Raw genomic sequence first — 72,089 nt, 5'->3', positions numbered from 1 at the left:
TTAATTAATTTTGGTAAAGATGAACTTTTATTTGTGTTGTAAGATTTGTTGATTGAAAAATTCAAAGATGGTTCCTTTGTTCCACAATAACATCATGACATATTCTTAGAAGCGATTGGAATAGAGGAGCATGGTGGGGGTTGTCTGTGTTCTTGGAAGAGGTTTCGGGTTGAGATTATTTTTTGGATCATCGCAAAAAATTAACGAAGTTATGCGCAAGAAAGAAATTAAAGAGATAGTTGACCAAAGGGTGGGTGAGATGATACAAGAAGAATTATAAAAGGAGCTAGAGAAGTTGACTAAGGAGGTGCGGGAGAGAGTGACTCGGGAGAAACGTGAGTGGGTACATCATGGGGAACAGTAGAGGTTGAACCAGGAGGATCGGGAGAAGTTCACTGAGGACATGTAGGAAAAGGTGCATTAGGAAAGGAGCTGGAGAAGTTGACTAAGGAGGTGTGGAGAGAGTGACTCGAGAGAAACGTGAGGAGGTACATCATGGGGAACGGGAGAGGTTGAACCAGGAGGATCGGAAGAAGTTCACCGAGGACATGTAGGAAAAGGTGCATTAGGAAGAGCAGGAGAGGTTGACTGAGGAGGAGTGAGAGAAGTTAATCGAGGTATGTGGGAGAAGTGTACCCGAGATATGATTGAGGAAAGCATAAGTTTGGTTTAAAAATTTGTGTTGTGAGATGTTGTTTGTGAATTTAAGTTTATGTATTGTGTTGATGTTGTTTTTATGATGCAACAATTGAAATCAACAGGTGTACTCATCCACCCAAACTTAAATCGGTTAGACATATTTGGGAAATTTGTTTTGGGTGGTGTAAGCACGAACGTTGCTCTACCCCACATCGTAATATTGACAACACAATATTTCAACCAATAAGATGCAAACACTTCAAAGGGTGGTAGAGGAGAAGTCAGACACCTTCGTGATGACAATAAAACTTAAACCAAGTAAAATTTATATACTAGGAAATATTTATGTTTCGGATATTTTGAAGGGAGATAATTAGTTGCACTTAACCATACTACCATCACTACTAGAAAATTTACTTTTAATGACCAAAAAAGCTTAAAAATCGGTCACTAAAATATTTTACGACCGATTTAGCGATCATAATTTTTCGATTGAAAAAGTGATAGTCGCTAAGCTTTTGCGACGAATTTAGTGATCGAATTTGTGACTGAATTTTGTGACCGATTTTAGTGTTTTTTTTTTTGTAAAATAAAATTAAAATTAATGATACTCAAGAATCAAACTCGTGACCGCGTATTTTAATAATGCCTTACCACTACACCCTCTTAACATATATTATTATATTTAAACATATATACATATAACAAAGAAATATTTTTTTTTAAAATTAAATAAAATTTAAAAAATCATCATATAAATTTGATTTTATTATGCAATTTCATCGCACACATAAAAATTATATAATAAAAATAAAATTCACTTTTATGCATATATAAATATAAAATGGCATTATTTTGTATATAATTATATATTTTAACAGAAAAAAAGATATATTACAAATCACTTTTAATCCAGATACAATTTAATTTATATATAAAAATTAATATGAAATGGTATCTGTTGAATTAATTTTTTTATATAAATTAAATTGTATATAAAAGAATTTTTCGTGAACAAATAAGCGGTGATAAAATTTTTGTCTCTAAATTGGTGGCTAATTTATTTTAGTGACCTCATAAAATTACTCTTGAATATGAAATTTTGATGGTTAATTTGGTCACTACAGTAACTGAAATTTTTCAGTTACTAAATCGGTCACTAAAAGCGGATTTTCTAATAGTGCATTATGGTGCATATAAGTACATATTTTATGGTGATTTCAATTTATATTCAATGTTCTCATATACTTTTATTGTCAAAACTCACATCAAGATTTGAGTTTTGCGTTAACTTTTATGTACATGCATGAGAAGTGTGTTGAAAGGGACTTAAAAATATTTATTTCTTAGACCCATTCAATATTCAATTTAATCAACAGGGACCAAATGCTATCCAGGTGTACATACAAAATAACGTGATTGATGAGAAAAAAATAATGTTACCTAGGACCGTTTTACCATGCGTAAGTATATATCAATTCGTACTTTTTTTTAATAAATAAATGTTATTCACATTAATAATTTTTCTGGATGTTTATGTAGTTTACATTGACAACTAATAATTATATATCCCAAGCAAAATAATATAACTATATTAAGCTTGTTACACTATGATCTTGATTCAATGATGCAAGATATTTTCAGCGCGTAAGTGGTATTATTTGTAATACTCAAATTTTACCTTTAGTTTTGAATTGTTTTAATTGATGTTTAATTATACCAACAAGTAGAGTTGTAGAGGGATACAATTTAGTGTCTCGTAAAGTCAGAGGAAAGAAAAGCCAAAGTTCTATTTTCCCAAAAATAAGTATTACTCATGCTTTGTGTGTATTAATAACTATATGAAAATTATTTGTAGACGCGAAAACAGCCCAACGAATATTCCTTGGATACTATATTATGAAACATATGTTTGATTTTGTCTCTGGTGACATTAGTATTTCGTGGATTAAGATATTAACTTTATCCATATACATGTAATTTATTTATATTTGTTAAGTTAATATTGTTGTTGTTAACTAGTAAAAGATTTATGTTAAAAGATTTTTAGGTGTTTAACGACCCAACACCATTCTCACAAGAATATATAAATTACATTCGATCATGTTGAGCCTGTTGCTTCCAATCTTTTTATGAATCTCAATAACACTAGCTTTTCTCGATTGTTGTAAATATTATATATAGGTTTTTTGTTACAGATTTATAATGTCACTTTTATTAAAATAGAGGTTAATGCTTATTTTATATATATATATATATATATATATATATATATATATATATATATATATATATATATATATATATATATATATATATATATATATATATATATATATATATATATATATATATATATATATTATATGTGTAAAAATATTCTTTTGGAAAACATATATTGTTTTAAAACTCTAAACATTATTATATTCTATTTAATTTTTTTGTTATCCTTAACTTATGCACTAAAGAGTAAATTAATTAATTAAACCATTCGATTTTTGTTATCATCTACTTATGATTGTTTGATAGGCATCGAGTAGGGGTGTGCATGGATCAATAACCAAATCAAATTGAACCATATATATAGTTTGGTTTGGATCTTAAAACTATTTCTTTAAAACCAATTTATTTTTTTAAAATCGGTTTACATGTGAATTGGTTCAGTTTTAAACCGGTTTTTCATAAGAAGCAGTTTTTAAAAAAAACCGATTTAGAATTGGTTTCACTCAAAACCAGTTTTTTATTTTCTTTAAAAAAACCAATTTTTTATTTGCATGACGAGAAGCTCATGATCAACTGGGCAATGCTTGATAGCTGAAATGAAAAAATCTGGCCAAAATCATAATATTTCCAAAATCCTCCTTTTAAACTCTGTTTCTATATAATAATTATGTATTTTCTAATTTCTTCTTAACTTCAATAAATGAGTAATGGTAATCACGTTAAGTTTAACAAAATTACGGTAACACCGCGATTTTGTTCATGTTACAAAAGTTTAGTTTTTGAGAAATTAAGGTTGTTCATTTTGATTTTGTAAACCTCATGACAACTGTGTAAGTCCCTGAATATAGTTCTCCTTAAAATTTAAAAAATCAATCATTAAACATTAATTAATCATTAAATAGTTATAACAGATTCACAATGTAAGAAGACTATAGGGCAGAACTTAATCTCCAAACCAACTCTATAAACTTAAGTATTGAAATTTTTGACAGTAAAATTGTTTAAAATTATATTTTAAACTCATAACTTATTAATATATTATTAGAGAAATTTGACTTTTCATATAGGTATATGATGAACCATAAAAAAAAACATATAAATTTAATACATAATGAAATTTGGGTATCCAATAACTAAACCACATTAATATTATAGGTACCGGTTTATATTTGGATAACAAAATAGATACCCGCTTTTATATTTTAGCATTTGGATGATTAGATTTTACAAAGTGAAATAATTTGGATACCAAATTTGTTAAGGATAATCGGTTTTTATGCACACACCTAACTGATTTTTTTTGATTTTTTTTCAATGCATGTAGCGGGGTGATTAATCCAAAAAACTGGCCAAAATTAGAGTTTTGGCGTGAGAAATATCTTACACCATCTAGAATAGCGAAACACTCAAAGCTCAAGCACAATTTCCAAAACGTAAAGTTGAATTTTATTTGATACTTTTATCTATCAAAATGATACACTATCATTCGTGTCTTATTTTCATTTTCTTCAAGGAACAAAACTCATGACTTTACACAACAACATAGAGTATCACCAAAAGTTTCGCAACGTCCACCTAATGGATATCCTTTGCTCTTACAGTCTTGATCGCAGTTTGGAGTACAAGCCGCAGAACAACAATATGCAGGTGGCCACAAAGGAGAACATGTTTCATCTAAAACTGTTGTTGTTGTTGTTGGAGTCTCCAAACTAGTAACTACTCCTGAATCAAAATATGTTAGTAAATTGTTTATAAAATATACATACAAGTGATGAAAGATATTAAAAGAAAAACATTTCTCATCTCACCTGAAACCAACATCAAAGCAATGCATGAAACACCTAGAAGATAAGATTGATACTTGTGAAAAGCCATTTTTTTTCTGTTGAATTAAGTTCTATCTTATGTTTTATATTTGTAAGACTAAACTCATTTCCATTATATATATAGACTTGAGAAATGTATTATTTAAAATTATTATATTTGTAATATATATTATGCATTGTATTTGATAAAGAAAATATATTAATTTAAGCAAATGTTGATCCAAAAGTTGTCATCAAATGTTAGAAAATATATTAGTTATTTTCTATATTTAAAATTTCCTATATTTTTGAAAATATAATAAAATTTCCATTATTTGTTATAAATATAATCAAATTTCCTTTATTTAAAATATAATAAAATTTCCTTATATTTAAAATGTTATTAAAATATAATAAAATTTCCATTATTTGTTATAAAGAATTGACCTTATATTTGACAAAATAAAATATATAAATTTAAGCAAACGTTGATTCAAAATGTTGTCATCAAATGTTAGTAATATTATTTTACCTATTACTATTTTCTATATTTAATTTTTTTTTATATTATTGCAAAAACCCAAATTCAACTAATTTTACCTTATATTTAATTTATATTTATAATACTAAAATAGTTTATATACATATTATTTGACCAAAGAAAATATTTTAATTTAAGCTTATAGTGACCCAACAAGATGTAATCAAATTTTAATAATATTTGTTTAACGCACACCAATTATCACTGGATCAACTAATCATTACTATTAATAATATTATATAAACTAATATCATTATAACTCATTTATGTATTTAACGCTACGTATATTATTATAAAAATAAAGGCATTGATTTATCAATAATTAATTTTTAGTTACAATGATCTCGAATACAAGAAAAGAGATATTTATAATTTGAAATAAAAGGTAAAGTCTAACTAATTACTAATGCTTTAATTAGAGGTTAAATTTGGATCAGTGTTTATTCATAACGTTCTGACTGGTCGGATCAGATAGACTATGAATTAAAGGTTAAATAGTTCGATAAGATCATCAAATCTTAGTTATAATTGATTAGTAAAAATTGTTGTGACTTGTCCAGTTCATTAATTAGACCAATGAACCGATAAATTTTTTAATCTGGCGTGTTGATTTCTTATTTCTTATTTCTCATGTTTATTTTTTAATCTTAATTATAATTTTAATCTCTATTTTCATTATTCTTTAGTGCCTTCATTTTGAAATTCAATTTTATTAATAGTTATAATTATGTTAATTATTTTTAATAATTAAATAATATTAATATTACAAAAATCAAATTTTGTCAAATTTTAATAGGATTGTTGTTTTACTAACGGTACCATGAATTTGTTTGATATATTTTATAGTTAAAACATATTTCTTTAAAATATTCTCATAAATTTTATTTATTATTAATCATACGAATTAATAATATAAGAAAGTTAAAAATTAAAAATTTAATTATATAATATAATAATATTATAAATTAACAAAAGTCTTAAAAAATTATTATGTTACTAAAGAAAAATAAATTATGATGAAAGACCCATACTAAATCCGAAATATGCTAATGTTGTTATTGGAATGGCGTCCTGATTTCTCTATGGAAAGGGATATGCTGCGATCAGTTCCGATTTGGGTGAAATTTCCCAAACTTGCGATCCAGATGTGGGGTGAGAGAAGCTTGGTGTAGATGTTTTGATTGGCTGCATTTTGTGGTAAAACATTCATGTGTATTCTGTTGTCTTGACTAAGGTCATGACATGTGGTGTGTAGTGTTAAAGGTTATGCAGGTTCTGGTTGTGTAAGCTAATACATGCTGTGAGTTGGATGTCATGCTCGACGTCATGACATCAGTGTTTGACAGCAGTAGCTGCTACAGTTTCTATTCTGTTTCTATTATGTTTCCTTATTTATCTTAGTCTTTATTTTGGGAAACTAAAGATTATGTTGATTGTACATCAGTAATAGAACAAATCATGGGCTGTCTTTTTGGCACCCTGATATGTGAGAAGCAGAGAATTGAAGTGAAGAATACTGTTTGCTGTGATTTATGCAGAACAGGTACAGCATCAAGATGTTCTATGGAATGTCACGACATGCTCTGTGACATCAGTATTTGACAGCAGTTACTGTTATATTTAGTTGTCACGCGCCTGCTGAGCTGGAATATAAAGATTCAGTAAGTACTCAAAAGATGCAGAATATTCTATGGAATATTATGCAATCCTATGTGGCGCAGGTTTAAAGGTCAAGAGAATCAAGATTAAAATATTCGAGAATTATGCAGTTTCTAATTATGAAGATAAATTAGGAAACTTATGATTGAAGACCTTGTTTTTAGCAGAAAGTTTTCTGTGATTTGTAACAGCAAATAATGCTGCGATTGTAAGCCCAAGTCCAGTTGGGAATAGGTTATAAATAGGAAACGTTGTAACCTAGTTTAGTAAGCTAGCCGGCGTGTAGAAAGATGTAACCATTAGGGTTAGCCGTGTAGGTGAACCTCCCGGTTTGTGGGAAGGTCACTGATTTGTGCCTCGAAGCCTGTAGGTAAGAGGTTTATTTTGTTCACTCAGAAGCTGTGAAGCAATGAGTGAAGATTGTACTCTTGGAACTACTCCATTATGTATATTTAACAGTGTTGGAGATTAAGCTGTCGATGCAGTGGCTGAGTTGCTGATTGCTAGACATCATTGCTATGATTGGGAGTGGAATGGAGATATTCCATATCTAGGGAGAACCTAGGTAGAGGGGTCATTGGGTAGTGATTAAGTGAGGAGTTGTAAACTGAGAGTTTAGCTCTGAATTGATACTGCTAATAGTGGACTTCATCCCTGGCTTGGTATGCCCCCAGAGTAGGTTGATTGAACCGAACTGGGTGAACAATTCTGATGTGTTGTTTATGTTTCTGCACTGTTTATTTGTAAGTTCAGTTTGGATGTCATAACATCGTGCATGACATCAGTGTGTGATTTAATGACTGGGCTAACACAGAATCTCTGCTAAGCAGACTTGTTAATGTTAATTAAACTGATATGTGATCCCAACACTTCCAGACTTCTGGATGTTAGAAGTAATAAATAATGGAGGGATCTGTATGTACTGCCTCAGCTAAGCTGATGACAGACCAGATGTCACGACATCGTATATGACATCTGGGTTCTGTCTTACCAGAATTTCAATTGGTATCAGAGCAGGCATCCTGTCTGTTTCTGGATGAGATCCATGGGAGATACTTTCTGGTTGTTGGAGGTAGTTGATTGTTTGAACATTCATGTTCATATTGAATGGTCCCTAGAAGTGGAGGATGGACCTAAGTGTGGAAGACTGGACCAAACTGACCATAACAGGTGTATTCTCTTGGCAAGGGAAGATGGTGTTACTGATATCTAAATGATTCATGCGGGAGTGAAGAATTTGGGGCGTTTTATTCAGCATATAGCAGGGTACAGAGAAGAAGATTGTCAAAACCTTCATGCGGGAGTGAAGTTAATGATAAGGTATTCTTTGTGCTTATCTGTTTCTTTCTGGTCAGAATATTGGTTAGGTCTTGTTGTGTTGCTTGAAGAAGAAGCAAGCATATCGTTGGATTGTTCAGCTGCAATTCTTGGATGTCATGCTTACAACTGGTTCTGGGAGTAAGCATTGTGTAATCTCTGTTGATATATGGCTATTTTCTGCTGCATAGCATCTGATGCATAATCCTATCTTTGAAAGAAGATCTCTAGGGTTATATGGTTTTCAACAGAATTTGTAGCAGATTGTTCTCAACTTTAGTACAAGTGTCAAAGATACTTGAGATCTTTTCTCAAGTCCACTCATAAAGGCATGGTTATTGAGGTTGAAGAGGTTCAAATGATCAGTGTTCCTCATATTCATCTGCAAAGTTGTTTGATGATCTTCAAGATTGTCAAGAATTGTGTGTTCCAAGAAGAAGGAACTGATGGCATACTGGTTTGCAGCTACCAGTTGAAGAACAGATGTTCTGGTGCTGAACTTATGTAGTGTGAGTACATTTGTTTGGAACCTACTCCTGATCTGGAAGAGGAGACATCTGCTTTTTGTGTTGATTGGTCAGAATACAATCAATTGAACCTTCCATCCCAAATGTTAGTTTATTTCAGGCATAAGCTTATGGGAGTTGGAAGAAGAGCTCAGTGTAAGTGAAAGGATTCATTCAGGTTTTCTTTTCAAGACCTCTATGAAAATCCAAAGATGAGCTTGTATCTGGTATGCCCTTTTGATCAAAGGAACCAGATGTGTGAATTGTTTTCTTAACCATAGAACAGTTAGTGTTGAAAACTGAATACTGTGTATCGTGCATAGTGAAATATGGTTTTGAATATTGTGTGATGATTCAAGGGAGTCAGATTACTGTGTGGAATCTGAGGTATTTTCAGGAGTTATGTCATAAGTGAATCTGTTCCAGAAACCTTGTTGAGATATGGCATATATTATCCCTTAATCATGAATGATGTGTAGCTGACTGATGCAAAGGTTATTGTTTTAGGCCTGAGGTTTATTGAGGATAAATTTTAGTTGTTTTCCGCTGCATGGTATGGTTTATGTAAGTATAGTATCCTCAACTGGTGTATGAAGTATGTATAGGTATAACTCATGGAGTTAGTTGCCTCTAGTAGGGATGTTGTATAATGAGACTTTTATGTACAATGCATGGATAAGCTGTGTGGAGTTTCCATGATTGCTTGTTTGAGGGGGAGATTTGGTTAACCTCCCCACGTCTGATTCAGCCTTGTGTTTAGTTGGCTATTGAATGGTGTCACATGGGTTCTGGTTGTTGTGTGACACATTTGTAAGGAAAGATTCATCTCTCTCTTTCCTAAGGGTGAATCTAACTGGGAAAGGATTTAAGATCAATTGGTATTTGTGCAAAGTACAAGTATTTAATTGATTATCCTTGGAAGTTCAAGATAACTGATGTTCTTAAAGATGTTGGAACATCTCTTCTTCAAGACCATGTACAGGAAGGATAGTGCAATTGTTTTAAGATCTATCTCTTTGGTGGCAGCAGAAGCATATGATCACTGAAAAAGGTTTTCTGGCAAGAAACATGCTCAGCTTTGGAGTGCACAAGAAGAAGAAGACATCATAATCTTGATGGTGGTTACTTGGATCAGTTTATTTCTGATCTAGGTAAGGAAGTGCATTGGCTAATGCACACTGTGAAGTCAAGAACAAGTGGCAGTAGTCTTGACATCATGGAAATAGCTTTGCTCAAGGAAGTGGCATCCTTGGTACAGCTAGAGGATTAGTCTCTAACTAGTCCTTCTGATGACTCATGCATCAGAGTGTCTGATGTTGTTGGAAAAGAAGCAGGGATTCATAAAAGTGTGAGCTTGGATGACATAACTGCATAACTGCAGGATGGAGGTTGCGTACTCAAACTTGGTTTCACAATCAGGTCTATGAGAGCATTGAACTCTGGTTCTGTAAAGGGAGGAAGTTCTTTCAAGTGGCAGAAGAAGGAGCTGAATTCAACAGATAGATGTTAAAACACAATGTGTTGACATTTGGTTCATCTCAGAAGTGGGTTCGAAGGATCAAGATAATCAACATATGGCAGCTGATTATTCTTGAGGATAGTCTTAGACAAATTACTTTTGGGCAGAAGAGTAATAAGTTGAAGACAAAAAGGAGGTGTTTTCTACTCACCTCTTGGAGCTTGTGGTAGAAGTTATGAGCTATCTATGAAAGAGTGCATCTTGTAATATAGATCTCCTATTGTGGGTGACTTATTGTATCCTAATCAAGCTGGTGGCGAAGTGGTATCTAAAGATTATCAGATGGTGTTTTTTTTGTGTGTGTCGTGGTCATGTCATGCAGAGTAACTTTTAAGGGGGAGCTGTACGTTGCTTTGGCAACATTTATGGCCAAACAGGGGGAGAAGAGATTGTCACCACAGATCATATTGAACAAGTTATTTCTATTCATGGTATGTGATAGTGTAGCTTGTGGAACTTATTCAGCAGGTCTGATGTTTTGATGTGCTTTAGCAATTCTACATAACTGGTAGTTTGCTAGTTGTTTTTGTGCTGCTGTGGTGACAGAATGTTTTAGCCAAAAATTTGCCAAAGGGGGAGATTGTAGATGTTTTGATTGGCTGCATTTTGTGGTAAAACATTCATGTGTATTCTGTTGTCTTGACTAAGGTCATGACATGTGGTGTGTAGTGTTAAAGGTTATGCAGGTTCTGGTTGTGTAAGCTAATACATGCTGTGAGTTGGATGTCATGCTCGACGTCATGACATCAGTGTTTGACAGCAGTAGCTGCTACAGTTTCTATTCTGTTTCTATTATGTTTCCTTATTTATCTTAGTCTTTATTTTGGGAAACTAAAGATTATGTTGATTGTACATCAGTAATAGAACAAATCATGGGCTGTCTTTTTGGCACCCTGATATGTGAGAAGCAGAGAATTGAAGTGAAGAATACTGTTTGCTGTGATTTATGCAGAACAGGTACAGCATCAAGATGTTCTATGGAATGTCACGACATGCTCTGTGACATCAGTATTTGACAGCAGTTACTGTTATATTTAGTTGTCACGCGCCTGCTGAGCTGGAATATAAAGATTCAGTAAGTACTCAAAAGATGCAGAATATTCTATGGAATATTATGCAATCCTATGTGGCGCAGGTTTAAAGGTCAAGAGAATCAAGATTAGAATATTCGAGAATTATGCAGTTTCTAATTATGAAGATAAATTAGGAAACTTATGATTGAAGACCTTGTTTTTAGCAGAAAGTTTTCTGTGATTTGTAACAGCAAATAATGCTGCGATTGTAAGCCCAAGTCCAGTTGGGAATAGGTTATAAATAGGAAACGTTGTAACCTAGTTTAGTAAGCTAGCCGGCGTGTAGAAAGATGTAACCATTAGGGTTAGCCGTGTAGGTGAACCTCCCGGTTTGTGGGAAGGTCACTGATTTGTGCCTCGAAGCCTGTAGGTAAGAGGTTTATTTTGTTCACTCAGAAGCTGTGAAGCAATGAGTGAAGATTGTACTCTTGGAACTACTCCATTATGTATATTTAACAGTGTTGGAGATTAAGCTGTCGATGCAGTGGCTGAGTTGCTGATTGCTAGACATCATTGCTATGATTGGGAGTGGAATGGAGATATTCCATATCTAGGGAGAACCTAGGTAGAGGGGTCATTGGGTAGTGATTAAGTGAGGAGTTGTAAACTGAGAGTTTAGCTCTGAATTGATACTGCTAATAGTGGACTTCATCCCTGGCTTGGTATGCCCCCAGAGTAGGTTGATTGAACCGAACTGGGTGAACAATTCTGATGTGTTGTTTATGTTTCTGCACTGTTTATTTGTAAGTTCAGTTTGGATGTCATAACATCGTGCATGACATCAGTGTGTGATTTAATGACTGGGCTAACACAGAATCTCTGCTAAGCAGACTTGTTAATGTTAATTAAACTGATATGTGATCCCAACACTTCCAGACTTCTGGATGTTAGAAGTAATAAATAATGGAGGGATCTGTATGTACTGCCTCAGCTAAGCTGATGACAGACCAGATGTCACGACATCGTATATGACATCTGGGTTCTGTCTTACCAGAATTTCACTTGGGGAAGATTGGGAGTGTGATTGGCACGCCCTTGTTCACAGACGAATTTACAGCTGCGAAGCTCAGGGTAACCTATGCGAGAATTTTAGTGGAAGTTGATGTCACACAGAAGCTTCAAGATGAAATAATGATTAACTATGAAAGGGAAGAGAGGAACCAGAAAGTGGAATATGAATGGAGGCCCCAGTATTGTGATGCTTGCGAAAAGGTTGGACACATTTGCAACAAGGAGAAGAAACCTATGGTTAAAATGTGGCAGCAAAAATCTGGTCAGGAAAAGGGTGAAGCCAGCAAGGAGGAAAAGAAAGAGCCTGAAATTGGACTTGACATGCAAAATACCCTAGTAATTCAAGAAGATAATAGTAAAGAAGATGGAATTTGGACTGTGGTTCTGAAAGGAAGTAGAGAAACAGGCAAAAATCAGGTACATAGTCTCAAGCATATCTTTAGTAATAATGGTTTCAGCACCTTGGGAGTTTGGAATGACTCAGAGGTGATTCCCTTACGGGATACATGATCATTTCGTGGAATGTAAGGGGGCTTAATAAATTAGCAAAACAAAAAGAGATTGGTTCCCATCTTTTGAAGCTACACCCTTTGATTGCAATTCTTTTGGAAACTCGCGTGAAACAGGGTAATATGAACAAGTGTATAGATAGGATGGGTGGTAACTGGAATGTACATGAAAACTACAACAACCATACTAATGGGAGGATTTGGATACTATATCAAGATTAGTATTAAAGTGATGCATAAGACTGATCAAATGATTCATTGTGGGAGTTATAGTCTGGATGAGAGTTTTATTCAATGGATAACTGCAATGTATGCTTCCAATAGGATTGAACATAGAAAGCACATTTGGCAAGACATTGAGGATATTGGCTAGAATCAGCAAGGACCTTGGATTGTTTTAGGTGTTTCAACAATGTTTTGGGTTTTCAAGATAGAATTGGTGGGAGAGAGGTAAAGGAGGTTGAGTTCTGTGACCTTGGGGACATGATGGAGAGGGCTAGCCTTTTTTGGATTGATAGTAAGGGTTACAAGTTCACGTGGTTTAATAAGCACTCTGAAGGAGAAATCTATTGTTGTATCGACAGAGTGATTGGGAACATGGAGTGAATACAGGAAAATGGTGATAAAATGGTGTCTATTCTTGAACCTGGGGTATCTGACCATGCCCTGATATGCATCAAAGGTGACACGAAAAAGATGAAAGGTAAGGGTGATTTTAAGTTCATTAATGTTGTGACTGATATGAATGGATACACTGAGGCAGTAAAGAATAGCTGGCAAAGATCTATAAGAGGGGAGGTTAGCCACATAGTTTGGAATAAACTCATGAGACTGAAACCTGTAATCATAAATCTCCACAAACCGTTTATGAACATCAAAGGCCAGATTGAGCATAAGAGAAGTCAGCTACAAGCCTTCCAGCAGTAGCTGAGTCTAGACAGGATGAATCCTCAACTTATTGTTGATGAGAAAGTTTGCTATGAGGAGTTAATCAATCTTAATTACACGGAGGAATAGATTCTGAGACAGAGGGCAAAGGTTAACTGGATCAGGAAAGGAGATAGTAATAGTAACTATTTTTATGCTACCTTAAAAAGTAAGCAGAGGCAGAAATGTATTGGCAAATTAATAAAAGATAATGATGAGAGTTGTGACACCTAGGAGGTTGTTGAGTTTTATACAAAGCTTATGGGCACTGCTGATAGTAATTTGTAGGGTGTGGGTATAGTCTCTCTGAGGAAAGGAACTCAACTAAACAATGATCAGAGGAAAATGCTAGTGAGTCCTATTATTGAGAAAGAAGTTATGGATGCTATCAGGAGTATTGGTGTTGTCACTTCCCCCGTCATTGATGGGTTTGGTTCTAAATTATTTAGAGGTTCTTGGCAAGTGGTGAAGAATGATGTGATGGTCACTGTTAAGGAGTTTTTTGAGAATGGTAATCTGGATGCTAGACCGAACAGAACCCTTGTTACCCTCATCCCAAAACATGATAAGGCTGGCATTATTAGAGACTTTCGCCCTATTTCATGTTGTACCACAATTTACAAAATTATCTCAAAGATTATGGCCAATAGAATGAGTAAGGTATTGGGGACAATCATTAGTAAGAACCAAGCTGCGTTTATTCCGGGGAAAAATATTCAGAACCATATTGTGTTGGCGTATGAGCTTGTTAGAGGTTATAGAAGGAAAGGTGGGATGCTTAGGTGCATGATACAAATGGATATCATGAAAGCGTACGACTTTGTGGACTGGAATGATATGCGGATTATTCTATTAGAAGTTGGTTTTCCTCGTAGATTCATTAAGTGGGTGATGCTAGTGATCACATCTGTTTCCTATCAGTTCAACATTAATGGGGTAATTTCCAAGTCAATGAAGGCAGCTAGAGGGTTGAGGCAAGGAGACGCAGTCTCTCCTCTCCTCTTTGTTGTTATCATGGAGTATCTCCATAGGAAACTTGCGATGCTGAGTAATAATCCTGATTTCAATTTTCACAGCAAATGTGAGAAATTGAATCTGGTGGAGTTAAGCTTCACGGACGACCTATTGATGTTCTCTAAGGGAGATCATGTTTCAGTGGCTATGATGATGGACATGTTCTCCAATATCTCGCTCTCTACGGGTCTGAAATTTAATCCTAGCAAGTTCCAACTTTATTGTGGTGGAATGTCTGAAGAGGAGCAAGATACAATTATGCAGGTAATTGGCTTTACAAAGGTAACCTCCCTTTCAGATATTTAGGGATCCCTTTGGCAAACAGGAAAGTTTCCAACAATCAGTGCTTGGCTCTAGCAGAAAAAATTAGTGTGCAACTTAGACATTGGAGCTCTACATGTTGAGTTATGCAGGTAGAGTGCAGATTGTGAATAGCGTTATTTTCGGCAGTGTTAACTACTGGCTCAGTTGCATCCCCTTACCAAAATGCGTCCTTAAGAGTATTTAAGCAAAATGTAGGTCTTTTATATGGTCTGGCAAGGATAATATTACCCGCAAGGTGCGAGTTGTGTAGGAACGAGTATGTTTGCCCAGAAACCGTGGTGGACTTGGTATTATTAATTTGCAAGTTTGGTCCAAAGTCTGTTTGGCTAAGCTGTTGTGGGATCTTTGCCTTATAGCTAATAGAATGTGGGTCCAATGTGTCCATACATATTTTGTAAAGAGTGACGAGCTTGTGCGAATGGAGAGTAGTGTGAATGTATCGTGGATTCTCAGAAGTATTCTCAGAATAAGGCAGATGCTAGCCGACTGAAGTAGTGGGTGGATGGTAATGGTAGATTTCGCATGAAACAGGCATATTTAGATTACTTGTAGCATGTTCAGATAGTTGAGTGGAAGAGTTTGATTTGTGGTAACAGAGCTAGGCCCAGGGTTGTCTTCATGTTGTGGATGGCGTGTAACAAAAGGCTTGCAACAAAACATGGAGTGGCTAAACTCAGACGAAACGTGAATACTGAGTGCATTTTCTGCAATGGTTTTGAATCTTTAGACCACCTTTTCTTTGAGTGTAGGTACACTAGAAAGATTTGGGAGGAAGTGATTAATTGGATGAATGTTAAGCATACTCCTCTTAGCTGGTCTAAGGAGAGTGAGTGGCTGCAAAAAATTTGTAAGCATAGAAATTGGAGGGGTCAAATTGTTAAAATGACAATTGCGGAAACTATATACAAAACGTGGTGGGATAGAAACTTGGTTGTGCATAGCATAGATAATAGTAATATAAATACCTCAAAGAAAATTATAGAAAATATTGTAAATAGGATGTGGGTCTTTGCTAATTTTAGAGAGAAGTTAGCACAACTCTTGATGCCCTAGGTTGGTGTTAGATGGGCGTTTTGGTGTTTTTCCCCTGGATCTTTTGGATCGCGGCTTGTACTTAACTATTTTTTTGGTTTTAATATAATCATTATTTCCAAAAAAAATTAAATATATATTTTCACTTTAAATTAAGTATGAATCTTATTATTAGAAAAAAATTTGCGCTACTAAAGAAAGATGGAAATTAAGTTTTACTTAATTTTCAGTTTAAAATCTCATTATTATTTTTAAGTAAATGTCACATTATTTTCATTAACTTTTTTATTTATAGATTTTTTCTTCTATATCTTTAACTTTTATATATATATATATATATATATATATATATATATATATATATATATATATATATATATATAGTTTATGAGTATTTCCTACTTTTGTAGATTTTGTAGTTTTGAAATTTATGTCAAGAATTTTATCTCATGAATTTTTTTTAATTTATATAAAATGAATTAAATGTTAACATGTATACCATTATTGAAGCACATGATGGAAAATCAGAAAAGACAAAGAGATAAAAATAAGAAAATTATTTTATTCATGAATTGAACATTTTATACAATGAGTCTTATATACTAAAAATAGAAGTACCAGTCATAAGTAAAAATAGAATGGAAAACTAAAGGACTAATAGGAATAAAGCAAAAACTATAAACTAGGGTAATTTAACACTTCCCTTAAATTGGAGTGGATATTATGCAGTCCAAGTTTGGCAACGAGAATGGGGAAAGGACCAAGGTAAATAGGATTTGTGAAGATGTCGGCAGAATGTTGGTTGGAAGGTATTGACATAAGATGAATGATATTGTCTTGAACTTTGTCCCGAATGATGTGGCAATCTATTTCTGTGTGTTTTGGGCGTTCGTAGAAAACGAGGTAGTTGGCAATGTGAATAGCTAGCTGAGTTGTTCTCACGGAAGATGTTAACAGGATGTATGTGAAGAATATCTAAGTCTTTTAGGAGGAACAATAGCCATTGTGCCTCATAAGTTTCATTGGCACTGACACGATATTTCACCTCTGAAGAGGAGCGAGAGACAACAGTTTACTTCTTGCTTTTCGAGCAAATAAGAGAGCTGCCAAGATAGAAGCAAAAACTAGTGGTGGAATTGCGCATGGGATCCATGGGTGTGTTAGCAGGTTTGACTCCTAACAGACCTACAGTGTTGATGAGATCAAGGTTGTATTTTCTTTGGCATATCAAGATGCCTTGTTGAGATCTAGCAATTTCAAAACCAAGAAAGCACTTAATAATGCCTAGATCTTTTATACTAAAAGTGGTGTCGAATACCTGTTTAATATGATTGATTTCCTGAATATTGGGACCTGGAAGTAAAAGGTCATCCACATATACAAGTATCACAGTGAAACAGTCAGGCAGATATTTAGTAAATAAGGAATAGTCACCTTTAGATTGAAACAGTCAGGCAGATATTTAGTAAATAAGGAATAGTCATCTTAAAGTGGTGAGAGTGAGGGTTAACTTAGAATTCCATTGGCGGTTAGCTTGCTTAAGGACATCGATAAATTTGCTTAGCTTGAATACAAGATTGCTACTAGGAATTTTTAGGCCATGGTAACCTTCATGTAGACTTCTTTAGTTAAGTCACAATGGAGGAAGGCTGTGTTGATGTCAAGCTGATGGATATACCAGTTTTTTGAGGCAGCAAGAGACATAATTAGTCGAATGGTTGTCAGTTTTACAACAAGACTGAAATTCTCTAAGTAATCAATTCCTTCTATTTGTGTGAAACCCTTAGCAACTAAACATGCTTTATATCTTTGTATGGTGCCCTTAGCATGAAGCTTAATTTTAAAGATCCACTTGCAGCTATGAGTTTTTTCCTAGGGGGTAAAGGGACTAAATCCCAAGTGTTTGTTTCAGTAAGGGACATAATTCATCTAAGGTGGATAACTTGATATCAAATAATTTGTGGGGAGAATATAATTGATTATAAGATGAAAAATTATGGAGAGGGTATTGATAAGTGCCAAAATGTACTTATTTTGTGTATGTAAATAGTGGCACTTATCGATACTTTTGTTAATACCGTTTGAATAATTCCCCGTTTTGTGTATAAATACGTATACTTTGTGAATAATTGTATTTTCATATACTTTTATACCATTTGATAGTTTTTCCTTTGTTTTTATAGGTATTCATGCTTATTGGAGCCTTGAGGAATAAAGTGTCAAAGGCACGGCTTCGATTTCGCAGTTTTGGTGAAAGCCCGCTTAGCCATCATCAAGCGGACTTCCATAGGCTCAAAATAAGGATGACTAAAATCATCATTTTGGGTTCCATTCATTCATTATTGGATAAAGCATTGAATAAGCTTTCCAACGCTTCGAACCGGGCGCAATTCGGAGTTACGGTTCTCGAGTTATGGCGAAAACAAAATCTGGTTTTTAGCAGACTCCGCTAAGCGGACTCTGTTCCGCTCAGCGGACCTGCGGATTTTCAGACTTGTTAAAAAGGGGAAAAATCACATTTTTAGGTTATGGGTTGGGTATTTTTGAGTCCCAACACCATCAACTTCATTCTTAGATCAAAATTAGCTTAGAAAACAACTTCGGAGGTTGCATAAGGATGATCGGGGGTGGATTGAGCGTCGAACGGAGCTGACAAACCGGGAGATCTTCGGTTCATTTCTCTTATTCTTTGTGTATTTCTCTTTGGTTGGTTTTGTTTGTATATTTACTTGAATCTTATGTATATTTACCGATTATAATGTTATATTTAACTTGCTTGACAAATCTGTGTTGATGTTATCCTGGATTTTTGCTCTATGCTGGGGATTTGGGGTGCTTTAGAGATAAACTTCTTGAATCCTTATCTAGGATGATAATCTGTTGGTTCTGAACTCTAGAGATAGATTTAGAGCTAGCATTCACCGTTTGTATCTGTACGTAATGCTTTCGTGTTTGAGCGGCGCGCGAGAGATCGCTGACGCGAGAATACGGATGTTCTCGCGACTTCGCGTTAGAGATAACCTTAGTTGTGAGATGATCTCGTTTGTGCTCCAGAGATGGACGCTTATGTGAGAGATACGTGATGACATAGACGAGTATCGTAGGTTGAATATAATGGGTTGGTAAGTGTATGTTTGTGAAGAGTGAATATATTTACATTCCTGATAAGTTCTTTCTCTTCTAAGAATGTGTTTGTTTATTCTTACCTGTCTATATCTTTGTTTACTTTTTGCTCATTCAATCCCGAGCTCGAAACCGTAGAAACTGTTGAATGGCATCTCTCCATCTCTGTGGACGATAATTCCCGGATTAATATTTCCAAATCTTGTTTGTTGCTTGCCCTATACTGCATTCAACAAAATGGCGCCGTTGCCGGGGATGGTTGTGAATTGCATCGCAATAGTTTTCGTGGTTTTGAGCTTTGTATATAACGTATATATTGTATAGTTTCAAGTGTATATATTTACTTGTACATGTTTACTTGTTTATGTTCACCATATAGTTTCTTGTATATGTTACATATAAGTATACTTTTATTGGTGAATGTTGGTGAAACATGTTGATCTCGGATGAGCTCTTTAATAGCAAATCTTCACTTTTCAACTTGTGAATCCAACATTCACTAACTTTTCTCTTTGTGTATGTTAATAGTTAAATGTGTTTCATGTTTGTATATATGTGTTTGTTCATGTACATATTTGTATACTTGTGTTTTCCTTTATGTTCTTTTAATCATTGTATATATTTGTACCCGTGTTTGTTGAGTGGTTGGTTAGGACACTTTCTTTAGGATTGTACGGTGAGACGTCACCATGACATGACGAGAGGAAGCTACTTTCCAAACAACGAAACAATAAAGGCGTCGAGCTAACGACGTAAAACAAGCGCTTGTTGGGAGGCACCCCAACGGTTGTAAATGTTGTTTATATTTTTGTTTAAGAGGAATTTAGGTGAAGTGGTGTGTGATTGGAACAGCTGGTGCAATTCTGATTTTTTTGAGTTCTGATGTGCCCGCTAAGCGAGCTCAGCTCCGCTAAGCGAGCATAGCAGAATTTTGTTTTTCTGCTCTATACCAGTGGGGTTCCCATTCCACCTGGTTCACTCATTTTTCCCACTTTCACTAAGGCTATTAGTAGTAGATAATAGTTTTATTTTTCTAATTTTTTATTGGTTGTTTTTTCTCGAATTTTGTCGATAATTCGAAGATTTTTGAGGTGATTCTCCAAAGCTTGAGTGTTTCAACTTGCGGATGTATGGTAGAATATTATTTTTGAAGTTGTATCACTCAAGGTAATTATTTATCGCTTTCTATAGCATAACATGTTTAGGAAACTTTTCATTTGTACAATTACCATGCCATTCATTCTTTTTGCATTACTTGCTTATTGATTGAATCACTTTAGTTCCCAAACCATAAATGTGAGGAAGCTTTCCATTATTCATATATGCTGGAGGCCACAATCTTTGTTTTAACTGGATTTTATTATGCTTAATCTTTTGTTTATGTTGATTTTATGAAAGCATGAAAAGGATCAAGGCATTTTGTTTCATTTTGAGCACAACCACCATAACCAAATAGTCAATTCACCTTGTGAGTGTGTGATCATTTGTTAACCCTTTTGAGCCTTTTTGTCAATGTCCATGTTGTTTTTGCTAAATGCTTATCTTTGAGTGTTTAGTTGTCATTTTTGCATGGATGATTGATTTTTTATTTTCTTGAACCCTCAACCATGATTTTTGGTATGAATTTTTACCTTGCCTTAGAAAGTAGGGAGTATTCACATGATGGTGTGGTTGAATTCAAGTTGGGGAGAGAAATGGTTGCTACTTATTTGGTTGTTTCTATGAGGTTGAAAAGAAAGAAAAAAAAAGAAAAGAAAAAAAATGTGAAAAGAAAAGAAAAGAAGAAAAAAAAGAGAAAAAGTTTTGAAAAAGAAAAAGAAAAGAGAAGTGAATAATTGTGCTAATAAGTATTGTGATTGGTTTGAGAAACTTGTGGTTATGGAAGAAGTTTGATCGAGATTGTGTTGTTTGAATCTTTGGTGGATTAATCACTCCCTTAGGTTTAGGCAAGTTTTTGTTTCGATTAGCCTTAGGACATATCCCTTGTTTGTTAACCAAGCCACATTACAACCTTGAAAAGCCCTTGTGATTCTTGCTTTTATATCTTCAATGTGATTTTTGGATGAATGCATAATTTAATCTTTTGTTTGCAAGATTGTTGGATGAGTGTTAAAAGTCCTTCACCTTTGTGTGTTCATCCATTGATGAATTTTTGCTAGGTGTGATTCATGATGTGAGCATGTATTGTGTTAGAATGTTTTGTATGCTTTTTGTGCTTAGGATTAGTTTCATTTATATGTTGTCGTTGTAGTATAGTGGTAAGTATTTACTTTGTTTATACGTTTTTATATTGAGCCATACATTTGTTTTTGGTTTTTCTAAACTTGTTGATTCACAATTCTTTGGTTTATTACTTTCAATTCTTTGATTTATTTGACATTGTTTGAGGACAAACAAAGTTTCAAGTTGGGGAGAGTTTGATAAGTGCCAAAATGTACTTATTTTGTGTATGTAAATAGTGGCACTTATCGATACTTTTGTTAATACCGTTTGAATAATTCCCCGTTTTGTGTATAAATACGTATACTTTGTGAATAATTGTATTTTCATATACTTTTATACCATTTGATAGTTTTTCCTTTGTTTTTATAGGTATTCATGCTTATTGGAGCCTTGAGGAATAAAGTGTCAAAGGCACGGCTTCGATTTCGCAGTTTTGGTGAAAGCCCGCTTAGCCATCATCAAGCGGACTTCCATAGGCTCAAAATAAGGATGACTAAAATCATCATTTTGGGTTCCATTCATTCATTATTGGATAAAGCATTGAATAAGATTTCCAACGCTTCGAACCGGGCGCAATTCGGAGTTACGGTTCTCGAGTTATGGCGAAAACAAAATCTGGTTTTTAGCAGACTCCGCTAAGCGGACTCTGTTCCGCTCAGCGGACCTGCGGATTTTCAGACTTGTTAAAAAGGGGAAAAATCACATTTTTAGGTTATGGGTTGGGTATTTTTGAGTCCCAACACCATCAACTTCATTCTTAGATCAAAATTAGCTTAGAAAACAACTTCGGAGGTTGCATAAGGATGATCGGGGGTGGATTGAGCGTCGAACGGAGCTGACAAACCGGGAGATCTTCGGTTCATTTCTCTTATTCTTTGTGTATTTCTCTTTGGTTGGTTTTGTTTGTATATTTACTTGAATCTTATGTATATTTACCGATTATAATGTTATATTTAACTTGCTTGACAAATCTGTGTTGATGTTATCCTGGATTTTTGCTCTATGCTGGGGATTTGGGGTGCTTTAGAGATAAACTTCTTGAATCCTTATCTAGGATGATAATCTGTTGGTTCTGAACTCTAGAGATAGATTTAGAGCTAGCATTCACCGTTTGTATCTGTACGTAATGCTTTCGTGTTTGAGCGGCGCGCGAGAGATCGCTGACGCGAGAATACGGATGTTCTCGCGACTTCGCGTTAGAGATAACCTTAGTTGTGAGATGATCTCGTTTGTGCTCCAGAGATGGACGCTTATGTGAGAGATACGTGATGACATAGACGAGTATCGTAGGTTGAATATAATGGGTTGGTAAGTGTATGTTTGTGAAGAGTGAATATATTTACATTCCTGATAAGTTCTTTCTCTTCTAAGAATGTGTTTGTTTATTCTTACCTGTCTATATCTTTGTTTACTTTTTGCTCATTCAATCCCGAGCTCGAAACCGTAGAAACTGTTGAATGGCATCTCTCCATCTCTGTGGACGATAATTCCCGGATTAATATTTCCAAATCTTGTTTGTTGCTTGCCCTATACTGCATTCAACAGGTATATAGAAGTACCTGCAGAAGTAGTGGAATTGTCAGGGAAGTTATCTATTTGCAAGGAGCAATGGTAGTCTTTGAGGTAGCTAAGAGGTTTTGAAATTCTGGTTGTTTTAAAATTTTTAAAGGCAATCTCTTTTTTAAATAAGTGGCATGATCAAAGGCATGAGCCCAAAAAACTTTTGAAAGGTGAGCTTGAAATAAAATGGGTCTAGTCGCACAAAGAAGATGTTGATGCTTCCTTTCAACTATCTCATTTTGTTTGGGAGTATCAACACGAGCAGTGTGATGAATAATGCATGTTTTTTATAAAAATCCTTAAGGAGAAACTCAGGGCCATTATTAGTTCTTATTGTCTTGATAGTAGTTTTAAATTGAGTTTGTATGAAATGCACAAAAGACTTAACAAGATTACTATTTTCAAATTTTAGTTTCATTAAAAAAATCCAGCAAAAACGGTTGTGGTCATCAACAATAGTAATAAAATAACGATAGCCAAAGATAGATGGGTAGAATATGGCCCGAAAATATCCATATGAACAATATCAAAGCAAGCATTATAAGTCATATGACCCCAAATGTTCATCTGGAATTGATACAATGAGCCTTATATACTAAAATAGAAGTAACGCTTATAAGTAAAGACATAATGGAAAACTAAAGGGCCAATAGGAATAAAGCAAAAACTAGGATATTTTAACATTAGAAGTAGGCATGACAACAAAACCCGTACCCGCGGGTACCCACCCGAACCTGCCCCGAAGTTGACGGGGAAAACCCGCTTTGACTGGGTTTGGACTCGGGTTTGGATTTTCCCTTATTACAAAATATGGGGACGGGTCGGGTAATGGGAACACTAGTACCCACCCTGAACCTGTCCCGAAGTCGCCCCGTTTGTTTCATTGTGTATATTATTATATAATTTTGATAATTTAGAATATTAAATACGTGACAATAGTTTGATATTTTAATTTGTATTTATTTTTTAAAATATTTGAAATGTATGTATGAATTTTTTTGAAATTGTTTCATAACTATTATTTTTAAAGTAATTTAATTTTGGAAAAAATAAGTATTTCTATTAAAAAAAATTATTTCACTAAATGGATGGTGACGGGGTTACTCGAACCCAACCTGAACCCGTTTGGGTTGGAATTGGGTTTTAATTCTTCATCCTCGTTTGAGTTTGGGGCGGGGAACAAGGATTGTTTGGGGATTCAGATTTTGGTTTGGGAGAGATAATAACCGTCTCCGACCCGTCCCGTTGTCATTCCTAATTAGAAGTCATACGGTTCAACCAATAATCTAGTAACTTAATAACTTGATTCAGTCGATAATCGATCTATGTTCTAACACTTTTATTTGGATACTCTAGTCGCTCTTAACTCAAATTTATTGTATATTTGATTTGTCAAATATATTTACTAAAGTGGTTAAAGTTGGTCAATTGATACATGTTATTTGAGTTAAATGAGTGTAATTTGTTGATTTAGAGTTTAATCTCGTATGACAATATTTATTTATTTTTATGAATTAATATAAATAAATTGTTAATATTTAAAAGTCAACTACTCTTTTAAAAAATAATTAGAATTCTTAATATATATATTTTTTTAAGAAAGGAATTTCATTTTCATCCATAAAATATGTGAGATCTACTCTGAGAAAAATATATAAAAAATTGATGATGAAAAATAAGATATTAATTTAATCAAATGCTGACTGAACAATATTTGTAATCTAATGTTAATATTTTTATTTTAAATACTTTTATAAAAAATGTTTACCGATGATTAAAATGTACGATTTCTTTTTTTAAATAAAATTTTGAGCGTATTGAATTGAGATTTCAATAGTTTATTTTGAGGAAAACTATCTTGAAGATTTTAAAAGGTTTTGTAGAATTATATTGACTTTTAAATTTTCTATTTAAAAGAATATTTAAATTTGAATTTTTTAGTTTAGATTTTAAAGAGTTTATGATCCACATTTTTAAGATTTCGATATACTTTATAGATTTTAAAAAAATTAATAGATATTTTGATATAAATAAAATAGAAAATATATAGTGGGGTGTAGATAAGAACTAAAATTATTCCACATATATACGTCTTTTCTATTTCTTCCCTATCCAATCCAACCTTATATGAAAGTGAAACTAGGAAAAAAAAAAAACAAGCATTGAACCTTCGATGATAAGTTTCTTCTTAGTGTCCATTGCCTAAAAATTTGACCTTCTTATCCAATGGATTCATCTGTTGTGATCCTTTGGAACTATCTGTATTCTAATTTAGATCAACAAACTCACGTAAATGTTCCTAATCCTTCAGCTCAATTGAATGTAATTAGAAAAACTTTTGCTCAAGCGGTTAACAATATTTGTGACATACTCCGAATCTCAGCTACCTCAATCAATTATAAAAGGTGATAGAATAACTAATTGTTAGACAGAGACACCTTATTTATTTAGAGGGGTGAATAGATCTCTAAGCCAAAAATTTCCTTTTAAAAATTTAGGACAATTAGAGTTTATTTGAAAACAATTTGCACGGAAGGTTTTAATAGATCAATAAAAGTCGTCTAAACGAACCTAATTATTGGAACTCGGATATGCGCGAGCCGTATGAAATTAATATGTTGATAAATCGAATTAACACAATAAAACACAATCAATCGCTTACCACAATTACCACAACCACCTATTTCCAATGAAATTAGAATTAAAAATGGACTCTGCAATTTGTCGAACACTTGAGGTGCAATCGAATTTTCAAATTTTTCTCTTGATCTTTGTTTATACAAAAAAGCACTTATAATCAACGTGATTATAAGCAAATCAACAAAGCACTTTAAATAATACAATCACAGATAAATTCTTACGAAACGATCGATCAAACAATGAAATTCAACAAATTGTGTATCGAAAGTAAATGCAAGTAAAAGAGATCGAGAGAGAACGACACAAGGATTTGATAAGGCAGTTCACCGCTCATCCTCGCTTGCGGCTACGTCTGCCCTCAATTTCAAATAAAATTGAGAAGTCAATTCATATTATTGAAAATAATTGTTTACAAGATAAATGTTCCAAGAGAAACTCCATAAACCCCATTCGTTTGTTGTTGATTCAACTCTTTCTCTTCCTTGATCTTGAGCAAGACCAACACAATAGATCCAATTGATTTTCCGAATCTTGCTACTCTATTACGAGATTTCAAATATCCAAAGCTTTTGCGCATGCTACTAATCCAATTGCGACTATTGAACCAAAGAACTTTCAATTTGATTCGCCATTCTCGCGCTACTTGTAACACCCCTTTTCTAAACCCGAAATTATAACAACTATTCAAAGAATATTCTAATGTATATCCAAAGGGCGTCACATGTTATTTTCACCACAATGAAAACCCAAAATAAAATCATACAAAGATGCACTGATCATTCCATAACACAATTTGAAACTACATGCTTACAAAAGTTATGTATATCGCACAGGGAAGAAATATAACGCAATAAGTTTCAATGAATATATCCCATACTATATTCATCTACCATATCATATAACATAAACAATTCAAAATTTTGTATAAGTCACATGAAATAATCCTTGGAAACATTTCGATCAATATACTTGTATCCAAAATATCCAGACATACAAATAAGATAATAAAATCCAAGTCATAAAACATGAGTTCAAATAACCCCCAAGTGTTACAGTATCAGAGCGTTTGACTCTCTACCTAATAAAAACGGTAAACCAAAAGCTCCTTGGCTAAATCCCCGGGTAGCTCACTACTCGTCACAACCTGCACGATGTCACAATAAACATCATTCAAACAAAAGGGTAAGAATTCACATAATAATAAATACATATTATATGTACAATGAATATAGCATACAATAGCATTTTCGATCATCACACTTCATAATTGAACAAGTTTCACGAATATTGCACATAACACATATACATTTACCATACAAACAAGCACAATGATTCAAACAATCACATAACGAAAAATGTGACTCGAAATGCAATTAATGTGACTCATGTATGTGGTACCATTATGAGTATCACGCTCACCGCTCCTGATTAAAACCAGAGACAAACTTCCGATCCGGACAAGATCAAAGCCCTCAATGAACGTATAGTTCACTGCTTTCGAATTCGAAAAAGGAACAAAGTTGCTCATGTTTCCACCCAAGGATCAGAGCCAACCGAAGTACAATCTCCCCATGTATGCATGTACAACATCATATAATATATGCAATTAATATTATCACACAACCTTAATTATCAAAGCATATCACTATAATTCGCACAATTCAAATTATCCACCAAAATGTAGCACATTATACGAGTATCATTAAACTAGCACATAGCGTTTAATGATCACATATAACATATAGCATACAAACCAATTCATGTTATTCACACAATTCACAAATTCACATCATACATATACTAAAACTCGAGTATCATGTTAGTTTCATTTTTTATTTAAAACGTATCCAAACATCATTGAATAAATTATTAAAATACATGGGAATCCATCTTGAATCATAAGCATACTGAATCCCAATGCAAAGAATCAAAAATCACAAAATCACAAAATCACATAGCAGTCGCACAACGCGCCCAAGCCACCTCTATGCGCACTATCTCAGGAAGTTCGGCGCTACGCGCTCAAATCACTGCACGACGCGCGCAACATTCCGCCCAGAGGGTTCCATATTTTCAACAGCGCGCTACGCGCCTTATATCCGCGCGACGCGCCCTCTGCGTTTTTTGGAAAAAAATAGTTCGTGACATCACTTCTCCTAACCACTTTTATCCAACAAAAACACATTCAAACAACAATTAATCACCAATTAAGGGTTCCTAATCATGTTTCTATCCATGGGTCATCATTCTAACCAAACAAAAGATGATTCAAACACAAAATCTCATGGATTTAATGAAACCCTAACATTTATGAATCTATGAAATAGAAAGATGAAAATCTAGCATACTTCTAATCAATGCATACATATATATTTAGGATAATGAGATTTCTCCCCCTTACCTCAAGTTAAACTCCTTCCTCTTCAAGTTTCTACAAAATCCTCTTCTCTTCTTTCTCTACTCTTCTCTTTTCTTCCTTTTTTCCCAAAAACAAGTTATATCTTCTAAACCCTATTTTTCTTACTATCTACCCTTAAGTTAATCGGGCTTAAACCACCAATTCACCCAATGTTATATTTCTACCACTTAGGCTCAATTTAGTTATATCTCTTTAATAAATAGCAAAAATACACATATAATTAAATACTCAAATAATTATTATATCACATAATAACTAAATAAATAAATAATTAAATAAAAACATCAAATAAAATAATTACTAAAATAGCTACTAAAAATTGGGATGTTACACTACTTCTTTGCGAGTTACTAAAACTCCAAAGCTTTCACTTGGCCACAATCCTCTTTTGAAAGTCTTACGCAAGCCCCCGAATTTACCAATGATCTTGGAGGACAAACCCTAGGTTTTTCTGGATGAAAATCCCCACAATTATCAGCCCAATATTCTCAGCTACACTAACCTAATTGGACGTTATAAAACCTCGCCTAAATGGCACCCCAACAAAAGATGATGATGTGTGATTTGTTAGTGTGAATGCATAGATTGGATGTTAAAGGGGAAGAATAGTGGTGGTATGTGTTTATAGTTTCATCAAGTTAGAGTGATACATAAGTTGGAGTGATGCATGAATGATGAATTTATAGTTGTGGAACTTTGTTGACACAAAGGGAATTTTCAAATTTAAAACAAATGTGAAAATTTGACCTAACAAACAGTATGTGTCGGTCTCAAACAAGGATGTGTCGGCATAAAAACATAAAGATAGCAGTACGTGCCAGCCTATAAAGGCGTATGTACCAGCCTATGCAAAATAAAGGCTATAACCATTAATATTAAGGCAAATGTGCCCGTCTGAAGTTCGTATGTGCCAGCACATAGAATTAATGTCACTGCATGTGCCGACCTGTAAGGACTTATGTGTCGGTTTGTTTAACACAGAAGACACAAGTTTCATTATTAATTTACAAGTGTTGGCCTGAAAAGCGTATGTATCGGCACATGCATATCATTATATTTTATATTTTGTTAGTAAGATGAAAACCATTTCCATTATATATAGACTTGGAAAATGTATTTTTAAAATTATTATATTTGTTATAAATAGTTTACATTATACTTGATAAAGAAAATATATTAATTTAAGCAAATGTTGATTCAATAAGTTGTCATCAAATGATAAAATAATATTATTTTCACTATTACCAATAAAATTGATTTTCTATATTTAAGACTCTGTTTGGTAAGACATAATTTTGAGCTTATAGTTTGTGGCTTATAAGCTCAAATGACAATTTAGACCTGTTGGGTAACAATCTATTCCTTTCGAGTTTATAGCTTATAAGTTATGTTTTAGACACTATTTCAAATAGAATTTTAGCTTATTGCTTATCATTTTTCTTCCTTTTTTATCCTTATTATTTTAGTTAAAACCCACTTTTATCCTTTATAATTTACTTTAATTTAAAATAATTACGTATTCAATATCAATATCATTTATGTCATTTTACATTTATAAGTTACTTGAACCGCTAATTTTATCAAACACTTCAATTAGCTAATCGGCTATCAGTCTCAATCATCTACCATCAGCCATAAGCTATAAGCTATCACTCATCAGCCATCAGCTATAAGCTATCAATTTGCTTATCAGTCAACCGCTATTTTTACCAAACAGACCCTAAAATTTTCAATATTATTGCAAATAATCAAATCCAATTAGAATTTCTTATATTAAAAATGTTATTAAAATATAACAAAATTTCTTTTATTTTTGTTATAAATAAATTACATTATATTTGACGAAAGACAATATAGAAATTTAAGGAAATATTGATTCAAAAAGTTGTCATCAAAATGTTAGTACTATTATTTTACCTATTACCATATTACTCATTTTCTCTATTTAAAATTTTTTATATTATTGCAAAAATCCAAATTCAACTAATTTTACATTATATTTTATTTATTTTTATAAGAGTAAAATAGTTTATATACATGATATTTGACCAAAGAAAATATTTTCATTAAAGAAAATAATAACTCAACAAAATTTAATCAAATGTTAATGATATTATTTAGGGTCTGTTTGGAAAAAATAGCGGTTGACTGATAAGTTAGCTTATAGCTTATAGTTTATGGTTGATAGTTGATCACTGATAACTTATAGCTTATAGTTGATGGTTGAGACTGATAGCTGATAAGCAAATTGAAATATTCGGTAAAACTAACGGTTCAACTAAGTTACAATTGTAAAATGACATAAAATATATTTAATACATAATTATTTTATTTTAAATTAAAATAAATTATAAAGGATAAAAGTGGACTTTTATTAAATTAATAAAGATTTTTTTTTTAGAAAGCAATATTCCATTCATAAAAGGAGAACAAAGGGTTCCCCAACCCATATACAAGAGCGGAAAAGACACACCCCAAAAAAGAAAAATTACCAACCAATTACATTACGAGAGAAAATAAACCGGATCCTTACAAAACTCGTAAAAGGAGTAATTGGGATGGGCAATTTTTCCGCAAAACGACCATCTCCAAACTAAAGTGTTGATATTCTAAACGATGTTAAAACGTGTAATACGGTGAACTGACTTTTATTTATCGAAATGTCGCGGTAAGCAAGAGTCGCCACCGACTTTTATTTTATCCAAATATCGGAAAGGCTAAAAGAAACAGAAAAAAACCTTTTAAAGAAATCTGAGTTCGGGGGGTAATTTATGCAAAGGGAAGGTGTAAGGCACCCTTTGCATCCATGGTTTTCCATGGGCTCTTAATTGCTTTGCTTGCTTTTGTTTTCAGAAAATGTAGATGAAAGAGATAGGGACTTTAGCTTGTAAATAAGCGTTGCCCTTTCGAAGAATTTTGAGAAAGAATATAGCAAGAGGTTTAGAGCAAGGCAAAACAATTAGGGGCAATTACCTTGAACTTAGATGATAGGTCTCTTTTTAGCCTTTCAGGATGAAAGGGTCTATCCTTGCCAAAAGAGGGCAGGAAGCCTTTCGTTTGGAGGTTGAAGGGTCATCTCGTTATCATTCGCCCAAAGACTGACCCATGCCATAGAGGGGCAGGTAGTCTAAGGGGAAAGATCAGAATAGCCTTTCGTAGGCAACCAGAAGATACCTCAGCCTTATTCGTGGGCAACTTTCGAGGGTCGAGGTCATGTTAGTGTATCGAAGGCAGCATCATTTTTAGGGTCTCATGACCTTTTATCGAGGCAACATGGCTGAGGTATCCTCATATTCGAGGGACTGGCTATTCTGCAAAAAACACAAGGCAACAAGGCAACAGGCAACAGAGAGGGTACCCCAAAAGTGTGCGTGGGTGCAACAATCACGTGGTTAACTTCGATGACATTTATCTTGTAAAATTAGTGATTCTAGATTCAATTCAAGGTTATCACTCCCTAAAATTACTAACCACGGCAATTAATAATTAAAGCAATAACGGGAGAGGGAAATTGAAACCAGCGGAGGGAAAGGGGAATTGAAACCAGCGGGATAAGATTAATAGGTTTGAGACAAGTAATAATTAGAATTTGAGTTTAGGGTTACCAATTATTCGTAGCCTTGGCATTTGGCAAACCCTGAAAAGTGGGAAAAACAAGAACAAGGTATATGTGAGTGCATTATAGTTCAGACATCGAGTGTGGTTAACCCTAATCAAAAATATAAAAATACAGAGAAAAAGTATGAAAGAAACTTAGCTTCGCTTGATGAAGGTTGATGGGCAAAGGTTTGCCTTGAGTATGAAGCATTGACTCTGACCATTGCAAAATAAAAGGAAAAAGGACGCAGTGAGTGTATGGCTAATTCAATGGCAATCGAATTTAACAAAATAAAATAGAATGATTATTTAAAATAAATATGAAATAGGACTTAGCTTTCGATTTGATCTGATATGGTTGGCGTCGGAGGAAAGCCTCGGAGGTAAACCCTAAAAAAGGCAGAAACAAAAGGATGAATGTATGCACAGTTCATGAAAGGTTAAAGGCAAACCCTAAAATCAAAAGGAAATAAAATAGACTTTAAGATAAATTAAATACTTAGCTTCGGATCTTGATAGGCGCGTAGTCGGAGGATTTTGATTAACCTTGCGATCTTATGTGGCCCCCTTGTGAAGGTGCATGGTGGAGGTGTAGCTCTTGGACGTTAGATCTGGATTATTGGAGATCTTGCGGCGAGAGCGTGGGGAGGAATTTGCGACTATCCACAAGAATAGTTAAACAGCTCGAATGTACTCGCTCGAATGTTCCTCGCAATAAACAAGAAAATAGGTAGTGACGGATATACATAGAACGATACGAATGATAAAGAGACATTAGCAATTAATCGAGAAAATGACAAAAGATCTCTAAGAGGATACTTTTTTAGTATTTTATATATAAGAGAAAAAAAAAGTTCTAATTCCCAATCTATCAATATGTTTGTATATATATATAATAAAATCTAATAAACCTAACATAAAATATCTTGAAATTTTTTGTTCCTATACGAATTAAAATAAAACCTGAGAAAAATTATTAAAAAAAACCATAAATAAAAATAGGGTATAGTAAGAAACAAATTGGGCTTTGTAAATTCAGCCCATACCAAATAGAACCGGTTTGCTCACACACAAAAAAAAAGACCAGCCTCCTTAGGCTCTTCAAGCCGCCGCTCCCTTGCATCAATCAACAGAAACTCTGTTATTTTCAACTTTTCCTCTTTCTCATGTAATCTCTATTGAACAACAACAACCATGTTTAACTCATCTCTCTCTCACAATTTTGATTCACTCCAACAAAATCAATCATGTTTACCAACATCACAAGCAAATTAATTCATACAAAGAAATCATAGCATCTATAACAAAAATGACTCATCAACGATTGAATAATAGGATAAGTTACCGTTGAAGGGGAATTTCGCGGTGATCTAAAATTGCGGAATCATCGATGTTGTACAAGTTGCTCGCGTCGGTTGAATTACCTGCTGCAGATCGGTGCTTTAAGTTTGTTGAAGGATGGTTGTTTGCCGGGTCGGTTTCGATCGGGTATTCCTTGTGGCTTTACGAATCCGGCACGGTGGTGGTGCGAGGCTGACGATGGTGATCGGAGAGACTCCCGTGGCTGCGTGCGTTGTGGTTCGAAGCTCGTCGTTGTTGATGGCGAAAGTGTACGCATCAGAGCAAAAAAATATGGTGTCATCGCTTTGTGGATCAGAACTGGTGCGGGTGAGTTTGCATTTCGGTGTTAATTGCTTCAGATGACTAGGTTTTTGAGGCGTTGAAAGCTTGAATCGTGGCGGTGATGATGTTACTATCTTGATTTTGCAGGTTTATATTTCTTCGCACCAACAATCTTATCAATTTCTTTCCCATTCTTCAACAACTAAAACGTTGTCATAACCCGCACCTTAAACTCATGGTCCACATCAAGTAGCCATGAAATCAAACGCAACGAGGCGAGGAGAGCCTTTGATCTCGTCGAAGTGGAGTAGATGTGTGTCACAGGGGCGGCTGAGAAATTTTCGTCGGTAGGGAGTCACGATTGTAGTTGCTTCGTGAACAGGGCTTCGGATGCATTCATCTCTCTTTTCTGTAATCCTGAAAAAAAGAACAAAAACATCTATGAGAGAAAAATATCAATTGCAGTGAGAATAGATGTCATCCTCTTCCAATTCTTCGATGATGTTATGATATTTGTTGTTACTGTTGATTTTTGGACGGTTTGTACTTAGAAATTAGAATGACTAAGATGTTTCCATCTATTTGCTCTCTTCCACTCTGTTTTTCATGGCTATGTCTATGTCAAAAGGCTTATATTATGGCGGGTTCGATTTTAACAATGAGAGTGTATATGGATTTGAGAAACAAATATACTGTTATTGATGCAGGTTGAAAAGGATTAGTGTATGGTCAGGTGAAAGTCAAGAGGAATGTTGTTAGTTTTGGAGGTTTCAATACGGTGAGAGAAAACAAAAAGGGTTAATTGTTGGATTGTACTGTACATACGTGAGGGTGAGCAAATAGGGTCTGTGTGTTGAAGGTTCTGTACATGGAAAAAGTGTAATAGGGTTAGTGGTAAAAGGGGTATCTACGTCGGGAAAAAGTCCCCCTCTAAGGGTTTATTGTCAGCCTATTTATAACAAAAAATTTAGGTTTTTCTAATGTCCCATTTGGGCTTTACATAAAAATGGATAATGGACCTTGAAAATTCTTTTGACATTTGCACCTCACCTAAAAAATATAACAAAACTAATAATATGAGTTAGTAATACTATCTTTTAAAATTCAACTCAAATTGAATAAATAGAATAAAGTTTTAAATTTTAAAAGGATTGATAAAATAGGCATAAATCATTATTAACTAAAAAATGCGCCTGATGAACACATATACTCTTTGAATGAATGCAAAGATATGTTAATGTCTTGATGGAAAGATGCGCGTGCATGCAAAGTTTTAGTCCGTAGAAGTAAAATCAGGAGGGCAAATTTTGGGGTATGACAGCTGCCCCTGTTCAATTATCTTAAACCTGAAGATGTAGAGTGGTTTGTGTGTCAGTCGGTATCTGAAGGTGGAAGATGATTGAACACTAGAATACCAAGAAATTTGCCTTAGTTGAAGTAAGGACCTTTGTCGGAGATGGGCTTGAAGATGCCATCCAGTAAATCATGAATTAGATTATGTTTGGAGTGCTTGAGAAGTAGTTGTTTGAGTGTTGATCGTTACGGAACCGTCCGAGGTTACCGCTTTTAGATTTTGAAAAGTTGATTGCTTAAGGAATCGTCTGAGATATCGACTTAAATCTGAAGGTAGATTGTTAAGGAACCGTCCAAGGCATCGACTTAACTCTGAAGATAGATTGTTAAGGAACCGTCCAAGGTATCGACTTAACTCTGAAGATAGATCATTAAGGAACCGTCTAAGGTATCGACTTCGATCTGAAGGTGGTTCATTAAGGAACCGTCCAAGGTATCGACTTAACTCCAAAGGTAGATCATTAAGGAGCCGTCCAAGGTATCGACTTAGATCTGAAGGTAGATTGTTAAGGAACCGTCCAAGGTATCGACTTAACTCTGAAGGTGGATCATTAAGGAACCGTCCAAGGTATCGACTTAACTCCAAAGGTAGATCATTAAGGAACCGTCCAAGGTATCGACTTAGATCTAAAGGTAGATTGTTAAGGAACCGTCCAAGGTATCGACTTAACTCTGAAGGTGAATCATTAAGGAACCGTCCAAGGTATCGACTTAATATCTAAAGGTAGATCATTAAGGAACCGTCCAAGGTATCGACTTAATATCCAAAGGTAGATTATTAAGGAACCGTCCAAGGTATCGACTTAATATCCAAAGGTTTTGAAAATGTTTATTCGACCGCAGCAGTAACCTGAAAAGGCTAAAGTTAGTTTTTGCCATGTCTTGATGCATGGGTTATGTAATGAGTCCCTCAAAATAAATGAGGAACTTTGTATGTTATGCATGAGTTCATTATGAGGTAATGTATGCAATGTATGAATATGTTTATGACATATGATATGTGAATATGATTTATGTTGTCTTGTTTGAGAAAATAAATCTCTATGTCTTTGTGATTTTATTGTCCGATCTTGTCTTGAAGATGCTTAACTAGGGATTTATGGTTTCAGCTTGGGGATGATCAGTAGTTTGATGTACCCTGATTTAGAGATATTAATAAACCAAGTTGGAGAAGAGCAACATGTTGGATTACCGGTAGTGTTGAAGATGTAAGCTCTGCTGGGGAGCCATGTCTTTGTCGGGACGAGTATGTTTGAAGATATTTTCTTAATGATTACTCTGTGCGGATATGATCTTATGACCGTGGCTCTGTGGGGAGATGTGGGTGTCTTGAAAGTTTCCCCCAGTATCATAGTAACTTACTACTTGATTCAGGGCACGCCACTGAGTATTGATCAAGACGTTGAACTGGACTTGCATAGATTTTCTCCAGTTAGTAGGAACTTTGGAAGGATTCGCCTCGCAAGGACTTTATGAGATGTACACTATGGGCGATATGCCCCCAGTAATCATAGGCTCAGGCTGATGCCCTAGACTGTTTGGCTTTAGAGAGATTCTTGGAATCTTGACTTGATTGCCCCAGATTGATTGGGCAAAACATGTCATGCCCCCTGTATACATAAGAGACATGGCCTCTTGGAGTAATATTGTCTGTCGGGATAACTTTCGGTCATTAGTTGTACCCTGTGCAAATTCTTTCTGTTGCTAACATTGGAAATTATGTAGCAGAATATGTTTAATAATGTATTCATGAGATGCAATGCATACGTTTGTCTTGAGTTTTTTTTTGAAAAAAATTAAAGCAGGAGATGTAAAAACATGACACTTGTAAGAACATGATATTTATAACAACATGCCGTTTGTAAAAACGTGACATCAACTTGGCATTTATGGTAAACCTTAAGGAGTCGGGATACCTTTGTTATGACAGTATGCTTTCGAACTAACCATGCTTCAATTAGGACTTTCAAGGGTTGTAACGTGGCTTGGTTCACGGTTTAAGAAACAAAGGATAATAGCTCAAAATTTGATTGTACCCACCCCTCTTCGTGATGATCTTCAATCCTAAGCTCAGTTAATTCAACTTATGCATTCGGGTTCCAAGAGACTTTTGGATTTGCATCTTTGATAATGATGATGGTTCACAAGCAGAGAGAACTTTTGAGATGGCAGTCACTTCTTTCTTTTGGTAGTCACAACATTGTGTTGTTCAGAAATTTATTGACTTCTCTTTTTTCATCTTTTTTTATATCCCTAACTTTTGCCTGAACTGTCTATTTTGAGCTTACAGTCAGCGGGATGCCTTGATTTTTGCCTAAGTCTTCTTTTTGATTTTTGACTTAACAGGCTTTTCTTTGTATATATGTTTTTCATTTTTTTTTTGAAAGATATTGACTGCCTTGCTTAATGATTGATGAACCATCATTGACTTTTGATTGGCATCTCCAACACTTCTTTGATGTGTGCGGATGAGCGCTTGTGATTGAAACCTTTGTTGAAAGGTGTGCGGAATGATTCTCTTAAAATAGAATGCACAGCCAAACTAACTGAGAACTACCCTGCCCCAGGTTATGATCAAGGGTTTCAATTTGCACGTGAAAGAAAACTTCTACTCCTTAGGCTCAAAAGGGTTGACGAGGGATTAACATCCTTATATCTCCACTGTTTAGGAATTGAAACAATGCCTGTACATCGTCAGCATAGTCCGCTCAAAAGCATACTGTATGAGGTTGCGGTATCGTTTTCGTCATCCTCCTTCATAAGGCTTATAGCTTAGCAGGAGTTGATTATCACAAAACATATGCAAAGTAAAGATGCAGTTTAAATGAGTGATAGCGAAATAATTTATTCAAGACAAACATATGCAATGCACTGATGATGATTATTAAAGCAGATAATGTCTATCATGAGTCAAATGTTTAAACAGACAGAAAAGAAACTTGCAAATGAAAGTAGATCTAATGATCCAAAAGTTCATCCGTCTAGACGTCAATCAGTCTTGTCATGACTAGGCATAGGAGCGGTGATCACCATAGGAGTTTTCAGGAGGGTTGAATTTGATTTCCCCGTCATCGATTAGATCTTGAATCTTATTCCTCAATGTCCAGCAATTGTTTTTGTAATGTCTAGGAATGTTGGAATGGTACGCGCACCTCGCATTGAGTTTATAGCCAGGAGTGGAGGTGTTAGAATTCTTAGGAGCATCCCTCAGAGTAATCAATATGATCTTCAACAGATGTTGTAATGTTTGGGTCGACGACATATTGATTTCGGTGAATTGACGCTTAGGTGCATGTGGCTTGCGTCGTGGTTGTGGAACTGGTGTAAAGATTCAGAGTATCCGGGGTTCGAGCTTCCGGAATGTATATCTGATTGGAATGTTTCAAAAGTCTGGGGGTCAAGCTTCCAGAATGTTCATCTGATTGGAACTTTCAGAATGTCCGGGTTTCGAGCTTCCGGAATGTATATCTGATTGGAATGTTTCAGAAGTCTTGGGGTCAAGCTTCCAGAATGTTCATCTGATTGGAACTTTCAGAATGTCCGGGGTTCGAGCTTCCGGAATGTATATCTGATTGGAATGTTTCAGAAGTCTGGGGGTCAAGCTTCCAGAATGTTCATCTGATTCGGATTGATTTGTTGATGGTATTTTTCTGACCAGTTGGTCGACCTGAAAGGAAAAGTTAGTTTTATGTGATGTTATGAATGCAAATGCTATCTTTTCAAGGATCTTTAGGAATTTAGTTAGCAACATTAGAAAATAGTTTGGTCGCGTCTTTGTCTGAAGAATTCTGACTTCTGTCCTTGAATGTCTTTCTTTGAGAATCAAGCTCACCATATCCAGTGGGTCATAGCCTCTGATTCGGGATACTTCTACTTTTGAATTTGAAAGCATATGGCTAGAGGAAAATAAATCCTCTTGCCCCTTGATAGGTATTGTGTCTTTGAATTGGAAGGCAAATGGCCAGAGGAAAGTAAATCCTCTTGCCCCTAGATAGGAATTCTGTCCTTGATAAGAGCGCCTGAAATTGTGCGCCCTAAATTCCTAAGATCTTTGAAAGGGTTAGTTAGTATGTGATTTTATGATGTTATGATGTCATCCAGATGCAATGCATTAAGTTAAGCATAAGGTCAAATTGTCCTACAGGCAAATCCTGCAAGGAAATAGAAGGTTAAAGCATAAGGCAATGAGGACGAAATGTCCTACAAGTAAATCCTGCAAGGAAATAAAAGGTTAAAGCATAAGGTAGTGAGGACGAATTGTCCTACAAGCAAATCCTACAAGGAAATAGAAGGTTAGATAACAAACAAGTCACACAAGAGTCCTTAAGTTTAAAGGCTTGCATGGAGTATGACCAGGTGACTACCCTTCCCCAAAGGTACTTCTAAGGATAAGGATGATATCAGCAACGGGTTCTACCAAGTTACTCAGAATTGTCAGCCCCTCCAAAGCACCCTCGAACATGGTACATGCATACCACGCAATGATACTTTAGGAAGAAACCTATCTGAGCTGTAGTATCGGGTAGCGACCATAACTTGGCATGCACCAAGAATAGCCCTCCCACTACGTTCCTAAAAGTCAGGATGGGTTAAAGGTGACTAAAGGTCCTTGAGCTCCGACGCACCCAAAGATATATGTATAAACCTCTCTCATGCAAAAGAGGTACACAATAACCAGTGGAGGCCTAACTCAAGCGCGAACTTCATTTTGACCAATCCCAAGCATGCACAAGGGAGGTCTCCATGACTATGCCGCTCCTATCTTAAGGTGCACTCGAATCCGGGTGTAGGATTCATCTTCCATTCAATACCCAAAACAACCTTGAAAAATAAAGCAAGCAAACAAACAATTATGTGATCCTAAACTTTAAGGTAACCCCTCTTTTAATTCGAAAGCATCCCTAGCAGAGTCGCCAGTTCTGTAATACGGTGAACTGACTTTTATTTATCGAAATGTCGCGGTAAGCAAGAGTCGCCACCGACTTTTATTTTATCCAAATATCGGAAAGGCTAAAAGAAACAGAAAAAAACCTTTTAAAGAAATCTGAGTTCGGGGGTAATTTATGCAAAGGGAAGGTGTAAGGCACCCTTTGCATCCATGGTTTTCCATGGGCTCTTAATTGCTTTGCTTGCTTTTGTTTTCAGAAAATGTAGATGAAAGAGATAGGGACTTTAGCTTGTAAATAAGCGTTGCCCTTTCGAAGAATTTTGAGAAAGAATATAGCAAGAGGTTTAGAGCAAGGCAAAACAATTAGGGGCAATTACCTTGAACTTAGATGATAGGTCTCTTTTTAGCCTTTCAGGATGAAAGGGTCTATCCTTGCCATAAGAGGGCAGGAAGCCTTTCGTTTGGAGGTTGAAGGGTCATCTCGTTATCATTCGCCCAAAGACTGACCCATGCCATAGAGGGGCAGGTAGTCTAAGGGGAAAAATCAGAATAGCCTTTCGTAGGCAACCAGAAGATACCTCAGCTTTATTCGTGGGCAACTTTCGAGGGTCGAGGTCATGTTAGTGTATCGAAGGCAGCATCATTTTTAGGGTCTCATGACCTTTTATCGAGGCAACATGGCTGAGGTATCCTCATATTCGAGGGACTGGCTATTCTGCAAAAAACACAAGGCAACAAGGCAACAGGCAACAGAGAGGGTACCCCAAAAGTGTGCGTGGGTGCAACAATCACGTGGTTAACTTCGATGACATTTATCTTGTAAAATTAGTGATTCTAGATTCAATTCAAGGTTATCACTCCCTAAAATTACTAACCACGGCAATTAATAATTAAAGCAATAACGGGAGAGGGAAATTGAAACCAGCGGAGGGAAAGGGGAATTGAAACCAGCGGGATAAGATTAATAGGTTTGAGACAAGTAATAATTAGAATTTGAGTTTAGGGTTACCAATTATTCGTAGCCTTGGCATTTGGCAAACCCTGAAAAGTGGGAAAAACAAGAACAAGGTATATGTGAGTGCATTATAGTTCAGACATCGAGTGTGGTTAACCCTAATCAAAAATATAAAAATACAGAGAAAAAGTATGAAAGAAACTTAGCTTCGCTTGATGAAGGTTGATGGGCAAAGGTTTGCCTTGAGTATGAAGCATTGACTCTGACCATTGCAAAATAAAAGGAAAAAGGACGCAGTGAGTGTATGGCTAATTCAATGGCAATCGAATTTAACAAAATAAAATAGAATGATTATTTAAAATAAATATGAAATAGGACTTAGCTTTCGATTTGATCTGATATGGTTGGCGTCGGAGGAAAGCCTCGGAGGTAAACCCTAAAAAAGGCAGAAACAAAAGGATGAATGTATGCACAGTTCATGAAAGGTTAAAGGCAAACCCTAAAATCAAAAGGAAATAAAATAGACTTTAAGATAAATTAAATACTTAGCTTCGGATCTTGATAGGCGCGTAGTCGGAGGATTTTGATTAACCTTGCGATCTTATGTGGCCCCCTTGTGAAGGTGCATGGTGGAGGTGTAGCTCTTGGACGTTAGATCTGGATTATTGGAGATCTTGCGGCGAGAGCGTGGGGAGGAATTTGCGACTATCCACAAGAATAGTTAAACAGCTCGAATGTACTCGCTCGAATGTTCCTCGCAATAAACAAGAAAATAGGTAGTGACGGATATACATAGAACGATACGAATGATAAAGAGACATTAGCAATTAATCGAGAAAATGACAAAAGATCTCTAAGAGGATACTTTTTTAGTATTTTATATATAAGAGAAAAAAAAAGTTCTAATTCCCAATCTATCAATATGTTTGTATATATATATAATAAAATCTAATAAACCTAACATAAAATATCTTGAAATTTTTTGTTCCTATACGAATTAAAATAAAACCTGAGAAAAATTATTAAAAAAAACCATAAATAAAAATAGGGTATAGTAAGAAACAAATTGGGCTTTGTAAATTCAGCCCATACCAAATAGAACCGGTTTGCTCACACACAAAAAAAAAGACCAGCCTCCTTAGGCTCTTCAAGCCGCCGCTCCCTTGCATCAATCAACAGAAACTCTGTTATTTTCAACTTTTCCTCTTTCTCATGTAATCTCTATTGAACAACAACAACCATGTTTAACTCATCTCTCTCTCACAATTTTGATTCACTCCAACAAAATCAATCATGTTTACCAACATCACAAGCAAATTAATTCATACAAAGAAATCATAGCATCTATAACAAAAATGACTCATCAACGATTGAATAATAGGATAAGTTACCGTTGAAGGGGAATTTCGCGGTGATCTAAAATTGCGGAATCATCGATGTTGTACAAGTTGCTCGCGTCGGTTGAATTACCTGCTGCAGATCGGTGCTTTAAGTTTGTTGAAGGATGGTTGTTTGCCGGGTCGGTTTCGATCGGGTATTCCTTGTGGCTTTACGAATCCGGCACGGTGGTGGTGCGAGGCTGACGATGGTGATCGGAGAGACTCCCGTGGCTGCGTGCGTTGTGGTTCGAAGCTCGTCGTTGTTGATGGCGAAAGTGTACGCATCAGAGCAAAAAAATATGGTGTCATCGCTTTGTGGATCAGAACTGGTGCGGGTGAGTTTGCATTTCGGTGTTAATTGCTTCAGATGACTAGGTTTTTGAGGCGTTGAAAGCTTGAATCGTGGCGGTGATGATGTTACTATCTTGATTTTGCAGGTTTATATTTCTTCGCACCAACAATCTTATCAATTTCTTTCCCATTCTTCAACAACTAAAACGTTGTCATAACCCGCACCTTAAACTCATGGTCCACATCAAGTAGCCATGAAATCAAACGCAACGAGGCGAGGAGAGCCTTTGATCTCGTCGAAGTGGAGTAGATGTGTGTCACAGGGGCGGCTGAGAAATTTTCGTCGGTAGGGAGTCACGATTGTAGTTGCTTCGTGAACAGGGCTTCGGATGCATTCATCTCTCTTTTCTGTAATCCTGAAAAAAAGAACAAAAACATCTATGAGAGAAAAATATCAATTGCAGTGAGAATAGATGTCATCCTCTTCCAATTCTTCGATGATGTTATGATATTTGTTGTTACTGTTGATTTTTGGACGGTTTGTACTTAGAAATTAGAATGACTAAGATGTTTCCATCTATTTGCTCTCTTCCACTCTGTTTTTCATGGCTATGTCTATGTCAAAAGGCTTATATTATGGCGGGTTCGATTTTAACAATGAGAGTGTATATGGATTTGAGAAACAAATATACTGTTATTGATGCAGGTTGAAAAGGATTAGTGTATGGTCAGGTGAAAGTCAAGAGGAATGTTGTTAGTTTTGGAGGTTTCAATACGGTGAGAGAAAACAAAAAGGGTTAATTGTTGGATTGTACTGTACATACGTGAGGGTGAGCAAATAGGGTCTGTGTGTTGAAGGTTCTGTACATGGAAAAAGTGTAATAGAGTTAGTGGCAAAAGGGGTATCTACGTCGGGAAAAAGTCCCCCTCTAAGGGTTTATTGTCAGCCTATTTATAACAAAAAATTTAGGTTTTTCTAATGTCCCATTTGGGCTTTACATAAAAATGGATAATGGACATTGAAAATTCTTTTGACATTTGCACCTCACCTAAAAAATATAACAAAACTAATAATATGAGTTAGTAATACTATCTTTTAAAATTCAACTCAAATTGAATAAATAGAATAAAGTTTTAAATTTTAAAAGGATTGATAAAATAGGCATAAATCATTATTAACTAAAAAATGCGCCTGATGAACACATATACTCTTTGAATGAATGCAAAGATATGTTAATGTCTTGATGGAAAGATGCGCGTGCATGCAAAGTTTCAGTCCGTAGAAGTAAAATCAGGAGGGCAAATTTTGGGGTATGACAAAACGCTAAGATAAAAAGGGAAAAAAATGATAAGCTATAAACTATAAGTTAAAACGCTAATTGAAATAGCGTCTGAAAAATAAACTATAAGCTATAAACACGTGATGAAAAGACCGTTATTAAATAAGTCTAAATTATCATATAAGCTTATAAGCTATAAACTATAAACTATAATTCAAAATTAAGTCACGTCAAACCGAATCTTAAACTAGTACCATTATAACTCATTTTCTAATTTTAAAGCTACCTATATTAATTATAAATATAAAGGCAATGATTTATTAATAATTATAGTTTCTTAGTTACAATGATCTAGAATACAAGTTTTAATTTATTTATTTTTATAATTTGAATTTTCAAGTTAGACTTTAAAATTAAAATGTAAAGTCTAACCAATTACTAATGTTTTAATTAGAAGTTGAATTTGGATATTCAAGTCGCTCTTAACTCAAATTTATTGTATATTTGGTTCGTCAATAAGAGTTGTTAAGGTGATTAGTGTTGGTTAATTGATGGTTGATGAATGTAATTTGCTGATTTAAGATTTAATCTTTGGCGATAATATTTATCTATTTTTATTAATTACTATAAATAAATTATTAATATTTATAAATTAATTATTCTTTTAAAAAAGTTAGAATTATTAATATATTATATTTTGAGAAAGAAAATTCCTTTTTGGTCCATGAAATATGTGAGATCTAATTTGAACTTTTGAGGAAAATATATAAAAAATGATGACGAAAAATAAGATATTAACCTAATCAAATGTTCACTCAAAAAATTTGAAGTCTAATGTTGATATTATCATTTTAAATAATTTCATTAAAAATATCTGTCTATGTTTAAAATTACCTATATTCATGATAAATAAAATGATAATAATTCTATGTATGAGTTTTTTAAAAATTAGGAGTCAAATGATTATGATTATAATAGTTTATTTTGAGAAAAAATGTCTTGAAGATTTTGAAAGATTTTTTAGTTGACTTTTCTAATTCTATTTTTTAGATATTGTTTAAAATTAAGTTTTTTTACTTTGAAATTCAAAGAATTATAATCCATATTTTTAAGATTTCAATATACTTTATATATTTTAAAGAATTTAACAGATATCTTGATGTATAAAAAGACAATAAATAGAAAATAAATAACTTGTTTGGGTAAGGAAACTCAAATTATTTTATTTTCATTATATAGTTATGATACGCTCCATATTTAAAAGAATTCGTACACCTTGAATCCTTGTTTATAATATTTACTAAGTTAAGTAAAAATTTAGGGCTGACATTGAACCGAACCAACTCGAAAATAGTTCGAAAGTCGGATAATGAACAAAATGAGCCGAATATGAGCTAAAAACTAAGTTGATTATATATGAGATGAATTATATTGTGTTTAAGAGTAAGTTTAAATATTTGCTCCAAATCTTAACGTTATCTTCTTTTTAATCTAATGATTTTAATTGATAATTTATATTCTCAAGAGAGAAAATTATGTAACGACCCGCTTTCCGGGAAACTTTCCAGAAGGTCACTCATCCCATAATTGCTCCACGCTTAACTGTGGAATTCTTATGGAACGGGCTACCGAAAAGAAGATGCATCTTGTTGGTATAGGTAGTACCCATCAATCTTTATAAGCTTTTCCTTCAACCATGCAGTCTCATACGTGCGCGGCCTCAGGATCCCTCTCATTCTGATGTGGCGACCTTTCTTAGACGTATTTGACCTCGAGTGTTACATGCGGTGCAACCACCCCTCGCCTTCTTCGGCCTCGGGTGTTACAAATTATTTCTAAAAAAATTATACAAATAGAATCAACGCCGTATTAATTTCAATCTTATAAATTTTATTTTAGTTCTATAATTTTTATTTAAAAAATATATTAATTTAAAATGTCAAATATATATATATATATATATATATATATATATATATATATATATATATATATATATATATAAAATACACTTTAAAAAATTACTTTTAAGTCTGGGAAATAAGCGAGTTAAACCTAACAAGTTGAACTGGGATGTTCGTGAACTTATAACAAGTCAACTTTGAGTTGGAAAAAAAATTCATGATGAGCTTAATAGATATCCATAGCCACGCGTATCCGCGAAAAAAAATCTATCACATATACGTTTTTTATGGTTTAATAGATTTCCACAGATAAAATAAATGGATATTTAATTATCGTTTAGTGACGGGCATGGATATTTATTAAATTTACATGATACATTTATTCAAAAAAAATACACTTTTCAAGTCTATATAATAGAAGGAATGTTACTCTCCTATGATATTACGCTGTACAGAATGTAATGTTAAATTCAACAACAATGACTTTTAACAACTATCAATATCATCTTTTAAGAGTTACATGCATTGTTTTGGCATTAGTTTCATATAAGGAGACAAATTCTTCTTTTAATATCCCGGAGTTGTATATTTCATAAACAATTTACTATAATATTAATCGAAAACTTATTATGCTTTGTTATGTGAACTAGTGTCTTACCCGTGCGTCCGCACGGGTACCCGTCGTTTTCGCGCATTTGGATTGAGAAAAATCAAAGGTATTAGTAAAAGATGACAGTAAAAGAATAAATGTTAGGGGATAGATTAGTAAAAGACTAAGTTTTACTTAAAATGGGTAAAGTTATAAAGTTACTAATATTAAAAAATTGATTATGGAAAAATAAAGTCATTAAAAGATGAAAGATAATTAAACTATAATTACACTGATAAATGATATATTTTAAGAAAATTAAAATATAATTAAACTGATACATATATATTATATAAATATTTTAAAGTACATATGCATCAACTTAGTCTCCCACATCATTAATATTAAAAACATTCCTAGAATTGCAAAATTTAATCCTCTATCTGAATTTGTAATAAAATGCATTTCAGAAAGCAGTTTGGAATATTGATAATGTGAGGGTCTAGAGTAGACTAATATAGTCCTACAATTTCAAGGACCAAGTTAGATATTTTGTCAAAACTAAATGGGTTATATTAGAAACTTAGAGTTCCTGATATGTTAGGAATCTCTCCAAGTATTGCATACAAAAGTGATGATTTCCCTGCTCCAACTGGTCCACAAACTGCAATTTTATGTTTCCATTTGATTTCTAAATTCACATATGCTAAAGTTGGAGACACTGATTCATAATCCCAAATGCAATATGAAATATTCAAATACCTATTCATGTAGGAGTTTAAGGAATATCTTAAGTTAATTTAAAATGAATAGGACCAAGTTTTAAATGATGCAATCAAAGTATGAGCTTCACTAACATGCACTCAAGAGTATACTCAATCATATGCTGGTAGGGAAGTGACAATTATTGTCTCTCTTAGGGAAGTGAGAATATTTAGTGTCTGTTTGTTTCCGCGTTTGAAATAGCAAAAGACGCACGTCTAGCAAAAGCTAGTATTTGGAGCTTTAGAAAATCACGGTGTATTATACATTGGGACGCGAAAATGGAGTGCTAAACGTGGATCCAAACATATGCTTAGTCAATACAAATGAAAATGCACATGTACCACATTTCTATATACATTGGATTGGTGATTACTAAGGCAATATGAATAATATATACATAACACATAGCTCCACTTTGGATTCTATGCAAATATAATAGAACCAATATAATCAATTCGGTAAACAATTGAATGCAGCGAAAATTTTAAGGATATATCCTGATTGCATGGCCTATACGTGAAGTATAAAGTATAATTTGGGAATTTGATGCTACAACTCCTAAAGTAAGGGAATGGATACATGAATCAGGATTCTTCCTAATGAATCAGGATTCAACATGAGTACTATCAATCTTTTTTTAAAGTGAAAAGTACATGTAATGAGTTTAAGATTCACATAGAAATTGGTTACCAATGAGTAAAATATATGCACGAAGAGAACCACCAGAGAAAAGTGTAAAGATGCATAAACTCATATGAACCTGCTTTTCACTTTACACAAAAATAATGGTTAGTTTAACAAAGTTGACTGCACTAAGTTTAGGTGATGATTCACCATAATGAATAGGTATTCATGATGAGATTCATGTCCAGATATATGCGCGATAGAGATTCGTATCGATTGGATTCAATTTAGTATTGAACTGAAATATAACTCGCGCGTACCGTAAGGGTGTGAATCCATTACACACATGAACAATTGTTACATGGGAAAGGAACACTGGGAAGAAAAGTAGAGTAGCTGGTGGAGGTAGCTCCAGTAGAGCATTTTGTCAGGTGGAGGATTGTCGCGCAGATCTCAACAATGCTAAAGATTATCACCGACATCATAAAGTTTGTGAGGTGCACTCGAAGGACAGTAAGGCTCTTGTTGGAAACACGATGCAGCGGTTCTGTCAACAATGTAGTAGGTTAGTTCTTTTTCTTTGCAGTGTATCGGTTCTTAATTTACCAGATTGCGAATAACTGAAAAAATAGTGTTTTTAGCAGTTTTTAAGGTTTAGATTGGATCTGGATTCATTCTATTTCGTGTTTTTTCATTCTGTCAACAGGTTTCACTTGCTTCAAGAGTTTGATGAAGGGAAGAGAAGCTGTCGAAGGCGTTTGGCAGGCAATTATAAAAGGAGGAGGAAAACAAATCAGGAGGCTGTTCCTAATGGAAGCTCACCGAACGATGATCAGACCAGTAGTTATCTGTTGATAAGTTTATTGAAGATACTTTCAAATATGCAGCGTAAGTATCTATTTAGTTTAAACTCTTACAAACCTACCCATGGTTGATGATGTCATGGAGGAGAGCAGGCCTAGTACACAGAAAAAATGGAAGAGATATGGCAAATGCACCGGTTCCTATTTTTGTAACCTGCAAAGAAGAGAAAATCAGAAGCTATTTTGGTATTCATTTTTAATTTTTCTTTTTAAAAAGATAGAAACTATTTTGTGTAATAGAATTCTAAGAAAAATATTTAAGACATTGCAAACTTTACAGTTCATTGTAGAGGATTGTTAGTGTTACCAACAGATGCTCAAGAAAACAAAAATATGCCAACATGCTAACAATGACAAGCAGTGGAACTTCCTGCCAAACCCTATAAAATTGAGCAGACAAATAAAATGGTTCATAATTCTTGATGATTGAAATTATATCCATGAAGCTCCAAAATGAAGCTTATAGCCAAACTTCATTCATTGATTAGAAATAAAAAAAGATCTTTATCGGATTTAGATTGTGTGAAGTCACAACCTTGTGAGCGCATGTATGTAGTCAACCATATCTCGATCGTCCGATGGATGGTCCATATGTGACTAACTACGCGCACACAATCTAAATTCAAAATTTTTGTACTAAAGTAGACGTACATGTACTCGTTTACATCTTCGAGTTGAGATCTACTTGCTCCAGCAAATCGATTTCGAACACTTTGAATCTGTAATAGAGTGACAGCAAGGTTTCTAACATCCTTTTTGCAGACATCACAAGTTCTAGTACCCTTTATACTAAACCATTTAATAGCACATTCTTGGTGAGCCAAAGCAAAGTTCACCTTTGCAGCTACATTCCAACTTGAATGTCTCGCCTCCTTCAGATAATTCAGACAGAAAAATTCTACACATGGGTTGTGATGAAATTCCAATTTTGCAGAGTTATTTTGAACCCTTCCCTTCAACAATCAAGGAAAAGTTGAGCAAAAATCAGAATCAAACAAACTTCATAAAGAGAAAGGGAAGAACAGAAAACATAATTAGGTAACTTTGTTGCTTACTTCAACCAACTCCACATTCCAGTGGATTTTCTATGAATTCAGCAAAGCACCACCTACACCAGAATCTGGCTTAACACTCATATGTCTTACGCCTCATCCAGTTCACCAGTGACCAAGAAGATCAACCATGCATGTGTAATGTTGAAGTGTTGGATTGATACCATGATCACTCACCATCAAGTTGTACATGGCCCATCCTTCGCCCAACATATGCCCTCGACTGCAAGCTGCAAGAAACTAATGAATGAGATGGAAACAAATGCATATGTTTGAGGATCATACCATGGAAGAAATAAGCATCACTACATTTTTGCGACCAAGTTAATCTATGTTGACAAAGATCATAAGAAGAAAACTAAAGATGAATTTTATGTTAACTATCTAGATATTGAAATAGAAAAGTAACTCGCAATATCTTTTGAGAGATCGACATTGAAATCGTGCAAGAAATTAGAGGAAAACTCACATTGAACCACCTGCAGCAGGTCCAATGACATAATCCAGTTCATCATACTCTTATGAATCCTAACACGCCAGACTCTAATGAATCCTAAGTTCATTTGAATGACTATAATGGCTTCAGTTTTTCTTACAAAAAGTTAGCACATCTGCTTCTTTTAGAAGAATAGGAACCTCACACGCCATCACAGGTGGTTCATACCTGAAACCGTAACAGTAAAAGAATCAGTTACAAATTCATTCACCGCCTAAGAAATAAAGCACCAAGTAGTATTTCAAACCTGTGTAAAAAAATGGCTTATCTTTTGAGATGATTTAACCACATACAAAACCGGCACCATTTCACCATCAACTTGAATCCTTCAACATTTCACTGCACTAACCTACGATCCAAACAAATAACCATATGACTGAATCCACATAGCAACATCATTTCTCCGTATAGTTTAAAAAATATTACAAAATATCAAATCAAAATAATAAAAATAGTATATTTCTTACATAATATTCAGGAGATTTTAAGTTTCCAACGGTGTTGATGCACTTTCACTCTCTTTAGGAAGTATTCCAAAAACATTTTATAATGTTAGTGTTGCTATAGCTTCATTCGGAGCAAATTCAGTTGGCTCAGCACCCTTATCTTTGTTGATTTTCTTCCTGGAAGTGAACATCTTGACAACTGTTACCGGCAATGAAGAAAAATTAGCAAATGTATGAGCTTCATTAACATCCAACAAAAAATTCATCACAAATACCCAACTTATATAGCTCTGCACATTCATAAGAAATACTCTTCATTAATTTAAAAATCTAAAACAGCCTTTAAGTTCTTACCACTTTAATTTGTGACTTTGACATTTTTCATACAACATACAACTAAATTTCATAGCATTCAAAATATAAATCCATGGAAGTTGAATGATTGGATTAGAGAATGCGAAAGGAACTGGAGATATTACTCTTCAGCCAAGGCTGCTGGCCGTTTTGCAGATGGATCAACACAAAGACACAATGGTTTTGGTAGGGAAAGTTTAATGAGATCTGCAACCTCATCGGGCATGGTTGCCGAAAAAAGCATGGTCTGCTTTTTTCTGGGACATACGCGAACCTGTAAAACAATCAAATATGCTTAATACTCCTTTCCAACAGCATGACAAAATGAATTATGAAATTAACCATGTAACAACGACAATTTTTGTATCATAGGGTTAAATAATACTCACAAGTTCTTTAATTTCAGCATCAAATCCAAGCTGCAATAGACAATCAGCTTCATAAAGGATCAAAACAGCAAGATCATCCAAATTCACCGACATAGAATTGGGTAAATGGTTTATCATACGTCCTGGAGTAGCCACAACAACCACATGAACCTGAAATCAAAATTCAGGCCACAGTTTAACTATGGTAAATAAACAAACACATAAACAACCACATGCTTATGATCAACATAGCTTGATAGTTTGGAGAAAAAAGCTATGAAGATGAAAACAAAACAAATTTAAGAGGATTGAATAAAACATTATGCGACTCCTCTGTTGAATTTGTCTAAAGAAAACTGAGCTAAGCATATAATTGCAACTTAAATTGGTCAAATTTCGATTTAACACATTATACAATATTAAAATAGAGCTGTATATATGTATCTACAACCTGTTTTATGTTGCAATTGGCATAATCAACTACATGGTACCAGCTGCTACTTTCTGTTCACACTGTTCGCAGCATGCTTTGTTACAGCCAATGATTCAATAGGGTGTTGCCAAGCCCATTCAACCTGCATTTCAAAATCAAAGTAACGCCATGAAAACAATCGACTTAACTTGCTCAACCAACCAATCAATAAACATGAAACATTTTTTGTTAAACAAAAACAACCTCATAATACATAGAAAGCAGAATTCTATTAAAACATGAAGAGCAGCCACATTCGTTGGGAACCCATACATACATAAAACCATCTCCCAAGGACGCTTGCTCTTAGTTCTCCAAGCTCCACTCCCAATTTCACCATTGTGTTGCCTGATCCGACGCCGCAGATTAACCGTAAATCTGCAAAACATAAAATCAAACCAATTAAACAATATAATAAGTTAAATATCCACAGTAGATGAAAATAGATTAATTGCAGATTACCGTTCGAGTAAATTCCTCTCTGACTCTCTAGCGTTTATGAACAATTAGCTTAATAAGAGAAACCCAAATCGAAACGAATCGCCACCTGAAATTCAAAGCATAAAGAAAATCAAAATACTACAAAGAACCAATCAATCTGCATAGCTCGAGATGACGATGTAGATGCGTCGCTAATAAGAAGTTGCCGCGTGTGTTGAGTTGTGAGCAGAAGAAGTTGTAATAAGAGAGGAAGTTGAAGATGGAAGAGAAACCGTAAGGGACGGTTCTTGAAGTTGGAAGAGAAATTGTACGTGCGTTGAATATAAACAGTTACAAAATTAAAATGCAGCAGCCCACAATATGGGAAAATGAAGTGAAAGAAGAAGAAAAATGGGCTGCATTAATCTTTTTTTACAGTTTTGGAATTTGGAAGAGTGTGGGATTAAGGACAGTTATGATGAGAATAGTGGAAATTGAAGAATAGAAGGATGTAACTGCATAAAAGAAGAAGTTAATTTTGACAGTGCTGATGTGGATTAACCATAGAAGAGTTGCTGATGTGGATAGCCTAAGAAAGTCCCAAATGGTAGACTTTTCTTATATGATAGATAATGATATACTACATATTCAACAATAAAGTGAATATTTTATCGATTGAATAGCGATTATGTTGCTTGCAAACCATAGTTTAATGGACATAATGGACAAAATCAAAATTATTAAGTGAACGTAATTATCATAATTTGAATTTTAAATTTTTGTAAAATTATGAATCTATATTATTTTGATTCAGGATTGGTTACTGGTTTGAAGAATCCAACAACTGAGCTTGCCAAAGCATCCAACTTTATTGGGCCGCCAGGTACATGTTGTTTTGAGGATTGCAGTTCAAATTGTGGTCAAGACGGTAAGAACGTTGGATTTAAATCAGGTGGAACGTGTCTAGAAATAGCTATTGGAAAAAAATGTTGTTGCTATAAGTAATTAGACTAATACTTTTGCGATACTTGGTTGTGTTATTAAAATAAGGAATCAATAATATCTTTGAGTAATGAGTTTAATTGCTATGCACTCTCAGTGTAAAAAAAATTACATTATTATTATTATTATTATTATTATTATTATTATTATTATTATTATATCATAACCATTCATTCATAATAGTAATAAAAAAATTTAAAATAAAATTTAATATTTTTAACTTATAAACGATTGTGATTAACTGACAGTCTAAAACTTCTTTACCTTTTCAATGTATTTCAATTAAATTTTTGAGTAATTAAAGAAATGTAACTTAAAAGTTTAATTAATATGATTGAATTTAAAAACCATTAGTACTGTAAGTAATGTCTTTCATCAAACGGTTAGGCATTTTCAACATATTTAAATTTGTAGTTCAAAAATTTATCTTCCTTTTTATTATGTATGAATGAAAATTTGTCATTTTTTATCAAAGAATTATAATCCATATTTTCAAGATTTCAACACACTTTATAGATTTTAAAGAAATTAATAGATATCTTGATGTATAAAAACATGATAAAATGAAAAATAAATAGCTGGTTTAGGTAGGAACTCAAATTATTTCATTCTCGTTTTGTACTATTATACGCTCCATATTTAAAAGAAATCGTACACCTTGAATCCTTGTTTATAATATTTAATCATATATATATATATATATATATATATATATATATATATATATATATATATATATATATATATATATATATAATATCCTAATTATTTTTTATTGAGAGAATACATATAGAAATATCTATTTAGTTAGAATGTAACTAGACGGCATCATGGTAAATAAAGTCTAGTTGAGGGGTATTTTGGTCTATGCACCTAATAATAAGACTTAAGGGGTTGTTTGGCTAAAGTCATTCTCTTGCTTTTGGAACAAAACAAAATTTGTAAAGGGAAAGAAGAAAGAAACGTGAAAAAAAAAAGAGGAAGGAGGAAGAGAACCATTGTCAAGCTCATCATCAACCTTGCATGCACCTTGATTCAGCCATTCTTATCACTCTTGCTTCTGTTTTTTTGCAGTCCTCTTCTCCAAACTTCAGGTGAGTCACATGGATAGAGACTTGGGAAGTTTTGTGGGTTTATGTCAATATGGGGGATTAAGGGTTTGAGAGTATATGTTCCATAATCCTTACTCATGCATGTTTTAGACTATATTGCAGTAGTAATTCGTGTATGTAATATTGTTATGTCTTATTACTCAATCAAGGATAGATGCATGAGGAGATTTGGAGTTTGGGAACCCTAAATGGGTTTCTAATTTTTCTGTGCGTAACAGAGTTTGCTGTAGCGAACTTTGGTTCGCTGTAGCGAACAGGTAGCAAATAGGTCTGGGAGTTGATTTGATTTATTTGTTGGAGCTCGCTACTACTCGATGTAGTGAATCAGGGCTTCGCTGGCAGTTCGCTGTAGCGAACTTACCCGTGTTGAAGAAGTTTGGCTTCTGCTTGGGTATGCTGTAGCGAACTAGTCTAATGCAAAATTTGTATTTATTCCCTAATGAGTGCAGTTTTGTTTCGTGTCGCGAACGGAAAGCCTCTAATGACTTGTATGACATGTTGACATGTATTTTAAATGTATGATACTACGATTTGATCATCATCCTACTTGAAAGCATGTATGCATGAGGAATGCAATTGTGGATTTTGTTATGATGTGATCATTGTTAGTCTCGTTCGTTCCGGTTGAACGTTCGAAGACACTTTTCCTGTGTGGCCTGACTTTGTTGTGGTATGCTTGAATCGGAGTGGGCCTATGCTATTAGGGGATAAATCGCATAGAACACTTAATACCGTTGCGACATGCTTGTGAGGGTCGTAGGGGGCACCTCCACACTTGTGTTACACATCAGCATTCTCAATATGTTCTACACTCCTGAGCTACCATTGCGATGTACTTGTGAGGGCCGTAGGGGGGCACTTCCACACTTGCGTTACACATCAGCGTGCTTGGTATGATGGATAAGTAATGCCCCGTAGGCAACATTACTTTCGATTCACCTCTAGTTATGCCATGTAGGCAAGATCACTAGGCTTTCGCCCGGCGGGCTCGTATTGTCAAGAAGGCCTATTTGCACTCGACGTAACTCATCTGCGTATGGATAATGATAGGGTAGGACGCCACTTAGGCAATGTCACGGTGATAACTCATCTCGGATGGATTCCATTTAGGAAGAGTATCTGATTAGTCTTGCGATGTGCTTGTGCAAGTCTCTTGATGCTATGTAATTGGTTACTCACCGAGGGTGTGGATTGCGTAGCCTAATTAGCGGGACGTGACTTGCTCCTGGATTCCTCGTACATGGCTGTAGGTTTGCATGTGGTGGTTTTGGCTATGTGCTTTTGTTGTAGCCTTATTGGATAGTTATGGGACTTCTAATGTTGGTGTACCCTTGTTTATACTTGTACCTAGATGTGAGATAACCCGAATTCTCGGGGAATCCGTTCGATCGCATGTTCCCTGTAGAAATGAGTGAACCCGTAGGATAGGGAGACTCACTGAGATTTAGTAATCTTCCCCCAATCCTCTTATTATTTTTTCAGGTGGTTCAAGGCAGGATCGTGGAAAGGGTAAGATGGCTTAGCTTCGAGATGGTGTTTCTTGACGATATGCTCTTTTATAGTTCATAACCTTTTGTAATATCATCTTTTGTATCATGGATATGTGTGTTAGCTGGAGATTTCAAATAATATTTATATTCTTCAAAGATATAGGTCTCGGAGGAAGAATGGCTTTGAATGGCTATTTTTGAGATTGTTATATATCATGAAGGTTCCTAAATCGAAGCTGGATTGGAATAGGTGACCTTCGAAACCTTAATTAGCCTTCGAAACATAAAGGTCACAAAAACTTAAGGTATTTTGATATATTCTCATGAAGGACACGTTGCTGTGAGTCGAAGAAGGTTCGAGCAGGAAGATTTGAAATTTGAAAAGTTTCATTTGAATCAAGGAGGACATGTGGAGCCCCAGGAATTCGAAACGCATGCAAGCGAGCAACGTGGCATTTCGTTAGAGTAGGACCGTTAGGGTTGAATTAGTATAAGGGTCTTAGTGGTAGGATCCAAGGGTGTTCATTTTGTACAAATCACTCAAAGATCACTCAAGTATCAAGCGTTAGAGAAAGAGTTTTTGCTGAGAAATGTACGTGTAACACCATTACCTTTTATATATATGTCTTTCCTTTACAAGAACGAAGTATTTTAACATTCCTTTATTTTCTCGTCGAATCTTTTACATTTACAGTTTAAATTCCTTTACATTTTTGTCGAAGTCATTTATGTTTATTATCTTACCAATTTCAATTTACTCTTTACAATTTATCTCGTTGCATTTTGTCTAGTTTTACTTTATAGTCATTCATAGATTGGGATCATCTCGTTACAGAAAACCAAAACTCAGAGAGTATGAATCGAATCACCATAAAAGATAACTTTTCGACACATGTCCTAGGATCAATCTAGTCGATCCTGCGAGTAACCAAAGTATATTCATAGTTTGGAGGCCTAGCGGTTGTCTCCTTCTTGATTGTCTTTGTTGTTATCATCACTATTGTGTGATTGAGGGGAAGTGAGAGGGGTCTCATATCTAGGAGTTCTTATATAGAAATTGCATGTGTAGTAATTAGGTGAGAAGTTTATAAAACAAGAGGTTGTTTAGAACTTCAAACTAAACTATTATAGTGGATTTCCTTCCTGGCTAAGATGCCCCCCATATGTAGGTGACATTGTAGCGAACTGGGTTAACAACTTAACTAAGTTAATTACTTCTTGCAACTTGATGTTTAAATTGTTTATTGTTTTTCAACTATTATGATGTCTTAACATTATATGCGACATTCTGAAAGTCCTAACATTGTATACGACATCTGTTTTGCAAAGTGCCAAAATTTCAATTGGCATCAGAGCAGGCACCCTGTTTTGTTTTTGGGCAAGCTCCAAAGAAAATATTTAATGGTGTATTTATTAAATTTTAAATAAAATATTTAATTTTTCATTCTTAATTATATTTATAACTACTAGAAATAGATATTTGAAGTCAAAAGAAAAGAAAATATTTTTAGCCAACACAAAATAGAGTTAAACTCTCAATTAACTATAATAAAAAACGATGATACATGATGAAATGTTGTTATACATATATTATGTTAAAAAAATTTGTATCTTAATTTAAAAATAATTTAAAAAAAAAATCGATACATAAATAATGATGCAACTTCAAGAGTTTCAGCACCATCAAAATTTTCCCATGCATCTCCACCAATGTCCCACATCTTAGTACTCCCTTCTTTGTATTCTTCACATTTTCTACCCAAAAGCCTCAATTTCGTATGCACATAAACCAAGTCTTCATCTCTTTTAGGGTTCAATTTGTTTCTTTATAAAGAGTGGATGAATGAATAGATACTCCAATTTCTTTCACAACAAGATGAAGAGGTAGGTTGCACAAAATATTTCAAGGCAAGCTTTTGAAGAAGAGGAGCGAGAGAACCATGCATAACTCACCAAGATTCGGGATCTAATACCCATCTATCTTCAATAGAATCAAAAGAATCAAAACTATTTGATTTTGATGAGAAATTAGTACATTCAATTTAACCATTTTTCTATCCTCAACCGCTGTAAACAATTTTCGAAAACAGTTATTCCTTTGTGTAGATATGTCTTCATCCTCATGTGGAGAAACTCTAATTGAATCCTCACGGAGGCATTCATCACTATAGTCCCTATAAATGAAGTAATTGTTAATACATAACTTATGAATTACAAAAGGATAAAAAATAAATAATAAAAAAGCTAATAAATTATTGGCAAATTTTACCTTGGATTTAGAGAGTGAGCCAAACATTGGAGAGGAGTACAACTCATAGTCCACCTATCAATTAGTATTGAATAGACAATATTATAAAATGGTGATATTGATGTACCATTTAAATCTTTCCCTTCATTCCTTTTTTTAATTTTTTAATGGTCGTTATTTAATCCCCTATTTAATTCTTACCTTATCTTTTCACTTTTCAAAGATTCCAATAATCTTTTCAAAGAAATTTGGATACACCTTCGATACGTTTCGGCGTGTCGAAGCGTATCGGATACGATTCGACAAGAATTTTGAAGTAATCGTGCTTCATAGCCTTTTTATGATACAACATAAATCAAATGAGTCATTTTATGAGCCAATTGTAACATCGCAACCACAATGGAAGCAATCACAATTCTAATGTGGAAACCCGATACTTGTAACACTGCAATACCATCACCTGCAATATTGAAACTCAAAGTGAATCGCACTGTCTTTTGGTTCAGTTTAGTACCTGAGATAGAAACAAATAACTTGTCAACCAAAATACTCAAGTATAAAGTATAATATATTGGCTATTCTGAAAGTAGAGACGTCGGAATGCAATCTCGGCTTTTATGACTAATTTTACATGAACTTCTGATGTTATTGGCTAGTAGTTATCAAGATAAATATATATTCTCTAATCTAATGTAGACCAAATTCAGAAAGTATGTAATTTATATATAGAAAATGTTTTATGGTACTTAAATAATGAAAGGCGAAACGGACGAAGGTTATATACATATTATAAAAGCATTAGAGACATTTAAGAAAATGATGAAACATGAAGAGACTATGGTCATGATTTTGTATATGCTATCATCCTATGAATGGAACAAAGGAGGAACATCAAAGTATACTCACACCACAACAAAGTTGTTGCATAAAATTAACATTCTAAAAAATTGCTGGCATAACTTATCACTTAACTTCTATAGTAACTTACTTGTAATGAGTGGGAGGAAATAGACATACATTTGCAGCATAACATAAATGCATCCTTGTCCACATAGATATGGTATAGCGGAATAAATTTAGAGATGGTTAAAATCAAACAGTACCTACATTTTGAGCACAAAAAATGTAGATATTAAGATATGATATAACTCAAAGCTATTTCATTGAAAAGGAAAAAGAGTGTTTCTTCTAATAGTATAGTGACTGCTTATCAGATCCATAGCATCCTGTAGAAGACATCAAAATCATTAATCATTTTTTAGATAAACTACCATATATTTCTCAACTGCAATGAATAATGAACATAAACAAACTCGCCTGCTAAATTCCATGGTGGAAATTATTCATGTTTTTCTAAAAGCAGCCATAAATGAACTTACACGAGTACGTCCTAAAATTCTAATTCTGTAGAATTATCAAATCCTTGATATTTGTTTTGTGGACATTTTGGTTCTAAGACATAACTGATTGTTGCATTAACACCAAGAGTTCAAAACTAAGTGAAAATTTATAGTAACAGACAATCAATATCGTATCGGATGTTATGACATCCACTACTTAACAGATTATTACTTTTAGCAGTAAGTAAATAAAAACAGTAAATAACACAGAGAATTGTTTACCCAGTTCGGTGTACTAAACAACCAGTTTACACTCCTCACTTAAGACCTACCCAGTGCAATTTCAATCTAATACTAGACATGAGTTCCGACTCACTCCCCCTCAATCACAATAGTGATATCAAAAAGTAAAAGTAAAATTAGACTGAAGACTCACTTGAAACAAATCTTGATATTGCTTAAAAGCTTCAATCAAGAGACACAACACTCGTGCTTAAAAGCTTAGAGTGACACAACCAATTACAACTCAAACACCCTATTCCAATACAGTCATCAAAGTGACAATTGCTTGGATTACAAGAAAATAGTAAGACACAAACACACGTAAAAACTCAGTTCACAAAACACAGAATTCTTCACTTTAAAATATCTGCATCTGAAAATAGGATTAGAAATCTTCTTATAAGCAGCATTTGGGCCTTGGGCCTTCCAAACATAAATTAGGGTTAACCAAGTTAACGTAATTTCCACATCATCAGAGTGTTAACTCATATGCTGTAGACGAGATCTTCTAGGGAAAACCATACAACACTAAAAATATAGTTTCCTAAAATGTAGCCCGAGATAAATAAGGAAACATAACAGCAAAACATAACAGCCACTGCTGTCAATTACTAATGTCATGACATCGAGCATGACATCCAACTAACTCCTGTATTAGCTCAAATATACAAAACCTGCAGAACACTACACATAGCATGTCATGACATTAGTCAAGACATCATAACACACAAGAATGTTTTACCACAAAATGCAGCCAATATGAAAACATCTACAAACTCCCCCTTTGGCAAATTTTTGGCTAAAATAATCTGTCACCATATCAAAGATTCTTTGTAGCAGAAAAACACACATCACACAACCACACAGGCATGAAATAGCTAATACATCTACAAGAAATCATCAAGCATAGCTACCATTATACTACTACTACCAGAAAGCATACATAACTACACAACCAGCTACACAAAACAACTATACTACTGCACCACACAAACATACTGCTACCACACACAGAGCTACACTACCATTTGCAAAAAGACACTTCATTCAACTACTTCATTGGGAATACTAGTTGAAACATACATCATTTGTTCTGGGATGACACCACACACTACTCCCCCTTTTTGCCAGAAATGTTGCCAAAGAAACCTTGATATTCAAACAGTTACATGACATTATCAAAAGAAACAAAAATCATTAAAATCCATAAAAAATCACCATTATCAGCTGCTCTAGTCTTCAGATTCAGAGCCACCAGAGCTGTCTTTATCACCTTCTTCATCTGTGCCATCAGCTGGACTGGCCTCTTCTTTTTCCACCTCTTCATCATAATCACTTCCATCTTGCTGTTCATCTTTATCTTCTTGACCTTCTGTCTCTGCAACGCTAGCAAAATCATCATTTTCATCCATCTCTAGTGTGCTGATCATCTTCTCTATAGTCACCTTCCTAGCATCCAGTTCTTTGCAAGTCTCTCTGAGCATAGCAATGACTTTAGCTTTACTAGAAGATGAGCTACTTTTGGATGTCTCTATAGAAGTCATAACAATGTCTGGGACATGTGTTCCTTGAAACAATTTATAGTGGAATGCCAATGAGCTTTCTCTCTTGCAGGCAGAGTCATTTTCATTGAGAATGCTGGGATACTGGTTCAAGATTATTCCACAAATAAGGGAAGGAAAGGCAATTGGACCCTTAACACTGAAACTGCATGCATGTTTCATCGTTTGGTCAAAAATATAAGTTCCATAATCAAACTTAGCCTTTGTTCCCACAGTATACAGGAACTTTCCAAGGACAGTAGAGACAGTTGACTTGTGATTAGTAGGCACCCAGTTAGCAGCTCCTATCTTGTGAAGCATGGCATACTTGATGCTTAGCTTGCTAGCAGTTAATTTCCCTTTGAGGGGCCAGCTTTTCACTTGCTTAGCAGTAATCACCTGACACACTTTGTTGTCAGAAACTTCCAGCTTAGGTTGAGCTTCATCTGACCTACCAAGAAAATTATTGATTATTGTTGAAGAGAATGTGACACACTTTCCTCTCACATACACCTTTTTAAAATCGTTGGATTTCCTATCTGCACAGTCCTCTGACAAGTTTATTATAAACTCTTTAACCAACATCTCATAGCACTTGGAGAAGTGAGTTACAGTTTTCATCAATCCTGCTTCATGAATCAGTTCCATAATCTCCTTGTAATCAAGGGCATTTTGAGCTAATTCCCTCTCCATAGCCAATCTCTTTTGGTACACATACTTCCATCTGTTGACACTTGCAGGATAGTGGAAAGAGACATTATCTATAGGAACCTCTAGCACACTAGCAGCAAGCTTGCTAGTGGTAGGCTTCTTCAATGGAATGTCTTGGACATCCACTTCAACATCAGAATCTGATTCTTCAATAACTCTAGCCTTTCTCTTCTTGGGAACAACCTTGCTCCAAGATTTAGTAGGTCCAACAGAGGTGCTCTTAGGCACAACCTTACTCTTTCTAGGACCAGTGGAGGTACTCTTGGACACAACTTTACTTCTGATGGGTCCAGTTGAGGTACTCTTTGGAACTTTCCTCTTGCGAGGACTCTGATCAATAACTTTCTTACCCTTCCTTGTCATGAGTCGTTTGGCTATGCTAGGGTTCACATTTGTAACCAGTTCATTATCAGAGTAATTATCAAGATCAACAACATTTTTACCTGAATCAACATTATGACCATCCTCAGTGTTGTAAGTGACATCCTGAGTAACAATAACAACTTCATCATTTCTTTGAACACCAGGATTCTCAGTGTTGTTAGTGACATCCTGAGCAACATCAGCAGGTTCATCATTCTTTTCTTCGTCATTCATCTGAACATCCTCATCAGATATGCTTACATCATCATTCTTTCCATGCACCTCATCAGCATCCATACCCACATCTTCATCTTCTTGAACAACATTTGGTTTAGGGTTCAGAGTGGAGTCAGGAATCACAGTTTGGAGAGGTACATAAATCCCAGGAACTTGACGATGTTCATCCAAGATTCTAGTGACTATCTTAGCAATAGCCTGATGAGCATATTGTGATCCTTCCTTCGTCAGGTTCTCAAGATCAATAGAAGACGAAGGGTTAGAGGTCTTACCATGTACAACTTCTTTTAGTCTTCTTGCATGTGGAGAGGGAGACTTCTTCACACGAAGATCTTCAGCGGACACCATTCTTAGAGGAGCAACTTCAAGAACTTCATTAAGGTTGACACTTGTGAAAAGCCATTTCTTTTATTTTTGTTGAATTAAGTTCTATCTTATGTTTTATATTTTGCAAGACTAAACTCATTTCCATATATATATATATATATATATATATATATATATATATATATATATATATATATATATATATATATATATATATATATATATATATATATATATATATATATAGACTTGGGAAATGTATTATTTAAGGTTATTATATTTGTAATAAATATTATGCATTGTATTTGATAAATAAATATATTAATTTAAGCAAACGTTGATCCAAAATGTTGTCATCAAATGTTAGTAATATTATTTTAACTATTACCATTAAAACTTATTTTCTATATTTAAAATTTCCTATATTATTGCAAATATAATAAAATTTCCATTATTTGTTATAAATATAATAAAATTTCCATTATTTAAAATATAATAAAATTTCCTTATATTTAAAATGTTATTAACATATAATAAAATTTCCTTTATTTATTATAAATAATTTACATTATATTTGACTAAATAAAATATATAAATTTAAGCAAACGTTGATTCAAAATGTTGTCATCAAATGTTAATATTATTTTACATATTACTATTTTCTATATTTATTTTTTTTTACATTATTGCAAAAACCCAAATTCAACTAATTTTACCTTATATTTTATTTATTTTTATAAGACTAAAATAGTTTATGTACATAATATTTGACCAAAGAAAATATGTCAATTTAAGCGAATAATGACTCAACAAGATGTAATCAAATGTTAATAGTATGATTTTTGTCTCACTATATGCCAATTATCATTGAATCAACTAACAATTACTGTTAATAATACTATATAAACTAATATAATTGTAACTTATTTCTCTATTTAACGCTGCGTATATTTATTATAAAAATAAAAGCATTGATTTATCAATAATTAATTTTTAGTTACAACGATCTGGAATACAAGAAAAGAGATATTTATAATTTGAAATAAAAGGTAAAGTCTAACTAATAACTAATGGTTTAACTAGAGGTTAAGTTTGGATTAATGTTTTAAAATTCAAAACGTTCTGATTAGTCGGATCAGATAGACTATGAATTAAAGGTTAAATGGTTCGATAAGATCATCGAATTGTAGTTGTAATTGATTCAGTAAAAATTGGTGTGACTAGTCCGGTTCATTAATCACAGCAATGAACCGATAAATTTTCTAATCTGACGTGTTCGTTTCTTATTTCTTATGTTTATTTTTTAATCTTAATTATAATTTTGATCTCTATTTTCATTATTCTTTGGTGCCTTCATTTTGAAATTCAATTTTATTAACAGTTATAATTATTTAATTATTTGTAATAATTAAATTATTTGTCACTGGTACCTCCCGAAACAAGTCATCAAAGGAAGTCTGTTGTATAAGGGGTCAATCACCGCCTTGAACGACTCTTTTTATGACCGTTGCGTTGGAGCCTCAGGGGTAAGTCCTCTGCGGTGGCTAGCGGCGGCCTGGGGCGGCGTCCCTTCTGGTTTTCGGCTGTCTGTCGTCTTCTTCTTCCTCCACTCTCTATCCCTTTCTCTCTTCTCAGTTCAAGGTTAGTTTGCTTTTGGATTTGGTTTAAATTCCTAATCTTAGGATTAGGGACCTTTCGGAAAGTTTGCTAATCTGGATCTGAGAGTCTCTCTCTTTCAATGGAAGCTCTTCTTTTTCCGGAAATTGTTGTAGCTCTCGACTCCTCCTCTCACCATCTTCTTAAGCAGGGTCCTTCTGATATCTCTGCAAATGCTTCATCCTCGGTGAAAGCGGGGAAATCATTTGCTGAAGCTCTTGGTAATGTCTGCAATATTCCTTCGAGCCAGTTCCCAACTCCGTGCGTGAAGGGTGATAGATTATCTATTACTATCCCTGAAGAGGAATATATTCTGTGCGTAGAGTCTTGTAAGCACAACTTACACGCAAGGATTCTATGGCCTAAGGGCTCGACCCCGTTAACCATTGTCCAACTCAAGGCCAAACTATGCTCCTTGTGGTCTGGCATTAGCCCTTGGGGAGTCACCTCGCTTGGCAAAGGTTTCATTGAATTCTGTTTCTCCTGCTTAGAGGATGTTCGAAGAGTTCGTTCTAACGCATCTTGGAACCTCTCTCCAGGTGTGTTGAAGCTTTTTCCTTGGACCAAGGACTTTATTCCTAGTAGTGTCAGCCATTCATCTGCTCAAGTTTGGATCAGAATTCTGGGTCTGCCTCAAGAGTATTGGAGACCTAAAATAATATTTGCTATCGCTAGCAGTATTGGAACCCCAATTTGTATCGATTCTACATCCAACAAATCCCCATTAGATAGGGCTTTTGGTCATTATGTTCGGGTGTTGGTTGATCTCGACCTTCTTGCGGAGCTCTGGGATAGTATAATGGTTGAAAGATCAGGATTCGCTTTTTTTGTTGGTGTCAAATATGAAAGAATGCCGGACTTCTGTCAGTTTTGCAAAGCCTTCGGCCATCTGGATTCTAACTGCAGAAGAAAGTTAGGTAAGGACAGACTCAATACCATTCATAAGGAGAATCCTCAGAAAAACAAAACTCATTCTGCTCCAGAAACTGTGATTGATGCTGGGATCCCTAATATTCCTTTGGTGGACAATCCAGCTGCTGAAACAATTATTCAGTACAATGTTAATATTACTGGTAATGGTGTGGCCCAGGGAGTGATCTTACCTAGCTGCACTATAAAGGAGGCGGTTGTGGTTCCTGCTCATAACTCTTCTCCTATTTTGCGTTCTTCAACTGAAGTTCCCCAAGGGGATAATTCTCAGTTAATAATCAAGGTGAATGATGGAAATTTGGTTCCAACGGTTAGTTCAGACGATTCTGAATTTCTGGCTGCTACACAACTTAATGTTAACTCTGATTGTCATCTTGCTACTCAAAAAAGTAATGAAGACTTTCTCAGTACAGCTAGGAAAAACATGGAAGGCTCTCTGAATAATTATGTTCCTTCTGATGAAGATATTTCAGATGCAGATACGGTTTTATTACAGCCTGTTCTTTCAAAGCTCCATAAGAAAAAGAAAAAGACTAAGTCCAAATCTAAGGAGGCGAATGACACCAGATCAAAATCTGGTTTCAAACTGCCTTCCCTATGAAGTGCTTATTCTGGAATGTTAGGGGTTTGGCTAATTCCCCCTCAAAACTAGCCCTTAAGAATCTGCTTAAGGTCCATAAACCGGAGTTATGCTTTATTGCAGAGCCCTGGATGAGTCAGTTTAAGATCAAGGCTTCGTTTTGGGATAGATTGGGTTTGAAGCTTTTTGCGGTCAATGATAGAGCCAATTTGATGCCTAATCTTTGGTGTTTGTGTAAACAAGACCTTAATCCTCATATCATTAGTGTTACTGATCAATCGGTTTCATTTACTGTATCTTTGGAGAATATTACTCTTGGTATTATCGCGGTGTACGCCTCGACTTGTCATTTGGTTCGGCGGAGGCTTTGAACCGATCTTTCCAACACTATGGCTGCTAATAGTCTCCCCTGGTGCTTAGTGGGAGATTATAATTCCATTTTGGGTGCTCACGAGCATAGGGGAAGTCGTAGCCCCAACAGAACTCCGATTGCGGATTTCCATAACTGGGTGAACAGCAATTTACTGGTGGATATGCCTGCTAAAGGCCCTTCCTTTACTTGGCATAATGGTAGGCATGGCACTGCTTCGGTTGAAAGGAAATTGGATAGAGCCTTTTGCAATCAGCTCTGGTGCTCTTCTTGCAATTCCATGGTTTCCATTGTTCTGCCTAGAATCAGATCTGATCACCATCCGATTCTGATAGAATCTCCCTTTTCGTTGCAAAGATTCTCTTCCTCCTTCAGATTTTTAGGTATGTGGAACCTTCATGAATCTTGCAGGGACCTTATTGCCTCTTCCTGGTCCATCAAGGTTATTGGCTGCCCCATGTTTGTGCTTCAAAAAAAGCTCCAGATTCTCAAATCAGCTCTGATTGCTTGGAATAAGGATGTGTTCGGTAATATTCACGACATCGTCAAAACCAATACGGTGGCGTTGGAGAAGATTCAGGAACTTATCAGCACCACCGATCTTACGGACGAGCTAAGGGATCAAGAAAGAAAAGCCCAATTCGAGTTGGAATTTGCGCAAAGGAAGGAGGAAATCTTTTGGGCGGAAAAAGCTAATTTATCGTGGCAGCTTTCTGGCGATAGGAATACTGCTTTCTTTCACATAATGGCTAAAATTAAAAGGTCTCAAGGTGCTATTGCTGCTCTGTCTGACGGTGTTCACGTTATCACCAACCCTACTGAGATGGCTTCTATGGCTGTCAATTTCTATACCAACCTTTTCTGCGGTGCTGATCCTAATGCTGATGCTACTATTATTGATGAAGTCATTCCAACTTTTGTGGATCATAATATGAATGGGATTCTGACCATGCTTCCTACGATGGAGGAAGTTTACAAAGCTGTTCATAATTTAAAGAAATCAAGTTCGCCGATGTCATACCCCAAAATTTGCCCTCCATATTCCATTCACAATGATCCAAAGTTCAAGATTCAATCCCAAAGCTTTGCTCAAACAATCCCAAGATCCACAGTCAACTGATCCAATCCTAAAGGCCAACTACAATCAAAGCATGATTCAAACCTATGATCATTGGTCAAACATCAAGTGTAGAGGTGCATAACCATCATTTTATCAAAGGATGATCATGATTCCATTAATAGAAACTCAGAGATGAACAAACACGAAAAGGTTCACATTAGGGTTTCTTAAGAGAAAGTCAACCCAACTTTGACTGGGCATAACTTTCACATGGAACATCAAAAAGGCCCCACTCAAAGCCTATTTTGAAGGAAATTGGATTCCCTACAACTTTGTCTCTCACAAGCCATGGCTAGAAATGATTCATTTGAGAGACACAATGCAAAAGATTACAGGTCATTTTCAGGCATCCTCCAAAAGCAGTTTTTTCCCAAAGAGGATATAATCAAGATAAAAGCTCCAAATGAAAAATATATTCCAAATTGGCTTATAGAGGACCTCTTGAGGTTTCCAAGAAGTCTTAGAACTCCCTCATAGCTTAAAAATTGAGTGAGATATGATTGATCAAAGTTGGGTGATTTTTGGAGGCAAAGTGTGAAAAAAAGGTTCAAACTGAGAAACTTTGCAAATGGGCCTATGGTTTTTTGATGCAATCTTGGTCCACAAGACATTACCTAGCCCAAAAATCATTTGCCACGAAATTTAGCATTATATGTGATTTAATATGATTTTTTATTTCATTTTAATGATTTAATTAACATAAAAATCAAATATTTTGGTAAAGGAGATATTTTGATTGATTCCAATCAATATTTATGACTAAATGCAATATAATTTCGTGGGATATTAATTGGAGAAAGATCAACACAAACTTTGGCAAAAAAAAAGAAAGTTTCTATTCAAGAAATAAAATCAATTTTTCTCAAATGGCAAGATTGGATTCAAGAAGCATTTGGGCTATTTTTCTTAACCTAATCCATTGCCTATAAGTACCTAATGCATACCACATGAATAAGGGTTGGAATGATTCGGATCAGAAGCAAGAATTCAAGAGTCAAAAATCTTCAAGAAAACTCAAACTCGGTTTCAGAGACTGGAGGCTTTTCAAGGGGATTTGAGGATTGCAATACGTTTGGGGAATTACTCTGAGGCTACTGGGATAATTACTCTTCACCAACACCCCCAGAATACCTCCATTAAAGCCAAGGTATGTACCTCTAAAAACCAGATCGATTAGACTGTTACACGCATCCTCATGGGTTTATGTTTGCATATTATGATTGTGTTTCATGCTGTGAACGTGTGTGCATGATTAATTAGATTTCTGGGCGTGTTTAAGGTGGTTCACCATCGTAGGCCGTTAGGGTTCTTGAAGGTTTGCAATTGGGGCTTTTTGGTAGATGTAAAATTAGAGCAAATCAAAGGTAGGGTTGGATTCATATGATCCAGACGAAGAGAATCAGGGGGTCGCGCCCTATTTATTGGTGTATATACGCTATTCGCTATTTATGTAGGTCTGTTTGCTACGAAGAATATCGTAGCTAAAACGTAGCAAAGATTTGCAGGTTTTGGTGTTTCCTTGGAGAAGATGATGAGGTGTCTCCACACCATTGGGGCATTTGAATTCGCGCGCCTATTTTTAGGGTGGTTGGCAAGGATTGTATATCATATTTGTTTCCCATGCTGTAAGTAACTAAGTGAGTTGGTTGGGGTGGTGAAGCGTGCGTTTGACAAACCCAGGGTCCAGGGTTCGATCCCTGGCCCTCAAGATATTTTTTACACAAATTCTCAATTCCTGATCCTATGCGCTTGCACCTCCGTGCCTTATTATAAACTCTCAAAGATCTGACCATGGAATCACCACTAACCCAGATCTGACGTCCAGCAATTGGTCCCTATACCATGAGTCTTCAAATTTGCCACACTCAATCCTAATCCTAACAAACTAAAATAATTTTAATTAATTATTTGTTTTAATTAATCTCTTTTAATATATTTATTTATGTATTAATAATTATTTTTATAAATAAATTAATACATGATAATAATATTAAAATGTCAATTTGTTGTTCGTTCCGATTAAATCGATTAATCGTTATGGTCAACAATAATTTTAATTAAAATGTTTATTTAATTAAAATGCAAATCAATTTTTATTTGGTTAAATGGTTTCAATTATTTTATTGATTGTGATGATTAATCCCTCCTTTTTCTAACTCAAATTCGTTATTCTTTTTAATCGAATCAATCGATTACGAGGGGTAACGATGCAAACTAATTATTAAAAATTATTAAAAGTATCCCAATTCGTTATTAGTAATAATCAAATCAATTGATTAAAATTGGTAGCGATACAATTTCAAATCTGTTAACTATGGCGATCGAATCTATTGATCGTTGCGGTTAATAGTGCAAAATTAAATCAGGGTTGTACGCCCGAACCTCAAAACACTTTTCAATCCTTTCAAAACCACAATACTAAACTATGGATTTTCATCCTCATCAATTAGACAATTCAAAAACGCTTTTCAAAGCACAAACAAATTAAAATACATTCAATTCAACTCTAAGGCGTACAATCCTGTCCCCGAACTACGTTGACTCTGATTCTCCATAATGAGATACGTAGGCACTTGGATAACCAAGGCGAGTCCCCTTCCCTAAAATCTCAATTTTTCCCCTATTCACTTCCTTAGCTATAAACCTCAATTTTAGCCATAAACCTTTATCTTTAGATACAAACCTTAGGAAAGGGTTGAGGGTGCCTAACACCTTCCCTCGACCTGATTATAATAACTTATCCTGAATCTCATAACTGCGTAGGGTTTCCTATTCGCCCTTCAGAATAGGTGGCGACTCTCTAAGCTATTAATTTTAGGCAGGTTGCTACAGCTGGCGACTCTGTTGGGGACAACTTAAATGGTGAATACTATGCTCCTATAGGTTTTAGGTTTTGGCAGGGTTTAGGTTTGGCAACTTTTTTTTAGGGTTTGGCTAACGTGCCTTTTTCAGGGTTTGTAATTATTTTTATTTTTATTTTTTTTTAAAAATTTTGTTTATTTATTTATTTTTATCTAAAAGTATTTAATTATTTAGGATATGTTTATATCTAATCGCTTATGTGAATATATTTATATTTTATTGCCTGTTATATTTTTATATGCACTGCTGGATATTATGTCGTGTTAAAACCCTAAGTGTGGGAGTTAACTTTGAGATCAATAGGGGACATGAATCGCCTACGAGTCTCATTGATAACTCCACTCGGAGTGGGTTGAGTATTCGGAAATGTCCAAAACGAGGCTTGACTTTGTTGAGGGCAGGACTGGATACTTGGCTGATCTCTCCGAGAACCTACCCCAAAAATTCGAACCTCATGGACAAAATGAGTTGTTCTAAAATTCGAAGAGACAAAAAAGTCTCGGAGGCTACGAACGACCCCATGAGACCTTCTAGAACCCCCCTATAAAAAGGTTGGCTCCCAAGAGCCGCTACGTCGAACCTATGAACTTATGTGATTATGTGCTATATGTATATATATATATATGTGTTGATCCTTATTTTTTTTTAATTATTTCTTTTTTCCATTCATCATACATCAGGGGCATTCTTGCATCATATTTTATTCAAAAAAAAAAGAAAGAAAAAAGATATCATACATATCATGCATGGCATACACATCATTTTCATGACATTAAGAGAAGATTCCTCTTCTATCTCCAGAACAAGGGACCATTGGGAAGGATAACCTAACATCCCGACCATATTATCCAACAAGATTTCAGCAGAAGAGATCAATGGATCAGTAAAAGCAATAGGGTGGCCAACGCACCTGGAGGTCCAAGCCCAAACGATCATTCACCCCGTTGTACATGCCACTGTCTCAAGCTTTGCAACGTTTGCTCAGTCAGAACTTGGTAACTCTGCTACCTCCATACTCAGCTTCAGCTAACCCCACTCCTGGGTACAAGCATCATGCTAAGTGCGCTTATCATTCAGATAATCCTGGCCATGATACAGAGGATTGTGGGCCATTGAAGCACAAGATCCAAGATTTGATTGAAGAAGGGCTCATTGAGTTCGAAGATCCTCGCAAGTCTAATACCATAGGTGGCTAGAAGGAGGATTTCTTAGATCATTAGTTTTCATTCGCAATTTCTGTCCGTTTGTTTAAACATTAGTCTTACGACATATGCTGTGTACTTTACAATAATCATTAATGCATTGCTTACGTTTGTCTTGATTTACTTCTAGTGTTCTCACTATATTTAAAACTGTGTTTTACTCGGTTTTCTCATTTGTGATATTCAACTCTCGTTAAAAGTCGTACACCTTTAGAGGGAGAATGACGAAAACGATACCATAATTTCATACACTACGCTTTCGAACAAACCGTGTTGACGATGTACAGGCATTGTTTCAATTCCTAAATAACGGAGATATAAGGATGTTAATCCCTTGTCAACCCCTTTGAGCCTAAAGAAGTAGGAGTTTTCCTTCATATAAAATAAAACCCTTAATACATAACCTGGGGTAGGGTAGCTGCTCAGTTAACTTAATTATTCCAAGTTGTTCCTTTGAACATAATCACCGATGGTTCCTCGTCATCATTAAGTCTGGCAGTCAATATCCGCAAAGAAAAAAGAGAAAGCAATGCAAGGGCCTGCTAAGTCAAAACCTATTAAGGAGACTTAGATAAAATTGGGGCATCCCGCTGACTGTAGTTTTAAAATGAACAGTTCAGGCAAAAGCTAGGGATAACAAAGTCGAAAAGAGGTCACCACATACCCTCAACAAAAGGAAGATATTACAAAAAATGAGAATGACTGCCTTTGCAGATAAACCTTTGGTTTTTGAACCATCATGTCAATGTCATAATTCCCTAATTCTTTTGGAAACTAAATGCATAGCTAACTGAGCATAGGACTGGAGAACATCACGAAGATGGGGATGGGTACAAATAAACTTTGAGCCTCTATCTTTTGTTTCTTTAAACCGTGAACCAGGCCACGTTACAACCCTTAAAAGTCCTAACTGAAGCATGGTTAGTCCGAAAG

General features: G+C 34.7%; 1 protein-coding gene and 4 long non-coding RNA genes across 6 annotated transcripts; 2 read left to right on the top strand and 3 right to left on the bottom strand.

Annotated features, from left to right (window-relative positions):
- Window positions 1-32,700: 32,700 nt before the first annotated feature.
- On the top strand, window positions 32,701-33,813 carry LOC131593610 (uncharacterized). The gene is made up of 2 exons (XR_009281028.1): window positions 32,701-33,329; window positions 33,432-33,813. It is a non-coding gene; the product is annotated as an uncharacterized LOC131593610 (long non-coding RNA).
- Window positions 33,814-41,565: 7,752 nt separating this feature from the next.
- Window positions 41,566-42,678, top strand: LOC131593609 (uncharacterized). The gene is made up of 2 exons (XR_009281027.1): window positions 41,566-42,194; window positions 42,297-42,678. It is a non-coding gene; the product is annotated as an uncharacterized LOC131593609 (long non-coding RNA).
- Window positions 42,679-47,054: 4,376 nt separating this feature from the next.
- On the bottom strand, window positions 47,055-49,256 carry LOC131657433 (uncharacterized). Its single transcript, XR_009300664.1, has 3 exons — window positions 48,827-49,256; window positions 48,238-48,329; window positions 47,055-47,859 (listed from the first exon to the last, which is right to left on the bottom strand). It is a non-coding gene; the product is annotated as an uncharacterized LOC131657433 (long non-coding RNA).
- Window positions 49,257-49,320: 64 nt separating this feature from the next.
- LOC131657432 (uncharacterized) lies at window positions 49,321-51,962 on the bottom strand. 2 transcript variants are annotated; one of them, XR_009300662.1, is made up of 8 exons: window positions 51,826-51,962; window positions 51,568-51,741; window positions 51,343-51,466; window positions 50,913-51,062; window positions 50,649-50,797; window positions 49,971-50,072; window positions 49,697-49,891; window positions 49,321-49,457 (listed from the first exon to the last, which is right to left on the bottom strand). It is a non-coding gene; the product is annotated as an uncharacterized LOC131657432 (long non-coding RNA). The 2 variants fall into 2 exon arrangements; XR_009300663.1 differs by lacking the exons at window positions 49,321-49,457; window positions 49,697-49,891; window positions 49,971-50,072; window positions 50,649-50,797; window positions 50,913-51,062 and adding an exon at window positions 50,303-50,368 and having other exon boundaries at window positions 51,343-51,741.
- Window positions 51,963-60,489: 8,527 nt separating this feature from the next.
- On the bottom strand, window positions 60,490-62,457 carry LOC131659976 (uncharacterized). The gene has a single exon (XM_058929081.1). It carries the CDS (start codon window positions 62,455-62,457, stop codon window positions 60,490-60,492), a length of 1,968 nt encoding a protein of 655 aa, XP_058785064.1.
- Window positions 62,458-72,089: the final 9,632 nt, after the last annotated feature.

The sequence above is a fragment of the Vicia villosa genome, linkage group LG3 (assembly GCF_029867415.1).
Source record: "Vicia villosa cultivar HV-30 ecotype Madison, WI linkage group LG3, Vvil1.0, whole genome shotgun sequence".
Classification (NCBI taxonomy): domain Eukaryota; kingdom Viridiplantae; phylum Streptophyta; class Magnoliopsida; order Fabales; family Fabaceae; genus Vicia; species Vicia villosa.
The sequence above is the reverse complement of the archived record's forward strand: the minus strand, read 5'-3'. Positions and strand labels throughout refer to the sequence as shown.

Bases quoted from the DNA above. Each gene is read 5' to 3' on its own strand.
- LOC131659976 (XM_058929081.1), bottom strand. From the start codon at position 62,457: ATGGTGTCCGCTGAAGATCTTCGTGTGAAGAAGTCTCCCTCTCCACAT.